This window comes from Zea mays, unplaced genomic scaffold (genome assembly GCF_902167145.1).
Source record: "Zea mays cultivar B73 unplaced genomic scaffold, Zm-B73-REFERENCE-NAM-5.0 scaffold_383, whole genome shotgun sequence".
Classification (NCBI taxonomy): Eukaryota; Viridiplantae; Streptophyta; class Magnoliopsida; order Poales; family Poaceae; genus Zea; species Zea mays.
This window is the reverse complement of record NW_023367018.1, coordinates 1-60,990: the sequence shown is the minus strand read 5'-3', so window position 1 is coordinate 60,990 and position 60,990 is coordinate 1. Positions and strand designations below refer to the sequence as shown.

Sequence of the window (60,990 nt, the reverse complement as noted above, 5' to 3'; positions counted from 1 at the left end):
TATCATATAATCTCCTGCTTTGGAGTGAAGAAAGAAGTTCGCTCAGTTCATTCATTAGGAGCGTCAGACTAGGCCTTTCTTTCAACGAATGTCTCATTCTAATCTACTACCCGGATCCCTTTGCTACTAAGCGAGCCAACTATCTATCGACAGACCCATCAGCTTTGCACTTAACTAACCCATTTATTTCCAACAGTTTGACGCCCCATTCCTCGTTTTCCCACTTGTACTTCTATGCCTTGCCCCATAGAGAGGAGTCTTCTTTCTTCGGAAAAACGGCTGAATTCGATTAAGTATTCCCATAGAGAAAAAAGCCCACTAATAACTGGAGCTGGAGGTAGTAGCCCTTCCTCTTTGGTCTAGTTGACCGCAGCACCCATTGCCGAAAGCAGCTCATACGGGGGTATTTCCTTGGCCAACGCTTCTAGTAGGAGGCATATTCCTTTCTCCCGAGGGTGAGGTTTCTCACTTTTGCCTATGGCTGGCATAACCAAATCTAGAGCGGAGTGAGCCAATCCATTTGTAACCGTTTCAAAGTCTTCTGCGGCATCTTCTGGATCAGAATCTCCTGCTCAACCGAGAATGAATTCATTTTCATTGTATTATGTGGCAGTCCCACTACTTTCAACCATGGAAGCGAATCGATGATCCTGTCCAGAGTATCTTTATGAAGAATATCCTAGCCTAGTCATAGCTTTCTTTGTAAATGATCTCTCCTCTGCATCGCTGGAAAAGTTCTCAACCGGATTATCGGAGAACAACCGCACTCAACCAAGAACTTCCCCTTCCCCCATTTCCCTGTCTTCGCTATTTTGCTTTTCTACTGCTTGCTCCCCGAGCTCCCTATCCGAGTAAGTCCTACCTTCCTGGTTGGCAAGTAGTAAACCCTACTTCCCTTTCAAATCCTTGATTTGATCATCTTCATTCCATGGTGGACGGAGGAAAACTAGTTACAAATGTTCTTTGCTCGTGATACTTTGAATTGAAAGAGGAACGCTTGCAACGATAGCCCTTGTCAAGCAAAGCATCCTAGTGTGAAAAAGCAAGAAAATGCACTGACTGGCCCTGCCTTCAGCCGTACTCTCCTTTCATCTGGGTGGGTACTAGTTTGAAAGCAGGAACTCGGAAAGGAGGCACGGTTTTAGCAAGAAGCAAGGAATTCCAATTCATAGGAAAGCCAGCCCTTCGAAGAAAACGGAAGTGCTAGCAACGAAAGCAGCAGGGCCACGAATCGGATTAACAGATAGGGATCAGGTTGTTGTTGAAGTTCAGTAAAGAGCAGGGCCAAGCCAAGCCGGATTAGCAGAAGAAAAAAAGAAAGAGAAGGGATACCCTTGCATCCCTTCTCTTTCCATTTTCAATATTACAGATTATCTAATCTTTGTTGCTGCTTAGGACTAGGCGAACATCAGATGAGATGAAAGCTAGTACTACCTCATACGATACGGTGAAGAAATTCTAATCTGCTCTAGAAAACCACTTTTCATGTTCCAGATATAGCACGTAGGTTGTGACTCCACATGGGGAGCTGAGGGACATAACATGATAATAGAAGGTCATCCTAGGTAGAGCTGTAGCACAGATCCACGGAGCGGGAGGTAAGAGGAAAAGAAAAGAATACCACCATAAAAGAAAATTGTGCCCTCTTGAGCCCTAAACCTAGGAGCAATGGTTTCTCTCCTTCCCAAACTGCAACCGCAACCAGTTCTAATTCAAACAGTGTGGTGGAGTTCAATCAGAAACTCTCCTTCATCCCTCTTCAAATGCATTCCTCACTACGAGATTGAATATGTTTTCCCAGCCTCCCACCAGTAGGCGAATCCCTCCAACCAATGACTACACTACCTTGGTTATCCGCTTTCATGTCTTGGATTGAGCTTTCTAACTCTTATTATAGTTGGGTGGGCGGAAAGAAAGGACAAGATTCCTGCTTCGTTCAAAGTCCTAGTCCTGTCTCCTGATATCTCGCCCGCTATTTCTATCTCCGCTAAACCTAGTCACTTGGCTAGCTATACTTCTATAGGAACTATCTAAGCTATACTTTACTTGACATGACTGCCTATCCTGGAACTAAAAGTCTTAAATACGTCTCTCTTGGCTACCCGTGACTTGCGTTGACCTATCCCTACTACTTGGTTATTAGCTTACCCTTTTATACCTATTAGAAACCCTAGCTAGCTTGTAAACACCTATCTCGTGCTTTACTTCTATACTGACCTAAACGTGAACTGAACAATATGCCTACCTTTTTTATGTTTCTCAACAATAAGCATCCCGTGGTGACAACAAACCATATGCCAACAAACAACTCCTTAAAATGCTTATATGTATACAGCTTGGCCTTGCTATTCACAAATGTCTATCAGCTTCTCCTGCTTCTATACTTGCCTATCTGTGACATGACCTATTCCTACTTGCTTTGTCAACTACTTTACGATACTTAACTTAACTTTACGATACTTTACTTTATCCCCAGACCTATAAACAATGGGTCTCAATTCGGGAGGAAGAACCGGTAAATTGTACATACGAATGTCAATCTTCATTTAATACACTGGTAGGGGTCGATCAGGCAAATCCCAAAGCCCCGAACTGCTCTACTGATCTTCTCTCTCTTCAGACTCACTGAACCAGACTCCTTTTGCACTGAGAACACAATTAAGAACCCTCCTTCTCACATCACAAGAAGGCAAACCTTGTACGTTGATCGAATCTTCTTTCGCATCCAGAAGAGAGGCTGTGGGCTATCCGAGAGAGTGGTTCAGGTGACTACCGGAGTCATTGATTAAGCAGGTCAGATGGGCTTAGTAGGGCTCGAACCTACAATATCACCGTTATGAGCGGTACGTTTCAACCAATTAAACTATAAGCCCAATCGGATCTCTACATGCCGGGAAGAGCGGACAGAAAGAGGAGACCCTTTGCTCTATCTCCTTCTTCCTCTTCCCGGGGCCCCGGAGGGCAAGCCCTATTAAAGAAGCTAAGTGACTTTCGTCACTCAAGTAGTGAGTTTGAGAGTGGCCGTTAGGGCGACCACTTGTACTTCTAGGCCTTGGCGACCTATAGTCTTGTTACGCAACACAGCTTCACTCGATTCAGTAAATCAATAGTTCAAACCAGCCCACTAATAGCTTAGATAGTGGCCCTTCCACTTTGGTTTGGTATAGTTGACCCTACCTATTGACTCAAGGTAAGACCTCTGACTCAAGGTTCATAGGAAGGGGGAACCCAGACGTAGTGGGATGTAGGCTTCAGTTGTTTTGGTACTTTTGCACTACCTACGTCTTATTATTTATTTTGTAACCGGCTTTTCACCGGCAGGTCAGTAGGCCTTTTAGAAGGCGAACAAACGAAAGTTCTCCGCGGGCGCTAGCGCTATCTTGTTCGCTTTTGTCAACTGAAGTCGCGCGTAGCGCCAACTAACTGATAGCTGATAGAGCGCGGAGCCCCGAGTCTAAGCGAGCAGAGCCATTTCTTTGTCGTCAAAAGAAAAAAAAAGTACTAAAGGCGAAGGGCATTCTGTTGTACAGCTACTTTGGTTTTGGTATAGTTACAAAGGTAACCGGTAGGTGACTGTTGAATCGACAGTAGTTACGAAAGGGGGAAATAGCTCAGTTGGTTAGAGTGCTGGTCTGTCACGCCAGAAGTCGCGGGTTCGAACCCCGTTTTCCCCGCACGATCTTCCTCTTCCTGCCCGACTCATTTTGTCTTCACTGGAAGCTGCTGATCCCAGCGTAGCATTCAAGACAATTGTTCCTTCTTCGGTCTCCCTCCACCCCCTTCGTTTGTTGTGGGTCGCGTCTCACCGCAGGCACTTAATGAAAATGAATGAGTGAAGATCTTCCTTCCCCCCTTGTGTCTTACCAAGGACTGAGTTCCCACTTGTGGCGAAAAAAAAGTATACCATCCCACCCGGCCTCCCCCCGGGGGGTTAAGGTTCCTCTCGGAGACTGCCAGTCTACAAGAAGCTGGCAGAGCTTTAGCCATTGGACCACATCCATCCATCCTCCTACCTAAACAGTGACGCCTTTTCTTGTTCGTTCTTCGAATTACGCTAGTGGAGACTAATTCCTTCCGGCTAATGAAGATACTACCCCAGTCTTCCCATTCATTCCCAGTGGATCCTTTTCATTGAACGAACCAAGTTCACCTATACGAGAGTGAGGAATAGAAATCCTACAATCAACTTCCCACTTTTTATGTCCCGTTTGACGATTCTGCTGCGTCTTTAGAAAAGAAAAAGGAGAAGGACAGGGTCAGAAAAGCGATAACTATCAATTCGAATTCAGAATGAATCAAATCTCCCCAAGTAGGATTCGAACCTACGACCAGTCAGTTAACAGCCGACCGCTCTACCACTGAGCTACTGAGGAAGAACGGACTTAAGGAAGCTGACTCTCGTTCTTTGGACCAACCAACCGAAAAGAAAAAAAGTTAGTCACTTTTTCTCTTTTCCGGGAGAAAGGGTGACGATAGCAATCCCCTTTGCCTCCCCGGCCGGGGAGCCCCCAGGACAGGACAAGGGGGGCGGCGGTCAACCATCAACTCTCGATATGCATATTGATCAATCGATCTCTGCGTCCTGCCAGTTCGCTAAGTAGACTCACTCTACCGAGGGGCAACTAAGGTTGGTTCCTGCCAACTGCTTCCCTTGCTGATCAGCAAGGGAATTGGCAAGTATGAGAGAGGACTCTCTCTGTCTCTCCGAGTTTCAACTACTAAGTGAAGTGAAGTAGCACTTCAGCTATTCTAAATGTAAATAGATTCCGATCAAGCAAGCAGGAGAAGGTGGTCCTTTCATCTCTCTGTCTGCTCCATGCTCTATAGCCTAAGGATCATGAGCAGGTTTAATGCTAGAAAAAAGGAGATCTGCCTAATCATTTCGGTAGATGAAGTAGTGGGATGGGAGGTCACGAAGGAAGTAAGGGGCGTGTTAAGTTGATAATTTCGAACATTGTAGCATCCTTTTGACGGTTGGGCTTTGAGTTGAGTTCTTTTAAGAACTCTTAATATGAAAATACACATCATAAAATGACGCATCGAGCGAGACCATTCTGTTTCATTGTGAATGAAAGACGTTTTCGACCAAAAACATCTACTCATATCCAGCTTCGTGTCATTTTTCTTCCATTCGCTCGCAGGCTAAACCCCCAAGATCTTTCACTGTTCAGTTTGGTTTCCGTTCGTTAGCAAGTGCCCGGCATCCGTCAAACGAACATCGGCTAGTTGTGCTAGCTTTTCTAGCTACCTCTTTCACCATTCATTGGTTTGCGGATCTCTCCGATTCATTCCCGACTTCCATCCAGGAAGCGATCTCGGTAACCCACGATAAATCCAAATCCTATCAAAACAGCTGTTCCAATCCAATGAAGATATCTCAACATCAATCAACTATTCTTATCGGAAGCTTAGTCTAAACCGAGAAACAAGTTTTTTCGCATCGCTAATAATCCGGCGAAGGGAGGATTCTTCAGAGCGGGATCAATGGACAACGGAGATTTCATAGCTGTCCGGGTGGTTAGGACATCCTATCTTGAGAGATTTAGAAGGGAATGCATGTGCCTACCCTCAAACTTTTGGTTTTGTTTTGTTAGACGGATACGGGATTGTGAGAGCTGATGTTCCGGGATAGAAATCCAGTGTCGAACAAGTAAGTGTAACTTTTAAGTTATCAGGTGGTGAACTCGATAGAAAAGGGTTCTTTCTTATTCGTTAGAGGAGGGTTGTTCTTATGAACGAACAATTTCCAATGACAAGATGGTTGTGCAATCTTGTTATTTTTTTACTATAACTGCAACTGCTACAACTACAAGACGAGAAAAAGATGAAAAAATCCAGTCTATCGCTGGAAGAAGATTGGAATGCGCCCCAAGAGGTGATCGAAATAAAGAGGATAGAAGTCTTTCAAAATCACCCCCGCGTAAAGGAAAAAGCCCTTTCTTATTCTTGGTCGTCTTGCCCCCCTGCTAAAAGATTTCCGTTTCAAACCAGGTTGTTCTTTCGCTTCTACGCTCGTCATTACCTTTTCGTGCTTTCTCGTACCAGTGCGTATATCAATGAAATGGGGTTTCCTTTTAGATTAGAATAGAACCGCCCACTATGTCTGTGATCCAATCTCAGAACTCTTCTTTCTTTCCTCGTTCATCCAATAGCTCTCCAAATGGAACCTCAGCTTTCATAAACAGGAGCCGAAAGAAGGCGGATTGATGCAAGTGTAATCATTCCACGGATAAAGAAAAGAGTGCATGCATCAGTCTCAGTCTCAAAGCCCTTTGAGGCAGTCGGAATTCTCGTATCAATAAGATCATATCGGTATCCATCTATGAAAGATCTCTATTGCATCAAACCTCCCCCTAGCCCGTCCCTTTTTGGTATAGAAAGTTCCAGCCAATTCCAATAGCTTGATAGAGGGCGCTATTACCCTTCAGCTCAAACTTTCGGAAAGCTCTATAGTATCGTATTCCGCTCGTATGCTCTCGTTATGTAATATAATACCTTTTACCGTTCATCAAGTGAACGTAGCCCTTTCGTAGTCTATGCCCCTTTATTCTTAAGTGGGGGAATCCTCTGAAAGCCGGTGATCGAGTGAGTAAGTCCGCCAGGAAGCTAGTTCTTTAGGGCTTAAATGAAAGCTTGTCGGCTGTGAAAAGTATACCTTTCCTTTCCCACCAGTTTTTCGGTGCCTTCTTTATGCTCGAGACTAAGGAAGCAAGAGGAAGAGTGAGGGTCGACAGGCAAAGAATGGCTTGAGTGAAAGCTGGAGTGGCACAAGACAGATTGAAAGCAAAGGGAATAGCTCATATGGAAAGATACATATATAGTAAATTGAATTTGAAAGATACCCGTAATAAGCGATATTCTAAAAGATTCAGAATGAATGAAGACTTTCTAATAACATAGGGTTCCCGTGCAGCCAATGGGATTGGGGGAGTAGTTCATAGTTCCCCTCTAGCCAATCCTAAAAGTTCTTCTGCCTTCGATCCAGTGGTAAGCCTTTCAAGTTTCCAGCCAGTAGACAAGAAATTCTGTACTGTAAGTAAGAGACTAGGGATAGCCATCAGAAAAGGGGAAGCCTGTCTCAATCAGTACTTCTTTTTTTGGAAAGCCAGGTTTTTTTATATGAAACTCAGGCAAGAAGACGAAAAGACGTTCACGTTACCAATTCCGTCTCGTCTGATCTTTTTTTTATTGGTTTTGTTTTTTCTCTCGTGCCCTTCCGGGTGGTACAAAGAACTGATGTAGGGGTTGCCGCTCCTTACCTTAGTTCATCTCTCGGTAGAACAAGGCACCTATGCGGTGGGTTCGACTCCCACAGGAGCGTACATTTCCAATCGATTTGGTACTTTTCTTGATTCAGAGTTCTTGCTGTCCATTACAGATTCTTTAGCGATGTAAAGCCATCAGGCAGTAGACCGGCAAGGGAACGGCTGTCTCGGTATTCGTTCTTGAATCAGTGACTGAGAGTAAGGGCTAGTGATTCATCTAATCAGACTAGTGGGGCATCTTTCTTTTCGTAGTAAGCAACTCTATTGAGAAAGCTCTTTCTTGATCGAAGTAAAGAATCATTGTAGTTCCTCTTTAGGCGAGCTACTTCGTTCCTATTCTCCGATTCTGAATAGGATCAGGTTGTAATGAACCAAAAATACTTCGCTAAGGTTCAACCGTTTCGCTACGGTTTTCTTCCAATTTCTTCTAAGGAAGTAAAATAAAAGAAAGAAAATAAAGGCCTTATAAGCTTTCTCTGTATGGAAAAAGGAAGAAGATGCTGCTTCGGCTTCCGTTTCTAGCTCTGCTTGAGCTGCTTCGTCTGTTTCTCTTGATGTGGATGTCGGTGAGTCAGATCTCTTCTCTCACTTTCGGAGCACAGTTGGTCCTCAATTTGAAAACCGACAAAGGTGACTTCTTCCTTATTCACGCCTTGATGCACCGCACCTTTTTCGTGTTCAATCTCGCCTGAGAGCAGTGCATCGATACCATTCGTCTTGAAGAGCCTATATAAGCCCTGACCGAAGAGAATCCTTTGATATCCGTCTTGCCTTCTCAGTCCTCCTTCTCATCCCATAGGTCTCAGGGTCCCCTCCACCGACCCTTGTACTATAGGTTTCCGGGCGTGAGCCAAACCTAGGGCTTGGATCGAAATATAGCTTTGCTTCCTTTTTTTCTTTAGTCAGAAAGAGTTCCCAGCTTATAGTAAAGGCTATAATAGTTCTAGTTTTCTTTCTCATTAGGGAAGGCGGGCTCGCAAGCCTAGCCTTATTTTTAGCGGCCGGGAGCTAATGTGAGAGGCATCGGCAGCCTCAACCACGGTTCAAGCACCGGCTCACGACAGAGCTTGATCATACCTGGACCTACTTCATTTTCTACTCCTGTAGGTTAGGTTACCGATTTTCCTCCGACGATGACTCTAGGTGAGGGACTTAGGCCTATCAACGGCATTCTGGACCTGCCTTTCTTCTCACTTGATAACAGATCATCTAGCTCTCTTTTATAGTATAGTAAAAGTCTATCTGGGCACGGAAGCTAAGCGGGCTAAGAAAAAGGCTTAATAAGATGAGTGGGGAAGAAAAAGTATAGCATTCATTCCGAACTGATTCTAAGAATCGCTATTAGATGCTTCTGCAGATTCGTATGTTGCTCTAATTGAAGCAAGGGCTAAGGGTTCGGTGGGTGCAGGCCGGTCAGCCATCAGTCTCAGATCCATTCCCGCATTCTCTTATTATGTAGTCTTGCTCACTTGACGATTCGGAAGATGAGGATAAGAAGAAAGGATAAAGAGCAGGATCGTGAGGATGCCCCCTAGAGGAAGGTGGCTCTAGACCTCCTGTTTAGAAGAATGAATTTCCATTCTTTTGTTGGTTTTCTGTTCACTTTGAATCAGCCTACGTCGTCTCTCTTCCCTCACAATCATCAGTGTCTGAAGTTTCATGATGAATATTGGTTTCACATTTTATTGCTGTAGTGAGGAAATAGAACCAGATGATACTAAAAATTTGTATTTGAGTTCTGATGAGGAGTGAGGTAGATTCGCATTGTTGAAGAAAGCGAAGAAAAAGGATGCTGCTATGGCTTGCTTGTGGCTCTTTCTTCTATTGGCTAGTCTCAGGCATGAGAGTTTAAATTTCTTTTGAAAAGCAAGTGCGGCTCAGTCATAAGTGTTAGTAATAGCATGAAGATTGATAAGTTGTCGGTTCCAAGAGAGCATAAAAAGATCCGGTCACAAGGAAAGTTTCGTAATCAAAACTTTGTATTTGTATCAAGTAAAATCAAAGTTACGGTAATAATAAAAGTATCCTTCTTTCCGATAAATAAAACTAAAAAGACTATGATAAGTTCCCCAAGGAAATGCGCCAGTTCGTCACAATCAATCTTCGAAAAAGTCGAGAAAAAAGAAAGACTCAACATCGAATCTAGTCTTTGCTTTATGTCTTTTACTATTACTATTATTTATAGAAAGGCATCCTCTCTATACTCTAAACCCTTATCGGGGAGAAGTCACTCTTCTAAGTGCTATATACGAGCAAAGGGAGGAGGTCTCTATGGATAGAGTTCTATCAGAACCCAACCCTGAAAGCTATGACATTACGGGCCACAACGGATGAAGTGGCGGAGATCGGAGAAAGCGGAAAAACTCAGACAGCTACTAAAGAAGACTCGGTCCTATAATGCCGAGTTCCTAGTTAAAGTTATGGTTACTACCCGGAGAGGAAAGTGATTCAGATTATGAAGTTTCCGAGAGGCGCCTAAGGCTAAGATAAGGTTAGGGAAAGAAGAAGACAACAAGATTATGGCTGGCAGCCAACTCATCGAATTCGATTTCCACCGAAACAGGTTGGATTCGGAAACCAGAAAAGCTAACTAGAATCCTTCTTTTCCTTCAGATAGTGCTCTGTTCAGTGAATGCCTGTAGAGAAGAGATGGAAGGCAGGTGTTACCCTTGTCAAAGGTAAAGGGACTATTTCGGCTTATTATGGAGCAACATTGACTATTTGATACATTGGCTATTTGCTACTTCAACCATATCGGCATTCTAGCGTTTGGTAGAGGTACATGCAGGTTTTTCTCTAGAGAAACCCATATGTTTTAGCTACATTCTGCCTTCTCATCTAGTTTGGTTTGCTCTGCCCGGATCTGGTAACTGCTTCTTCTTTGGAAATTTTGCAATCAAGTGCAGGATGAAATGGAAGATAATCAATGGAATCCAAGTATCTTTGCCTTCCTTCTTCGCTTATTATCTTTGGCCAATGTCCCAAGAATAGGTTGAGAGAGAATATCCCCTAGCTTGACTTCCAACTCTTCACAGAGCAGTCGATTCGGTCATCACATGTTACTGGTTGGATGACGATCGGAAAACTCTTAGTAGGTTGGGATCAAGAAGAAGGATTGGTGCCGGACAAGAGATAAGAATAGAGAGAGTGTCCATCCAAGCAAGGGATCACGGTCAAGTGCACATTTCATTCAAGTGAAGGAAGGCTATCTGTGCCAGGAAGGGAAGTTGCTGAGTTGATTAATCAAGTACCACTTTTTCCACTAGGCGAGATACACTTTTTTTCAAAAGCAATCGACTTTCCCTCCTATGCTCTGAGTTCCAGTATCGATAAGAATTCGAGCTCTAGAAGTTCTTATGTTATGGTATGAATATACCATACCAATTCGTTATGTCTGGATGATGGCTGTTGGATAGAGAGCCAGTTCCAAAGAGTGCCAGGAAACATCAACCGCCGGATCTTGAGATGGCGACTATCGTATATGCACTCACACTAACGTACCACTCTTCTTGTCTTCTCTTTGAAACCGTCGATCAATCCTTATCAAGAAAGAGAGATTTTAAGAACTACCTCTACCCACAAGATAAAGATATTGGTTATTTCCGGCTTTCCTTTAGGAAACAGAAGCATGAGTGAAGTAGTACGATACCAGGAAAAACCACAGAAACGTATGATCCAAGGAATGCTAGAAAGTGCCAGAACTGGCTATGCATAAAGAAGACCGAGCCGGAGCATCTAGATGAGATTCCACCAGAGCAGACTTCTCCGCCCCCGGAAGAAAGAAGGATTTCCAATCAAACCCAGAGGATCATCACCAGTCAACCGCAAGGAAAGGAATAGTACTAGTTCCGTCTCCCCTATAAAAGTAGGCAACCCTATTATTCGGTCAATCAAGTGATTAAGTATGATTCATTTCTGAGCGAGCGTCGAATATACAAAACTTTCCATCTCCACCGACGGCAGATTTCTATCTTGCCATTTCAATTTGGCTCTATGAGAAGCTTGTATCTCCGATTGGGACTTGTCTTCCCAGTAAAACATCACAGGGCCCACTCCTCTTGCATTTGACCCTCTCTTCCTGCAAGCTCCAACTTCTAAGGTTCAGTGAATTAGATAGTTCTCCGTCTATCTCTTTTTAGATTTGATGTAAATCACGGAGAGTTCATTGCGAAACTCTTTAGTCCGATTTTCTTAGAGCATAGAAAAGGTATAAGTAAGTCTGTGTACTCGAGTCAAATAGCAGGACTAGTTCTGGCTTCTCTATCCCGGATAAGAGATTCAACATAGCTTCGCCTGCCTTCGTGATTGCTTGTGTAATACAGAAAGAAGAAAAAGAGCTGTGGGATGCAAGTCGAACTAGACTGAATGTGCCAGGCTTCTATTTATCAGGGCCACAAGTAGAAAGTGAGTGGAGGCAAATGTTGCATGCAATTGACTCAGATGTCCCTCCAAGTTTTCCATGGAACCAAGGTCATAAAAAGATGTATCTAGAGTGGGCGTCGGTTGACTTTTCTTTTATGGGTGGGTCAAACCTAGCCTAGACGAACGAGTGGATAGAAGCAAGGCTAGCCGCCCTAGTGCTTCTAACTCATTGGAACACGCATGGACGGAGTGCCAGGGAAGAAAACCGGAGAGTTTCGGCTTTGGTATGAGCTGCTTTGAATCAAGAATCAGTTTGGTTGAGTTTTGAATGCGCCATGAATAAGAAAAATGACGGGGCATAAATGCTTCGTACACGTACACCTTAGAGAAGGAGAGCGGGGTAAAAAGCAGCCAGCCAAAACATGTCAAGAGTCGTATTTTTATACAGATAGATAAGTAAAAGAAGCCGGATGTCGATTTCTTTCGCCTAATCTTTTCCTCTACTTCCAGTACCCTAGCCCACAGTCAATCCCACACTTCTGTTCGTTCACTTCCCCTATCTTCTGAATGCCGGATTAGGATGATCGCATTTAGAAAAGATGCCTTTTCACTTGAAATCCGAGACTTGACTTCTACACCAACGCAAGAAGAAACCTTCCGTACTTTGGCGCAAGTGAAATTACCAATGAAGGTGAATCTATCAGAAAGACAATAACGTGTTGACCAGAATTGACTGATTGAATCGATTCTTCTTTCCCACTGATTCTATATGAGATCCAAATCGAGTCACCTTTTCCAAGGCTGCTTTGATTCGCTCTTCTACTACTCATACTCATACTCATTGCATTGTTGTTTGTATATGAAAGGCTATAGAATGACATAGTTGATCGAGATGTGCGCCTGCGAAGAATGAACTCTCCTCGTTCTACATGAGTCGATTCTTTCTCTACCTACCTCAAATTCAAAGGAGATCTGGGTAAAATAGTTTCTCGGACTACAGTGAGAGAAGTGGATCTTCTCGTTCCCAGGCGGCGAGGGTCATCGGTGCGCCTCCACCTCACCTAAAGGAAGAAGTTATTTCATCTATAAACCTAGTATCTACCCGAATCAGCAGAATTTCTGTAAGGCTTACCGAAATGGAAGAGAGGTCTAGACACGGGTTATTGGTGATCGACTAACCAAATCTGCTCACTTCCTGCCTATCAAGAAAACGGATAAGCAGGGTAAGTTGGCCTAATTGGTAGATAAAGAAATATTGAGGCAGGATTTGGATTTAGAGAATCAAAAAGCAATCAACCATCCCCAAACAAAGTGCTGCTGGAGGGAAATGCTAAAGTCCCATTCCGAATTCCATTAAGGTTGTATTCCTACTAAGAAACTCTGGGCTATACTCTACATCCCATCCCAGCTCGTAAGTAATCCTATTTCTGTATTAGCCTTTGAACAGCATGGGCCATGAAAGGACCGGAGAAGGAATGCAGTAGGATGATTCTATCTTTCCTATGTATGGGGCACACGATTCTCTTTCCATACACTAGTAAAAATCCAGAATAGGGCGAGGGTACCTAAATATCCATCCAGAGCGAGTAGCGATTCTTTTACTTACTACTTTTTGAAAGATTACACCTTCGACTATCTCTAAGCACGCATGTCCCACTATCTATATGTGAGAACAGGCTGTAAGCACGCATGCCCCTCCTATCTATGAAAGAGAACAGGAATTCCCTACACCAACATATCTAGCGAGGGAAATAACTCCTTCCAATCTACGAAAAGAGGGCACTACGAAAGCTAATTAGTCAAACCAGCACCAAAATAGCGAGTGAGTAACAAGCACTATTTCGACCATACTCTCTTGTCCTTAGATTAATACTATTTCTTTAGCAGTCAACTCACTATTTGCACTCCTTGCATTCCATGAGCTTTTCTTTCATTTCAATAGTAAGCAGGAAATGCGAATAAGAGAAGGGTAGAAGAAGCGATCTGCGCATTTCTTTATTTCACAACGGACGTTAGATAAATCATTTCTTAGGTATGCTACATTCTTTGAAGAAAGAGTAGGTTATTACATTATGTCTAGTTGTTGAACAGGGCCCTTGCTTAAAAAAGAAATAGTTAGATTATATTATGCCCATGCTTTATTAACAACACAAGTGAAGATAAATAGTAGTAAGTAAGCTTTCTACCACTAGTAGTACTAGTACTATGGTTGCTTTCTACCACTAGTCGTTGAATCTTCCTATTCCACTTACAGTACCCCTGGGTGTCCAATGGTTAGGACCAGATGTAAGCTTGTATCAACAAGTTTTGTATAAGATTATGAGATGTAGTTGAAACAAAGCTTTGCTCCTCTCATAGTTTTGTTGTTTCCTATTGTTTTGCTTCCTTCAATTACCCAACAACTGGTATCAGAGCACACTAACACTAGGAACCTTCACGGTAAGGGATTATTAGACCACTATGAACACTTGTAATTGGTTCATTCTACTTCAGGCATGGTTCACTCTAGTTAGTGGAAGAGTGTACAACATAGGGATTGGTATCAGTCACACATTTAGGAAATAAAGTAAAAAGCCTCCTATTCCAATCAAGCAAGAAGTTGTCTGTACCGCCCTAGCATGTTAATAAATACTCTTTATCTAAAAAATAAATTCCTAGAAGAAAATAAAATCTATTAGCATTTAGTGACAGCAGCATAGCTTTCCACTTTATGATGGTATCTTATATCTTACAGTGCCTAGATGCACTGTGATCTTTGTGTTGTATGAGTGATCTTCTTTAGCTTGCTTCTTCAATCCCTCTATCCAGTCATCATCTGCATAGCTTTGCTGCAGTTCTTGCACCCACTGTGGTAATAGCTCATAAATGGCAGCTACTCCTGCAAAAAATTGACTTATTTGCCCGCAGCGGGCCTAAGCCTTTATTGTCTTATAAGATCACTTACCAAAGGAGTCTTTTTACCTGCTTGCTTATTAGATAGAAAGACAACCAGATGTTGTAGTGTGCGCTCTTGGTCTTCTCTACGTGTACATGGACAATTGAGGTGTTGTCTTTTGTTCCGTCAGTCTTGCTTGTAACACAGTGAGTGTATATGTTTCTCATTTCCGTAGAAAGAACTACCAGCCAGGAGATGAGACTCAAAGTGCACCCTTCTCAGACATAGGAAAGCTCAATCTCTTAAAGACATAGCATTGAAAGAGTGAGTAAGAAGCATTGACTTAATTTCTTTCACAACCAAGGCCAGAAGACAACACAACTGTCTATCATTTCTCTGGGAGAGGTCAATGCAGCCTCGGAAAAAAGAAGAAAAGGCTATTCCTTAGACACAGAGGTGGGATTAAGGCGTCATGCGGAACTCCAACAACATAGACCAGATGACTTATTGAAAATAGGTTGAGGAGCCTGATCCTGGAGCTGAGCAAGCATGGGCGCGATCCACATCGAGTGGAACTACTATAACTATAGCTAGTGGAAGTACCATCCATTCCGCAGTGGGCGGACGTTCTTTTCAATCCTATGAAGCTCATCAGTATTTCTGTCAACAATTCTGTAGTATGATGGCTGTTGGTCTTAATTTGAGTCAACTTAAATGAATAGAAAAAGGAACCAAAGACTGAGCAACTACTTCTAGAATGATGTTATAGAAAATACAAGACACAGTGATCCTCATCCGGCATAATAGCAGTACATGAATTCCACCCAGACGAAATGGACTGACTCTCTATGGATCTCAACATAAAAAAAAAAAAGTGCTTATCCATCCTTGGAAGAACTAGCTCCCTCCCTGTCTTTGTCGGAACTTGAATCGAGGTAGGCAAAAGAATCCTTACTCGGAACGAGCCCAAGATAAAGGGTCTAGTCCAATTTGAGTCTTGGTTGTACATCGGTACTACGCACGGTAGGCATTTCTTCCAGTTATCGGGACTTGCACTTGCTTTTTCCGGCCTTAGTGGTATTTCAATGATTTTATTGCCCTAGCCCCGTCCTTCCATCATAGCTTAGTTAGCTAGCTAGCTACTTCATTTTGTGCTAAAGCCCCTCGATACATAAGTGCTCTCATTCCTAGAACCCACCCGGGGCGAGTTGGTAACCGTAAACCATTGATCTACGAATTCAAGTGAATGAAAATGTAGATAGATTTTTGCCTACTTCTGTAACATAACTTCTCTACGGATAAGCTTCAACTACTGAATGAAGAGATAGTGAGACCTACCTAGCAACGAGAAATACTAGAACTTAAATTCCTTGCCTTGACTCGCCTACTTCTCCAGTCTTTGAGCTTTCCTGGCTTTCGATTCCTATTCGTCTGATGTGTTGATGCTTGAGAAGAAGCTTTGGCACTGACACCTTACTTTCTTTCGCATAGGGCTTTAACAGATAAACTCTTTACAATACTTTATGCTGTAAAACAAGAGGAAGAAAAGAAAGGATCCATGATGTGCATGTGCCTTTTGGTCTTGTACCAACGCTCTTTAATAACGAGGCTTTCCATTCCAGCTTCTGGGATGCTTCATAGCGAGGTAAGATCTAACTCCCTGGGTGGATTTGTATTCCTCTTCACTCATTCTAGTCCTTAACTACTTGCTCGATAAAAGCTATCCGCTTTGACAGTTACTTCTTCAAGAATCCGAACCTACTTTTCTATGGCTAAAAAGGCCCCGAAATGGCGTGCTGCCATGCTGGATGAGATGGAGTCAATGAAGATAAATAAGGTTTGGGACTTAGTTTATTTACTGCCAGGGCTATTAGGTAGCTTGGTAAGGGATAGGCCGCAGGTTTGTGAAACATAGGAGTAGAGGGGTAGGCATTTGGATCGGAACTGGTAGGAAGCAATGGAATAGGTCAGTAAAATAGGACTACTAGTAAAGGCACGTTATTCGCTAAGAATAGTTTCGTGATAGGTTTTTCTAAATAGGAAATTTGATCGGCTTAACTGAGTTTATTATGGATCGTTGCCTGTTGAGTGGAAGGATTCCTAGTACCATAGGTAGACTTAAACGCAACGTTTTGTTGAAGTTGAACTTTTTTAAAAATTGCTTTTAAGGTCCAATTCCTTTATCTGTTGGTAATCTAACGAATCTCTCTGAAGTTCACATGGGAGAAAATTCACTACTACATACCTAACGCATCTACAAGTGTAGAAAGAACTCTTACTATTCATAACGGTCAAGTACCAGTCCTGCAACTCATAATGGTCAAGTACCAGTCCTGCAACCCGCTTCAACGTTCTAAGGACCACAAATGATAAGATCTGATACCTGTAATTCCAATTCTCGTAATCTTTGATGAATCTCCATAATCTTTAGAGATTCTTGTGGTGTACCCCTCCCGTGTTATCATTCACAGCTTCGTAGGGCAAGGCAAGTTCACCATCTCTCTGAGAAAGAGGAGCGTAAGAAAAGGAGGTTCTTTTCCCATCTCTTTTTGGCAATGGGTTAAGGAATTTAGGGCTGGAAGAGATCTCAGAGTGGATTGGGCAGCATTAATGGCATGAGCACAACTGTGATCTTGATCTCCTCGCGTCGGCTTCTTGCTCTCTTTCACACAGTCTTCTCAAGTCACTAATGGCACAACAACAGGAACGAGTACACAATTGAATAAAAAAGGGAATTCACAATAAGGTGGCAAGATCCTTGTCCGTGGCAAATCTATGTTGTTGGCTATTGTCTTTTCGTAGGAAATAATCATCAACTATGAGAATTCCCTAAGTCTACAAGGGAAATCAGGGCAACTGGGAGAGGAAAGATCTTAAGGTTGAGGCTGATTGGTGTCGAAAAAGGTTATCCACTTTTGGCTACTATTACTTCTCTAATCTAAATAAAGAACGTCGGGGCTTTCTGGTGATTTCTATATAATAAAACACTTTGAGAACTTGACATAGAGTCGGTGATCCTGCTTTCATTGCAACACAATTCGGAGGTCTGGAATGTAATTAAACCATTACTTTAGCTTCGTAAATAAGTTTACGTACGGTGAGCTGTCTGGGAATCCATACAAGATCGGAGTACCCACAAGACTTGCTAATTTACTGAGAGCGCTTCTCGTCTACATGCGCAGAGGCAAGTTGGGGGAGGGTGATCAAGAGGAAAATAGTCTCTAGCCGATCATTCTCCTGCCAGATTTACTTGGACCATTTAATTTAGTAGAACTATGCCCTAGAGTGACTATGCTGTGCGCTTTCGAGAAGATTCAAACCTATCTGTTTGATTTTCCGGTCTTGGTACTGTTAGTTTTTCAGGGAAGATCACTCTTGCTATACCTCTCGCTCACGAAACATTCCATAGGATGCGAGTAGCGGTACATTATATTATAGGCAGCTTCAGTGTTTTGATAGAACTCAAGCGGTTGATATAGCTAAGGAAAACCATAAGAGTGAGGGATTGAATTTCCATGTAGGAGTATTGGCTTTGGCAAGCAAGTCAAGGACAAAAGAAGAGGATATTCAAAGTTCCCTGAGTTTGATGGTAGTAAGTTAGATGTCACAAATAGGAATTCATGGCCGCATGTATGTGCTAAAAGAAGATCAAAAACCGAACCGGGGAATCACTTACACTTAATAAGAAATTCTAACTATCTATTGTTCAAAACTCAAAGTACCACAGAAGAAATAGAATGAAATGGTTAACTAAGAATGAGAGAATGAAAAAGCTGAGTAATAAACAAGGATTGGTTTGCTATTTATGATGACGAAGAGCTGGTACAAGCCTCCTTCAGGAAATGACCCTGCGATGAATGCAATCTACATTCTTCCAAGATGGTATATGACAGAAAGAAAGTGGTGCGATGAATTAGTATCATTTACTAGTCATTCTAAAACCGTTCCAATTCATTTCACATTTCATTACCTAGAGCCTGAGAGGGGTCACTGCTGAGAGGGTTCATACTATACCTATTACTATGGATTGGATGCGGATGCTTCATCTAGCGCATACCAAATAAAGCCAGCCGGGTATCATAGGAGACAGGGGAAAAAGCACTTTCAAATGACTAAAAACTCCGAATCATCTGATTGATTCAAAAATGTTAGTAGTAATTGAATTGCGTAGGGAACCCTTTCAAAGCTTCTGTTTCATAGTCTACCGAGTAGCAGTTCCAGCATTATCCGAATCAGCATTGCGCCAGAATCCATTCAACCAAGAAAGGCGTAAGCGCTAGCTGATCTGAAACGAAATAAAATAGTTCTTTCCATTTTCCCAGCCGGAAAGCCCTGGGACGGCATATGTGACATCAAGTTGACGCATCCATCCTCTGGACCAAAAAAGAGGAGTTTGCCGAACAGAACAATAGTTCACTGCCAGATATCTTTTCTAATCAATCAGCAAGGAATTGATAGAGAGAGAGAGCCCTGCGAAAGGAGTAGCTTCCAGCATCCTCCCTTGACAGTGACTTTCGGAGACTTGTCTATAAGTAAGTCCATTTCTTCTTGTGGGACATCGAGAGACTTTCCTCTCTCTCCGATTGCAACTAATATCATCCTATCTTTCCTCTCAATTAGACCAATCAGAAAGATTCCCTATCTTATGTCATTGGCTGGAGAAGATTGATAGATAGGCTATCAGTGCACTCTTCTGGGTGGGACCAGAACTTCCTACTCGTTCTCGCACCCCAGCGCTATGCTCCAGGCGCATCTTGGCACTCAATTGGAATGAGTCCGAAGAACACTTGCCCCCCTCACCGGCTTTGTCAGATCTGTCTTTCGGCTGGACAGCTTCCGCTGCTACTTTGATATTTACTCCGACGCTTGTTCCTAGATATAAAAAGAAGTACTTTAGTCTACGAGTATTAGGTGGCACTGCTGCTTTCTTTGCTAGCTCACCCGAAACTCTGTCTTCAGGAGGAAGAGACCAGCGTCCATATGGACGACGACGACTGGAACACCCTCTCGCCCATCCAAGAGATCCCATCTCCTCACTTACCAGAGGATGATGAAGGGAGGCAAGATGGGCATGGGCCAACTCCACCCACGGCTTCTTCCAGCCACCTTCCGGTAGAGGTAAGAGAAGGATCGCGAAGAAGGAAAACTGCAGATCAGGCAGAGGAAAGACACATACGCCCCCGCCTTAATGAAACAAAACAACAGGAGTACAGTTATGGTGAGAAAGAGTTCTCAAATATTGATAAAATAAAAAGAAAAGAAAGAAGAGAACGAAAGGAGAACAGAACTTTGTATTTGGTAACTCTCCTGTAGTTATGTTTAACCTTGAATGCAATTTATAAATTCGACAGCAATAGTCCCTCGGACTCTAAAAGTAATAACGAAAATGGCTAATCCAATAGCAGATTCCGCAGCTGCCACTGTTGGAACTAATGAAGCAAATGATTGACCCATCATATCATCCAAAGAAACGGAAAATACCAAAAAGTTCAAATTGACAGCTAATAACATTGATTCAATTGGCATTGACATAATAAGAATATTTCGTCTATTAAGGAGGATTCCCCGAATACCTAAAATAGAGATGATCATAGAAAAAGTGAAATATTTTATAGGATCCGTTTCGGAAACATGGAATGTCAGAGAAATTCAAATTATGTAAGGCTTAGAAAGAAGTCCTGCGTAGAGTCCAGGGAGAGCCTATTTTTCTTTTTTCTCTAGTTACCCTCTCAAACAACGCGTTTGATTTCCTTCCTTATATAAAATTCCATCTTTCTCTTGCCGATCACATCCAATTTCGTCGGAATACATCCTGTCTTTTCACCATATGATATGATATGATATGATATGATATGAATAGTAGTCCTATGCATTACCCAAAATAGATTCTATGAACCCGATTCTTATCCGCTATTGAATGATTTATCTCCGAATTAGTCCTTCCTCTCTAGTCCTCTAGAAATCGGGCTTCCTCGCTTAGTAGCTCCTTTAGTTTCCTACTATGTGGGGATTTTGAAGATGGGCTTGCAGCGGATTCAACCGATCGATTCGCCGTGGCATATAGAGATGGGCGAAGCAAAAAAGGTGTTTTCATGTTCCATTACAAAGCCAACCCCCGAGGAAGAAAGGTAAGTTAGAAGCATACCAGGATATATACTCATAGTACCTTCCATACTTATCTCCGGTAGAACTAACAAAATAGAAAACTATGACTAGTAGACTCATACGAATGCTCTCCTTCTCCTAGCGACGCTTCGCGCCTACTTGCCTCAGTTGATGGATGGCCAAAGTAAAGTGCCCACTGCCTTTTTTCGGTTGCGGGATGCTCTGGCACATAGCTATTCAGGTCAGGCTAGCCCTAAGACCATGCTTTTCATTTCCGTCCTGCCCACTACCATTAGTTAGGCATTTAAGCTCAGACCAGCCCAACCTCTTCATGGTCACATCCCCTTTTCCGACGCTTTTATTGTTATAGACCGCTCACTACCCCTTTCCTTCTCTATGTAAGACTAAATAAGGAAATACAAAGAATGGAAGAAAGGGCCAAAGCAATTGTTTGTCTTGCATTGCAGCAATCAAACCAAAATCAAGTATTAAAGGCTGTTGAAACACTTCTTTTCTTGGGATGGGAGCTAGGCTACCAAAGCTGTTTCAGTCCCTGCCCATAATTCAGCACATAAGGCAGACCTTGAACCAAGGTTATACATAGATCCTTTGATCTCCACGGCACTGACTATACCACCGGCACTCTAGAGGCACAGGGCGAAGAGTAAGCATCTAACTGAAGTTTGACAACTTGGAAAGATGGCCCAGCCAATGTTAATGATTCTTTTATCTGGGATAACTTGCTGGGAATTCACTAGAGCTCCTGAAGCCACTTGATCCTTATAGAGGTCTATCATTTGGTTTGGCTAAAAAGATCCCTGCGTGCATTGTCTTCATTACCCAAATAGAAAGCATTCCTGTACCGGCAGTGAAGTTCGTGCTAAATGACCGAACGAAGGTATCCGCTTGCGAGTCTGATCAAAGAGTTGCCGGGTTCATTATGCTCTTCTTCCTGAAAATGGGAAGTATTATGAAGTTTAAGTCCTGTGCTGTAGTTAATTCCCTTTGTCTTAAGTGATCTATTAGAGAGCTTCCCTGTGACCGCCCGAAGGGTAAGAAAGAGATGCTCCGTGTAGCTAACCCCAAGTCTGGTAACCTTTGAAAATAGGTTTCTGACGTCACTGCCTTTCATGCCAAGCTTGACGCTCTTGCTCTTGCACAGGCGGTGGGTGGATCAATTTGTGTAAACGATCGCTTTCTTTCTATGTCTCCCAATCGATGCGGTACTGCCAATCGTAGACTGGTGACCGGGGAATGAGAGCTCCATACACCATGATTCATGGAGTCTTTCCTCTCGTTTTTAGGTTGTTTGTGTATATACCCAACTGTAGGTCACCTATGTGACCAATCCTCACCATTGGTTTCACAGCACTTAGTAAGCATACGTTTGAAGACCGAGTTGGTTGATTTGGTCTGTCCATTCGCTCTAGGAGGGGCTCGACTTCCTTTGAGCTATGAGAAATGGGAGCGCCTTCTTCTTTTTTTTCAGGGATCTCCTTGGCTACAAAGAGAGCTATGGAGCCTAGCTGAAAGCTTGACAAGGCCTATTTAGTGTATTCGGCCACCCAACCACTCGCAGAAAGAAAGGGGCATTCAAAACCTGACAGGGATTCCTTCTCCTAGGGTTGCTCTGAGGTAACCGCTCGTCTTGATGCTGGCAGTCAAGAAGGCAAAGAGTTGACTTCTACTTTTGAAGTGTAAGGAGTTGACCTTCCTTCGCCTATCTCGGATTCTGCTACAGATTGGAACAATAGTTCACATTCGCTTGGGAATACCAAATAGAATGCAGTCGAGACAACCACAAGTAGAGGAACGACCGACACAGCTGGCATGCCCCCGCAACCTTCGATCCATCTATCTAAACATCGTTCTACTACAGAACTGAGTTCATCATAGCAGCCAGCCTCGGTAAGGTTAACTAGCAACTTGACTCACTGCACTCGAAAAAGATAGCAAAGCGACAATCGGTCGGTATGGGTGGAACCTAGTATAGCTGCGCTTTCTTTTCTTCTTCTTGGTCTAGTCTATCTACCCGTCTCTAAGTAAGCCCCTCACCTTCCCTTTTTGGAGTAGAGGTCAGAGGCTAGTGCGGGTAGCCCTGTCGGAAACTAGAAAGAAGAGGCTGATGCACCTGCCCGGCGGTGGGTGGGTTCAGCTCGATCAACTGGGATAGGAGTTTTTTCTCTATCTTGCTCCATGGTGTTCAAGCAGTGCGTCCAGAAAGCTGTGATTCATGGGAGGGAGCAGCTTCAATAGCTTTGGCTGTGAAAACTCTTGGTCTTGGAGCATCAGTGTCATCAGTTCACCCAAGATCAGCACAGGACAAATAACTACTAGGTTTGTGCCAGAAAAGCGTCTTGCGTGACGGGGAAAGAGTGGAAAAAGAAATAGATTCATCAGCTATGGAATCTGACAGGTATCGGTATTGAACAGAGGGGGCTGTTCACAAAGCATCCCATGGTGCGCTCCGAGGAGGGGAAAAAAGATACCACACACAATTCTGAAACTCGAAATCCGTTCCTAGAAATCCGTGAAATCATTGTTCTGGGTCACCTTGGCTTTTGTGTTCCGTAGTGACTAGGGGAAGTTGCCCGGCTTGGTATCTCTCCTACTTCTTGACCTTGCTTCTCACCATTAGGGGATAGAGTCTAGTAGTTCCTCCCATGCCAAGGAAACTTCTATCGATTGGCGCCGTTGGTTGGAAATTTGCATAGCATTCCCACGCCTCGTTCTTCATCAGCTTGGTGCCGCTTCAATTACGAGGTCTGTCAGCTTCCATCTCCCGATGTTGCTACTCGTATCCATTCCTCCCTGGAACCTGTTGCGAAGAGCTTGCAAAGGTGCCAAGGTTGCCTGAATCGAATCAAATAAGAGCTCTGCCTTCTTGACTAGCTATTCGTGCTGCTCCGCTAGCTGGTGACTTGCCTGTCCCCTCATACATACTTACTTAGGTCTAGACCCCTATTCGCTGACCACCGGGCTCCATCTTTCTAGTAGCAAGAAAAAGCCTATACTACTTCTGATTCCATACGCAACGCATACCTCTAGAGTGTAGCAGTGACTTCTTTCTCTCTCTAGTTTAGCAGTGACTTCTTTCTCTCTCGGTGATCCCTTGGTTGGATACTATTTGCATGTTGACTAGTGGGAATTCCAGCTATCCCTTTCCAACAACTAGACAAGTTCGGTGCATCTAGACTTTCTTTTTGACCGATATACTGAACCTATTCCTTTCAAGCCAACCGATTCAAACTCGTAGAATGACTTGACTTTCGAACAAGACTACGGCACTCCTTCCTCGAGAACTGCTTTCGCTTCCAGCTATTTAAGGCAAGACAAGAGCGGATCGGCTTTTCCTTGCTACAGAGGATTGAAGCTCTTTCCACACTGAAGATCGGATCCATTCCAGCTTCACTTCAACCTTGCCAGCTCTATTGCTGGGATTCCAGAAGTTATATTAATGGATTTGCCACCTGGCTCGCTTCAATGGATGAGTCGGGCTAGGGTGATGACTCGGGCTCGGGAGTTTCCAGTGAAGGAAAAGTCTCGTATTTCTTGATCTAGTTCCTACCATTTCTGATCCGGATCTAGCTAGATGAGTAGTTAGTTTGGGAAACAAGGGTGCCGAGCTGATGTGTTATCATATCATATTTGAAAGGAAGTCAGCTATTGAATCAGCAACTAGTCTGGTGTTGATACGCCGCGATGCCTTTGCTTCACAAAAGACACAGTGAAAGAAGCCCACATGCCCACTCTTCTTTCCCCCCCTCACCTCAACCGTATAGTAGATGGGTTTGGGGGGCCTCGGTTTCCTATGCCTACACCAGTGAATTTCTTTACCTCTTCGTACGCTCCCAATCGCAGATTTGAATAATCAAGTCGGTATGGGGCTGCTGCCTTTTGTTACTCCGGAAATATTGGCTTCGCCTGTACAGATTTTCTAGGGCCTGGGCGATTTTTACCCGCTTCTCGGCGCTCGCCGTTTCAAGGTGAAGATCCTCGTAAGTAGAGCGTAATGTGCTCTCCCTAGGGTTCCTATCTCGACAGGACCTTAGAACTGTTTTAATTCTTTTCTTTAAGAACGCAATGGATGGTACTTCAGGTTGCGCCCCATTTATGGGCGGCTCTGACTCTTTGCCATTGGCGTCTTGGCGGGACACTTTTTTCCGCTTATCATCATCCTCAGAATTAGGCGTAGCGGAAGCACTCGACGAGGCCTCTACGACAGCATGGGCTCTTCCCCGTTTCTGGCCGGACGATTCCATAAATACTTTGGTCAGAAGTAAGACCAAACCGAGAGTGAGTAGCATAGACATAGACAAGGATAGATTTGTGAATGAGACATAGTACTCACCAATATTCAGATCCAGAATTGGGTGAATTCCAAATTGATATTGATCCAACGGGCTGTTGAGATTAGGTAGGTTACCAAAATACCCTCTGCCTTGTTGGGCAATCAAGTAGTCCCAGTTGCCCTCGGCAGACATTCGGGCGTGCAGATCTTGTATTCTCTGACCAAAACAACTACGTCCCTGAGGTGTGTGAATCTCCTCGAGTAAGGAGCGCCAAAAAGCGTCGTAGTCCGCAATCGCACTCTCACGCCGGATACCAGAGAATAGATTCACACGGAAAGCGCTTATTTCCTGTACTGACGGGAGATTCAGGTTCCTCTCACGCAAGATACCTTCCATTTCTCTAAATAAGGGGAGGGCTCGGAGTACCCTATGCACATCCTCCACCGATTCCGATTCTCGATTTAGTGGGATTCCAGGCATCCCACGAGTTGCAATCATAATGGGTTTACTACTTGATAATAGCATTTTTCTATCCGTTAATAAAAATATCATCGTACTTGACAATTCCATCTTTTTCAGCTCTGCTCCCAAAAGAGAAAGGAGACTAGACTGATCCATTCTTGACGTCGGCGTTGGTTTTTCCAACGAAACGAAAAAAAGAACATTCGAACAAATAGACTTGATTCCATGACAAAACAAAATGCTAGTTCTAACGAACAGCGTTTGTCCCATCGACTTTACTTTGGCCAATGATACTACTACTACTATATACTATATACTATATACTATATACTATATACTATATACTATATACTATACGCGTTTTCTGAGGAGCAACATGAGACTTGATTTTCCTATAGTCTGGCTACTATACTATACTATAGAACCCTGGGCCATGTTTCCCGAGAGAGACTGCCTTCTCTCAGGCCAGCAGTCTTATACTTATAGTCGACTGCTCTATGACGATCTGACCTCTTTCCTGGGCTCTGCTCGCTCGTCTACGCTCCGACCAATTCAGTCAAAATCGAAAAAACGATGTTTCGTCTAAGAATAAGAAATAGTAGTAGTAGTAAAAAAGTGCACTTTTTCCATATATTTCGAGGGATCCCTATCTTTATCTCTATCCACAGAGATACCTATCTATTCTATTCTATATAGAGAGAGATTTTTCTAAAAATTGATCTAGACTATCCTCTCCTCTATCCGGATAGATATGTCCCTATGAGCGACTAGGCCGATCTTTTTTTATATGTTTTGGCCACGTCCGTTTCCGCTCCGAAGAGGAAGGTTTGGATCTTTCAATCTTATGTCGTGAGGGATGTGACCTATGTTAGGTCCATAAGATACCACAGCTTTTAGTGTTCTATGATTCACCTCCGAATAATGAGTAGGTAGTTCGATCCTTTTGATTCTTATCTTCCTAGTAATAGTAAACGGGGATCCGGAGCAATAGGTCGAATTTCTATATAATTTGTTTGTGTAAACAAAAGGGCTTATTGCTCTTTTTCGGTTTTCGTTTTCCTCGATAACTTTGAGGATCTCCTCTACCCCTTCCTCTTCCTCCTTCCTTCTTTTCCATAAGAAGAAGTATTTGAAATGAAACAAATTCCTCTTCATTCTGTTGTGCTCAGCGAAGGAACTGCCTAAGCATACTTTTGCGGATCCAAACTTCTTTGTTCTTTCTAAGTCTTCTTCTTGCATATAAGAACGCAACTCTTGCAAAAACCCGGATTTTAGTAGTAAGCGGCATCCCCTCTGAGTTGTGAGTAAGCGGAACCATTCTGTTTTTGTTCTTCTCCAGATTCTGACCGGTAGGAATTTGCCTATGATTTTTCCAACTGATATGTCGATATAGAAAGATCTCCTTATTTCTTCACCGCGGGTTCTCGCGTCATTTTCTTTAAAAGATATTAGATCACCATGGGAAACTTTAAAATGAGTAATGGTTACCAGTCCATTATTCAAACAAACCCTTCGATGACTTATCGGCTGCCTTGCTTGAGGAAGAGTGTCACTAAAACGGAGACGAACCGGAATCACGTCCGATCTTGTTTCTTGATTGAGTAAAAAAGGGATATATGAAGTTCGTTCTCTTCCTCTGTGCATCTCCCTTATGGGTAAATCCCCATAATAAAGGGACAACTTTCGTGTAGTTTGTGATTTGATGTTACTGTTTAGATTTTCTCTCTGAGAAAGATTTCTTTTAATGGATCTCCTCTTGTTCCTCAATCTTCGGAGAATGCGGCGTTGGATTAGAGAAAGTTCTCTGTTCCGAACATTTCCTGGAAGTAGACGGCACGTTTTAAATCTTAATGCAGGCATATTTCGTTGAATCAGTCTTTTTCGCCACATCGCGTATAAAGGGAATCGAACCCAACTCTTCCACGAACCCCCCACGAATGGTCCTCCCTTAACTCAATGAACTTTGAGAATTCCTTTGCCTAGTTTTTTTCTTTTCAGTTCTCATAAGTCCTTGATATACTAGCCTCAATACTTGACCGACTGCGTCACAGTGCTCAGGTAAAGTGGCAGTGGTTGAAAGCGAGCGGAAACGTCAGTGTTTTCTGTGCGTTACGATAGTAGTGGTGAAAGAAAATCCAATTCAAATATCTCAACGTAAAAGGAAAATCGTTTCACTTTGATTTGAAAAGAAAGACTCCAGCTAGCTATATGAGATCGAACTTCTTCCATCACTCTATCTACGATATTCATTGCACCATGATTGAAGGCCTACGCATCTTCTTTCGGGTATTTCTTATTGGTTGACATAAATTATAGACACCGTGGGGACGTCATCTAGACAAAAAGGGAAACGATTTATGATAGATTACCATCAATCCCATCTTATGGTGTTACACCCATGGACTAAAGATACTAGTCTTCCTACATTGCATCTATTGGGTTGAGAGAGGATCTCCTTTCTCCTAAAAATCCTCCTTGTCCATGATACTTACTTGCAATCAATTCATAGTCTTCCCAAGTAGCTTCTAGGTTGGACCAATGAATGAGCACTTGTGGTACCGCTGCATTTCTGGAACGGCTACTGCCTACATAACTTGTCTTCCTCTTTTCAAGGAAGTCAGTATCAGACCATATGTAGTTCTCGTCTCGAGGGTCTTACTTCCTTTTTCCCGGACCAAAGAAAAGAGATAATTTATTAGCCTTCTCACATGGACATAAAGACACGAGTTAATCATTCGCATGCAGCCTCACATAAACAACAAATAACAAGCGCATGCAGCCTCACATAAACAACAAATAACAACGCGCACAAGCTTAACACTCATATATTTTTTTAGATAATATGGACATAAGATTCCCCTCTTACCCCTAACTAACGATTATGCTGCTCTCGTCCTGTTTTTCCATACTTCCCGCAGCGCAAGAAAAAGAAAAACTAGAAATAGGAACAAACCGAGACCGAGAGCGAGAGCGAGAGGGTGAATGCCAAATTGATCCAAAGGACTCTCCGCTAAATGCATCGCAGCGAAATTTGCCGCTAAATTCTCATTCGCTAGCTCAGCTATTCCGTACTTGAAGGCTTCACTTTCAGTGCCATTTGCTACTAAATCCCGGAGCTGTGATCGAAGAAATCCTATATTAGCACTCCCCCCATGTATTCGTTCGGCTGCAACTAGAATCTCTTGGTGATCCCTGCCGGGCATTAATTTGGCCATTTCCTCGCGTATAGCCCCTTGATATTCTACGACCCTTTCATCGGTCGGGTTTGGGGATGGCCGATTTACGGACGAAGAGGAAGAGGGAGTACCACTGTCCGTTAAGAATACTCCTTTCACGGAAGAAGGGGATGGCTGGTTCACAGAAAAGGATGCTAATGGCGAGGGTTGATTGACAGAGGAAGAGGATGCTAATGGCGATGGTTGATTGACAGAGGAAGAGGACGAGGGAGTCCCAAAAGAAATGAATCCTTCTGAAGAAGAAGGACTATGAGAGTGTAGACTAGAATTGCAAGACAAAAAAGACGATGAACTGGTGCTACTGGCACTCCCTCCCGAAAGATCACCCATTTTATTTCTGATATCCAACATGAGAAGATCTTCTGGTCTAGAATTAGTCGTTTTTTGCATTTCTTTATTTGGTTGGGAAAGGAAAGAAGAGATCGCGAACCGCGCCCACACAATCTCTTACACAGCAACACTGCTTGTCAAGTTAAGTAGCGACCTGCATACAGGGGACCCCCTCGTGCCCCACCCCAAGGGCTGACTCTTCTTTCATTACATACGATTTTTGTTACTGATCAAATTTGATTAATGGATGTCTCAGAAGACAGGCTTTCTCCGACAAGAAAGATGAGAGGAACCGTGGAGTTGGACCAATACGTTGGAATAGATAGCTCTGTTGCTTACTTTCAAGCTTTAGATAGCTCTGTTTGTTACAAGCAAAGAAGAAAAGATATAGCTTTAGTTTTACACCAGCTACGCCCTTCCCCATTGCAACGTTGTTGGTTTTCGTTTTATTTTTGGATCCATGCAAGCCATTTCCTGTTGATAGGAAGGCAGAGTAACAAGTTGATTTCGAGTACCATACCTCCTTTCCGGTTCACAGACAGATCGAGGGTCACACCTTACACTTGCGTCACCTGCCTGCCCTTCTCGGTTTAATTGAATAAGACCTAGGACCAAGGATGCATTTTTTGAATGGAGTCTTCTCTCTAAATATTTCCGGGAAATATACCGGGTCAAACCTTCCGAGCTAACTGGACCCTACCCTTTTTCAGAGAATCATTCCTCCCCCACTCTCTGCCCTTCTAAAAAGAAAATGCATTCCTTCGCACTGTGCTTGACTTTCGCTCTTATAGCACTCTTTTCCTTAATGCCTGTTGGCTCTAGCACTGTGCTCTTTGCTTCTAGTCTCGCTAGCTATGAAACTTCCACTGAAAAAGAAGAATTTCCACGCCCACCAACTGCAGAAGCTCAATCAATGGCCACTACCGACAAGGGGACAATAGAGCTGCATTGAACACGCATCCAGCACCTCGAGTCACTACCAACCAGAAAACGAGCGATATAGGAGGTAGACTGCCCGCTCCACAACGAGTGAAGAGTGCCGTAGAGCTGGAGACATATCCTTCCTGAAAGCCAATCGATCTGATCTGTTGGATAGTGCCTGAAAAGCTATTCCTCGCTAGCGCTGTCTTGTCTGTTCCTGTTCTGGATTGGGGCACGGGCTTTCTGTAGATTGGGAATTGCTGCTTCAACAATAGGAGCACAGGGCTAACGCCTCTTTGTTTAGGTTTTAGAAAAGTAGAAAGGAGAAAATTGGACTTTCAGAACTAATAACTATATTCTTTGTCTGATTTCTTTAATTGTCCGAGTTCTCTCATTAATGAGTTGGCTCGGCCATCATCAAGTAGTGAATCCCCTCTCGGGGAAGTCCCATTTCTTTCTGAACGGGAGTCGGAGTTTCTACAAATTGTATTGGAAGTGGTATTTGTAGATTGTGTCAGTGTTTAGCCAAGATGTCTCCCTTTGCGAAACGAATCCAAGGGCGGAGTGTTATCGCTTGCGTCGGTCCCACCCACCCTTGGGAGGGCCCGCCGGCCTTATCCTTATCCTTATAGTGATCTCGCTTTGAAAAGAGGACTTTCATAACAAGTGGAGTCGTCTTGTGGGTATCAACAAGAAAAACCCTTCTCACATAAGAGCTCAAGAATAGATGCCTTGCCCCGAGAACAGGGATTTGAACCATTGGACTTTTCTAGCTGTCCTGCCACTGGGTTCCAAGTTCGTACGTAGTCTAGTCCATTTCTAGGCAGGAATTGCATTTTATGACATTGGCCCGTTCCTCAATACAATAGTTCCGTAGTGCCAGGTGGGAAGCATCCTTCTTTGAATATGATGATGGGCTCCCCGGTTTCAAAGATAATAAACCTATAGTTATATTACTTGCGTGTTGGTAAGGCGGCTAAGGTTCTTACGTATCATAGTTTAGTTCCTTGTTTGTCTAAGAGGAGTTCATATAGCCAGTCCAGTATGGAACCAGATCCGGATATCCGTACTTTTGGTGGTGCGGTTCAGAGCAGAGGAGAGGTTCGGTAGGTTGACAAGAAAGTGCGCCGCTAGCTTTTGTGTGTTCACACAAGGTCAGAAGGAACCTCCGAGTGGATCCAACAAAGAATCGATTCTATGCCTTCTCTTTCAGTGTTCGTAGGGCTGGAAATTATACACGCTGGTAACTAGTAAGCTGGAATAGTCAGGTTAGGAATGGAAAAGAAGGAAGGAGGAAGCGAGTTCTCTACTCTAGTGAAGCTAGTGCTAGTTCTGTACTCTAGTTCAGTCCCCAAGGCGCGAGTGAAGCCCTTCTCCATACCTTCGATAAACTACTTGCCTCATGGAAGTTCAAGTTCTCTTTCATAGAATGACTGGCTTTACATATCTCCTTATTCGTAGGAAATGAATGGGCAGCAACTTAGAACCGAAACCGGAAGGCAAGAAACCGAGCTATTCAAGAGAGATCCGGCACATCACAAGATAACGAAACAACTTGGAAAGCTAGTTCGGAAAGTTCACCTATGAAAGCCCTACTCAATATTGCCTCGGGCCAGGTCAATAGATGAACACATAGAAGTGAGTAGAAAAAGCAAACTTTAGTGAATGAATGCGATCTAGACCCTGCAACTAGACCGAGCAAGAGGAAAGGAATGCGATCCTCAAATAAAAGAATCTATCTAGCACTAGCAGCAAGGAATGAGATAGAACCTCGAGCAAGAGATATGAGCGTTGATCTGATCTTATGAGAATACTGCGGCACTCTTTTGGTTCTTCTGATTTCTAGTCTAGTTTCCTTTCCTTAAGGGACAGGGCGGCGTAGAGCTGAGGAGAGAGACAGATGGATGGCAGATGTGAATGAATTGCAATATGCATGCTGCCTGCCACCGAGGAGTAGTAGTATTGATGCCAGTGTGGAAGAGTTCGCTGGATCATTCTACCGGAGTCAATCAGTTTGATTCGTAACAAATGAGATTAGTTCACGTATAACGAGCATAAAGACGAATCTAACCGCTAGTTACTCTACTCATTGGCTCCATCCCGTTTTTGAGGCCTTCTCTTTTTCGTGATCTGGGCCATAAATCAATGGTGCCGCAGTCTATGAAGCAAGAATGGCCAATGACATACGCTATGGAAGCCGTAAACCTGGATTGGAAAGCGGAGATTCTTCTGAGAGAACTGGAACTCTGACCCAAGGCAAGACTTGACTTCTCTGATCATCCCTTCCCTGGCGCCTGAGCCCGGCAATAACAATAGCAGACAGGTCAGTTGTTCAAGTCCGTCTGGTTGATAGGTCAGCTCAGTATAGAATCTTGTATGGTAGTCCAGTAATGACCAGGCAAGTGAACCGGCTTGAGAGACGTAAGAACCGGGAGAACACAGGACGCACGGAAAACTTTCCTGCTCGAGTAACAGAGTCTTGGCTGGCGGAGTTGGAGAAGGGGCACCGACCAGAAGCTAGACAGAAGAATGACCTTATTTTCCTTTACTCTCCATTCCATTTGTCCTTCAACCGGATTAATGGTCAACGACATTTACAGCCTTTCCTTCACACAAGGTTTTTAATCCATCTCCCCTGCTTAGGACAGTAAGGGGAAGTAGCGATATTCCGATTCCTTCGTGGGGAATCAACGAAGGGTCCAGCTGCTTTAGTACTTAAGTTAACGCCCCAGCCCTTATCCAGAAGGTAGATGCGGTAAGCCAACTCCTATCCTTCTTGCGGAAAGGGCATTCAATGCCATCTGAATTCCCTTCCTTGCTTCGAGGAGCAGGTCGAATAGTCAAAGAAGGGGATGGCTAATTCCAGGAATAGAGTAGCATTCTCAGGCACTACCCTCAGTTGCAGCCTCAGTCCATATAAAACAGTCAATCTACCAGCAGCAGAGGCTGCAGATACATGTCCACCACCTGTTTATCTACTACCATAAGCGGGAGCAGTTGCAGGTAAAGAGTGTTGTGAGGGCTTTCATTTGCGCGTTAAGGGCAGTTTCTGTTATAGCACTAGAAATCAGTGCCGTTAGTCCCTTCTCGAACAGCAGTTTTAGCAATTGAATCAGCTGTTTCCTAATAGACTAGGCTGTTAGCAGGATTTGCAGGCGAGACAGATGAGGAGGCATAGAAGGAGCAATTCCATTATGTGCTAAAGGCTGCGGAATAAGAGCTCTTAGTCCTTTCGGCGTAGAGAACGAATCCTCTGTTGCAAGAAGAAGGGCAATGCCGATTGTAAGGTTAAGTATTACGTACGTCAAAACCAGTCAGTGACTCATTTAAGTGTTGTGCGAAAAGGTAGCCTTTTGGCAACTGCAACCATCCATAGCGAGCGACGGAAGATCAATAGGCTGTTTTTTCATAAGTTGATAAAAGGAGAGAGCAGCTTAATGAGAGAAGTAGCAGTGAGGGCGCTAAGCAGGTGTCAAGTTAATTGGTCTGAGAGCCAAGCCAGCTTTCAATTTCAAGTAGTAAAAAGCAGGCATTAAAGTAGGTGAGTAAGTCAAGTTCTCTATATGCTTGAAGCTGATACGCGCCTTTGTTGCCTTCTGTCTTCTTCCCTTTGGTAGTTCTGTTTCCAGCTGAGGAATTGGAATAAATAAGTAAGGCTAACTAAAAGAGAGAAGAGGGTCTACAGTCATTCTATCTCAACACTGAAGAATAAGACGTCTATCCTTACTCTTGCATTAAATAGAATAATCAGAAAGGGAGGGTAGTATAGATTTGAATCAAGCTTCAATTCCAACTAAAGATGAATCTTTGAACTATCTGAAGGGAGCACTTATTAAATACAGCGACATAAATAATTTAGAAATACCCAAGATGGGTCGACGTTCAAAAAGACGCTATCAGTCATATATCCCTGTCGATAAAACAGAAATGAAAAACAAAACTCTATTTTTTGTTGCTGATCTAGAAACTCTTTTATTAAAAAGACGAGACACGGATGTCGACAAAACTCACGTGCCCTACGCAGGGGGGTATATGATGGTTGATATGGAAAAGCGGGTTAACGCGGAGCATATTACGACGTTCTATGCACATGACTACTCAAAAGTGTGCCAGGATTTTCACGATATGAGTGAAAAGATGCTCACAGAGATGATTAATAGAATAGTAAAGGATGTTCAAAGAAGAGGAAGTTCAATGGTTGTATACTTTCACAATTTATCTCAGTTCGACGGTATTATGATACTCTCTTTTTTAACTAAAAGTTATAAAAACTGTCATATAGAGCCCATCATGAGAAACGACTGTATTTATTCCATAAAACTGTATAAGGTATCCAAAAATGGGGATAAAAGGCTTGTTTTAACGTTCATGGATTCGTACCTCCTGTTGAAAGTAAAGCTCGCTGATCTAGCCAATAGTTTTTGCCCAGAATTGGGGGGGAAGGGATCTTTCGATCACCAGAATGTCACCGTTGATAAACTACCTAGTATTAGGGAAGACTCTTTAACTTATCTTAAACAAGATATTCTAATAACAGCTGCTGTTATGCAACGCGCTAAAGCCATTATTTGGGAAGAGTATGGGATTGATATCCTGAAAGTATTAACAATATCAGCATTGGCCCTAAAAATATTTAGACGTGTTTACTATAAGGATGATGATGATAATCGCATCTACATTCCTGACGATAATGAGGCTCAATTTATTAGGGAAGGCTACTACGGTGGTCACACGGACGTGTATAAGCCATACGGGGAGAATTTGTATTATTATGATGTAAATTCTCTATACCCCTCATCTATGCTAGATGATATGCCTATAGGCAAGACCCGCTGGGTTAGTGATCTAGGATCAAAGAAATCAAAGATTGTGTTGAATGATATGTTTGGGTTCATTAGAGCTTTTATAATTTGTCCTAAGCATATTAAAAAGCCTCTTCTACCTTATAAAAAGGATGATGGTACGATAATCTTCCCCACGGGGAGATTTCTCGGTGTTTATTTTTCTGAGGAGCTTAAGTATGCAGTAAGTTTGGGCTACAAAGTATACCCGATCTGTGGATATATCTTTGATAGAAAGGAATCACCATTCAAGCGTTTTGTGTACGACATCTACAGCAAAAGGCTTGATGCTAAGGCTAAAGGGGAGAAAGCTCTGGATTTCATCTATAAAATCACCATGAACAGTCTCTACGGGAGGTTCGGGATCAGCCCCGAAAGCACAACGACTCAAATTGTTTCTACAGAAGAAAGTAGAAAATTAGCTCTCTATAATGATGGGTTTGTTCAAAGTTATGAGCTTAGTTCAGACAAGTGCCTAGTAACATGCAAAAATGTCAGAAGTTTGGATTTACTGAAGCTTAGTTCAGACCGCCCTACTTATGCTGCTGTTCAAATATCGGCCGCTGTCACGGGTTATGCCCGCATAAGAATGCACCCATTCATTTCGAGGGATGACTGCTATTACACGGATACGGACTCAGTCGTTGTTGAGAGGGAACTTCCTGAAGAAGAGGTATCACCTACCGCTTTGGGTAAGTTTAAGCATGAGCACTTTGTCGAATATGGCATCTTTTTAGCACCTAAGTCCTATATGCTTAAGGCATCTAGTGTGGACCAACCCATAATAAAGTTTAAAGGAGCGGGTAAAGATGAGGCTGATGAAGAATGGTTCATCAACCAGCTAGCTGACCCTAGGGCTAAAAAAGTGATTTCATATGTCCGAAAGTTCAGTAGAAACTTCCGTGAACTGTTGGTTCAAGAGAAAATGTGTAAGTATACCATGGGGTTAGAAAGTAAAAAGAGGGAGTATGTGTTCGACAAAAATGGAGTATGGGTTGATACTAAGCCCTGCCATATAGGTGACTTTGATGTGAAAAGTATCAATCCGACCTCCTATCGGATAATTATGAATTTGTTAGAGGAGAATGAAGATCTCCGAAATGAATTTTCTAATTCGGAAATCATGATTGCTAATCGGGAGATTCAAGCTGATGCTGCTAAAAAGAGGAAAGCCTCTAAGCTAAGAGGAAAGCCTCTAAGAGGGGGAGACACCCCTTCTCATATTGAAGAATAGGCATGGAATGCATTCCCGAGCTCTATAGTATAGACCATTGCTGAAACAAGATATGAATGAACAATTACAACCGCTTCTCAAGCTAATACCAAACAGAGCCCGAAACCACTCAAGTAAAGCACAAGCTGAAACCAACGAACCTGTGCAGGCTAGGCCACCTTTACTAGTCAGCTACAAAACAGAGGAATAGCGAGGCACCTTCCCGGAAACCAGATATGATCCAACCTTTCACTTACAAGAGTCAAGCCAAGGAGAAGGCTAAACCCATTTCTGTATATGATCCGCCAGGTCATGTCATGTCTTGTGTCAAACAGATCATTAGTTGTGATCTTTGGTAATTGTCTTGTACAGCACAGTACAGACGAAGATCAATACATCGGATTCCTTCTTGTCTGATTGGAAGGGATGGATTGTGCTTTGGCTCATGTACTCTATAAGGGTTAGTAAACCAGGGAATGCCTTTGATTATCTTTTTGACTTTCTATAAGGGTCTTGTTATGTCCTTTGTCTCTCTCTCTGCTCTATAAGGGTCTTGTTTAGTGGTATACTCTTTGATCCTTACTCTATTTACTACGCAAATAAATTGTTCGTTTGCGGTGATAAATGAAGAATCTGGGTTCGCCATTCGGTCAAGAGGAAGAGTCAAGTAGTAGGTGTGGCTGCTCACGGCACCCCCGGCACGGTTCTTTAGGTCGATGAATCGAATCTTCCATCCAATACGCTAGGCTAGTTTCTTTCCACAACTCTCGTTCTTTACACGACTGATTGGCTGCTTGGCCGGATCTGGATCACTGCTTTAGGTATTAGTACTATGGCATTCAACCTAAATGGTTTCAATTTCAACCAATCTGTAGTTGATAGCCAAGGTCGCGTTATTAATACTTGGGCTGATATCATCAACCGTGCTAATCTTGGTATGGAGGTAATGCACGAACGTAATGCTCACAACTTCCCTCTAGACCTAGCAGCTCTTGAAGTTCCATCTCTTAATGGATAAGGTTTTTATCCTAAACATATAGGAAGGAAAGCCGGGTTCTTTTATGAGGAAGAAGCAGTGCACGATTGTGCACCAATGCGCCATAAGAGCTAGCTTTGCAAAAAGGAATTCTATTTCCACTCAAGACAAAAAGGTTATCCCTTTACCGCCAAGTATGAACTGAAACTCTTATTTCTGGTTTTCACAATAAATATAGAATTACCTAGAACAATACCAGACGTATAATAACACACCTACAAGGACAACCACACCGAATGCCAGGTATCTAGGATTGTCACTATCGTCACTATCTTCTTCACTCCCACTACCTTCTTCTTCACAGCCACCACCTTCTTCTTTACAGCTACTATCCACCCCCTCTTTACAGGCACTACCTTCTTTACTGCTAGCATATTCTATAGTGGCATTCTCCTCTACAGAATCTATGGTATGATCACCATCAGAGCATTTCCCCCAGAATTCGAATTTATCCGACAATTCCTCTTCTCTCAACTTTCTATCCAAGCAATCCGTTAAAGCCGTCCTTTCCACAACCGCATCATAAGCTTCTAAGATTGATGTACTAATCACTTCCTCGTATGGAATCCATACGAATAATTTACGAACTTTGAATAAATCAATAATCAATTCTATATCAAGATAGTGCGGGTCCACAGATATGAAATCTGGTGCGCTCTCAGTATAACAGTACCACACTGTTACATAAGTACCTAATCTAACTAGTGCAAAGATGTTCCCATAGACATACCTAACACTGTTGTCTGATTGTGATGTCACCACGTGTACTAAACATTGCAATACTTTATGTTTTGCAGAAACACCGAAGTTTTCATACTTTTCTAATGCCCTTTGTAGGTGGCTATATAAATTATCTGTAGCCCTGTTATAGAGAGACCGCAACCCCTTATATTCACTGAAATCTGCACGATAAATCTTTCTTTTCAATTTTAAACGGAGCAACGAGCGCATATAAAGATAGTGCATACGCATGATAGGATCCATATCTTTCAAACTCAACCCTTTAACCAGACGATTAACCGCAGGTGTGTAATAAGAACTTTCGACAGCGTATTGCACATATGGATTTTTTGCAAAGATGGTTTTACGCATGTGGTTATCAATGAAACACTGAAATGGGTTGAATGGGTTACCTATATGAAACATATCACTAATATTTGCATGAATTGAATCCCCCGCGACATCTTCACCCCTTTTTACCTCTTCCGTACTGTTAAGAGCTGCATTAATACTCGAATTAGCCGAATGGCTTAAGGCACCCATTGCAGATGATTCTGGTATATCGTTGACTGTATTAGAAAGTGTGGTATTCAACTGTTCTAATGACTCGACAGTGTTTTTCATGATATAATAGTGTGTCCCTTGTTTTTGTGTGTGTTGGGTATTTTGTATAGTTGCATCTACCCGATGGGGGTTTCCCCCCCTTCTCTAAGCTTATAATAGCTTAGACAGATACAACTGTAGGTGCTTTTACTCGCCTTTCAGGATTTGCTTATTTTATAGTTGAGGGGGCTACCCAATCTCTACTGTAGTATTGTTCTACAGATTCACCCCATCAACATACTCTCGGCATCCATCACCGTTTGTGATCACTTCTTACTATGAGATCACATACTCAACTAATGAATTCAGGAGCTTCCCCTGTGCGATTTCTGAATAAATAGAATACGTAATTTGATACTCAACACTCTGTAGTTGATTTCAAGCTATTGAAGAGGATGCTTCCCTTCCTCCTTGCTAGAGCCCATCATCACGGGTACTGAATTATGCTATCAGGCTCAATACTGACAAATAACGACCTTCTCCTTATTCATTGGACTATCGTAGTAGTACCAGGAGGAAGAAGATTGGTAGCTATAAAGGTAGCACTCATAATACCTACTGCAATACACGCTACTAGATCTAGCTTGTTAGCTTCAACCTCCTCGAAGTGATCTAGATTAAGGTGTCTGTTTGAATTCAAATCGGTTATGCTGATAATTTCGTTATCAAAAAATTGGATTGATTCCTCATTTAGTAAATTGTGAAAAAAAGTATCATTTCGACAAGTTCTTAACACAGTCTTAACGACGTCTTTTGTAAATATGTACGAAACCCTCTTGTACCCATCAACAACCGAAGCTGGGTCCTTAAAAGAATCTAGGTTTACCCCGCGGAAGAATCCTAAATCAGGTATAAGGTGTGGTGTGATATAGTACCAAACAACTAATCCTACGCCAGAATACACAAGTATATTAAAGAAACCGTAGAGATACTTACGATGCCTTTCATCAAAATGACGAGTTGCAACTTGCATGAAAATGGCTACTCTAGATTGCGGAATGAGAGATTTGAGGCCAGCTCCCAAATGGGCATATTGATATAATACAGAATCACTTAATACTAAGCCTTTTATACTCCGTAAGCCTAAAGAACACTTTATTCTTAGAAATCCTATCCTATATGGAATATTCTCATCATAACTAAAGAGATTTCTTAGTCTATAGATCCATTTAGTAGGATAGTTATCAGGTGTCAGAGAATAGAGCCATTGTAGCTGTTTAATTGGTTCCTTTGTTATATGGTTGGTTATTCCTATTAATGTAATATCCGGCACCTTATAAATAATATCACATCGATTGCCCTTATAGATAAGAGGATTAAATTGAAGTATAGAATGTATACATACTAACGATAAGAGTGTGAGGATACTCTCAGCCATCCACCATGGTATCCCGCTTACCCACCAAGGCATGGCATCATAGGTATGTGTTATGTTGAGTATATAATACTTTATATATTTCATAAGTAACCTGCTTATTTGAATGAATAGAGCTTCACCGTCGCCACCACCGTTGTGGCCTCGATTAGTACCCCCTATGATTCCCTCTATCCCATCTGTTATATCCATTTCTTCATCACTTGCATCAGCCTCGTAATAAGTTGTATTCTTATTGTCTAATGATAAAGAGGATTCTCCCCGATCTATAGGATCTTCATCGATGAAATGGAAATCATGAATATCCTCGATGTAAGTTTTTAGAAAGGTGCTTAAGAACTCATTAGTAGAATCTCGATTAAGAGAAAGGCTCGGTTTGTCAAAATATCCGGTAATCTGCTTACGCAAGGGCAACAATATGCGAATCGTGCTCATAATATCTTCCATTCTTTGTTCTTGTTCGGGATTTTTCTTTGTTGAGTGTACCCCGACTCTATACTGAAAATAGTATAGAGAGACTCAACAGTGTCTCTCGTGTGTAAGAGACGTGTTTTTTGTTTCAGTTTCACTATTGGTTGGATTTATTTAGTTTGAGACATGTAAGGACTTCTCCGGAGAGGTATTCTCTGCAGTTCTGTCCATCTCTGTCGGCACCATTGTTATCTGTCTCTTAATAGTAGAGGATCGCCGACGCCCTGTCTTTGAAGTAGATACCTGGTTGGTATCTTTATGTAGATTGGAAATGTGCTTGTATACTTTTCTATTGCCCAGTGACTCTGAGAAAAGTGGGAAACCATGTCAAATCCGCATGCTTGGCCTTCGGATTCGTAGTCATAGGTGCCTTGCTTATATTTATTTTCAGACAGGCGGCATAGGATCAAAGGTTTCGAACCAAGAAGTTTCCCATTCCTTTGGCGACGCAGGGAAGTCTCATTTGGAATTTCATATAGCCAGTGGAAAGAGGCGGTTTCTGAGAAGCATCCAAAGGCACTGCGAAGAATATCCATGGCGCTAAGGACTCGATCGGAGGTGCCTTCCTCAGGAAGAATGGTTGGGAAGAGACATCATGAATCCTCATTCTTTCGAATGAACTTATATGAATTATGCATTTTTCTCGTTTCCGTCCATTTATGTTCATCCACATTTTAGAAATAGAAATTCATCCCGAAATAACCAACTACCGCTTTCCTCGAACTCTGGCTTCTGCATTAAGTTAAGTGAAGGTAGTCTAGGGTAAGGCCCGAAGAAGTCATTTAAGAAATCGAATAAGAAGCTCGAAAGAAGTGAAGGCGTATCAGATACGGATCAGTCTCTTTCCCCGTAGGCATGAGTACGGCACCCTTGACTGGTTCTAACCATTCATTCTTCCCTGGTTCGACGCTTTCTCTAGTGGAGTGGATATGTGTTCGTCTACTTGACCTTTGTTGGTTCATACATACCTTTTCATTCCTGCTAGTAAGGCATCCCAGCTTTGCCTGTCCCCACGACTGCCCGCATCAACTTGAAACCGGAGAGCACTGGCACTGAGATACCTTACTTACTGAATTTCCTGCTGGCCTTCCCTTACCTGCCCTTCCATTTAGGTTGACGAATGGGATTTCCTTTTCTAGAAACACTGGGAGACTGGGTCTTCTCAGACAGAGATGGTTCTGCTCAGCGAGAGAACGAGCATACGAATCAATTCCATGCCCTGAACTTTGAACCAGAGATCCAGCTGGCACTTCTCTTTTGATTCATAACCCTTGCTTTGGAATATCCGGTTGACTTGGGCAGTTTCTTCTATATCTCGAATGCTTCAATCGCCAGGCCAGGTTCGATCAAAGAAGTTGATAGCGCGAAAGCTGTTTTAGTTAGTCACGTGCATCCTCGCCTCTTGCTGAGTCAGGCTATCAAGCCGTTGCGCTGCGTCTATCCGTTTTCTTGTTGGGTCAGGTTGAGTTCTAAGCCCGTGTAAAGTGAGCTTGGTCTGGAGCAAGCTTGACTCGTACAATAACTCGTCTCGTCTCGTATAGTATAGACGTTGAAGAAGCAGTCAATGGTGCCTGCTCTAGAAAATGCATATATCAATCAAGGAAGTGTTCCAGAATTCGTCGTATCCTGAGGTGAATCTTGCTTGTTTTGCTAATGACGTAAATGGAAATGAAATGAAATCTTGCTTCGTAATGAATTCCGCGAATCAAGAGCTGGAAGAGTGCTTTCAACTCACTCCAAGGGGCAAGGGATGGCACTATCACGACTGAATCGCCTATTCGACTAGTGCCAAGCGACCGATATCCTGATTGCCAATCGAACCCATAGGGACAAGAAACAGATCAAACAAACCATTCACATCACATGACCCTGACACTGTGCCTATCTCGTCTCGTAAGAAAAGAATTGGGTGGAGAAGCTGGCCTGGTCAATCCAAGAAAAAAGGATCCGTCCGATTCAGTGGTTTCGCCCATAAGGGAAGCATACTTTGATCAGAAAGGCGGGTCCTCTACGCTTTGAAAATAGCAGGTAGTAGGCCCATGGGAAAACAGACTTGCTCAAATCCATATTCTTGTTTCCCGAGGCAAAACCCACTAGTGAGTCAAGTGAAAGTCCTCCAATCTGTGAGGAGAGGAAAATCCTTATTGCATAGTTGAGCAACTATCTACTATTGATGACTGAGGCATTACAACGACGAAGATTGCAGATTTGGAAAGAGTATCATTGTCTGACAACTCTTCCTTTATACAGGAAGCAACAGTAGGAAATATGAGGAGTTTATGTTCACATCCACCAACCTACCAGCTTACTAGGACGGACTATGAAGAACTGCAGCGGATGACAATGGCGCTTCTATTCGAATCGAACACAAAGACGACCCAAATACAAATACTATTTCATTTCATTTAGTAGAGTAGAGTAGAGTAGAGGAGGGGAGCCCCACCTTTGATATCCAGTCGTGTGCCTGCCTGCTCTTAGATATGATTATTTCGATTAGACCGCTCTGCTTTGATCGGGATCTTACTCCACTAATGGTTCTGTTTTCGTACCAACTGCCCGGCCTAGCGCTTTAAAAAGGGCTGTCTGCATTACTGGAAAAAAAAGTAGTAAAATAAAAGTAGGGGCCACGTAGACTATTCTGAGGTGGTATGCTAAATCCATGATCCACTGATGTAGCTAGTGTGACTAAAGCTGCAGCTATTGGCTTAACAGGTTCTAAACTCTCCCACCCGATAAAGGAATTGAAAGACTACCCCGGGCCCGGGCCACGTAGACTATTCCCTTCCGCGGACATTCTTTTATAGTCTAGAAGGAAAGTAGCAAAGCCGAACGCAAATACACATGCAAATTGCGTCGACTACCTCATCACTGTCCAAAATGGGGGATACCGCTATTCATACATGGATGGACGAGGGACTCCGCTGACAACATCAGTAGATGACTTTTCTCTTTTCTCGCGGAATGCTATTAACGTTGGAAAAAACACAGCTCTCAAACTCACCCGGAGGGTGATAGGTAGAAGCATTAGTACCTAACGGAGCGGTATCTAACCAAAAAGGGAAGGGAGGTGATGTTCTTTTTATAAACAGGATGGAGCATGGCTTCCTTTCTTCTTAGATACATTTCATTCATTCCATTTCTCTATAGTTTACACTATAACATCTTTTAAATCCTGACAGATCTCGAAAAGGGTGGGGGCACTAGAACCAAATCTACATACACATCGAAACTTCCTATCTCAGCCAAGCTAGCACCTTCATCCCACCAATGCATTGTACGACTCTCCACCCTCCGCCTTGCCTTTTCCTCCCTCATGAAATCCAAATTTCCCGCAATGAAATTCGATTTCGTTCATGTGCAAAACGGCCCTGAGATCCGGGACTGGTAAAACATGGGTGCCCCATTTTCTTTTCCGTGCTCCGCCTTAGTGCCCTTATGAAGGCGGCGGGGAGTCCTTAGCCTTTGAACCAAACTCTAGGGAACGCTCAATTGCCTGACGTCTCAACTGCAATGGTGAACTCAGTGACATACACTGAAATGGATTGCATCTATTGTTCCAAACAAGGCTGATATTAGCAGGGCAAGCCCTTCCATGCAATTTCTTGCTTCGCTCTACAGACGAAAGTGCCGGATAGTCAATGGTAACCAGAAGATCTATGGTTTTCGAGAGAAGGTAATTGGAAAAACGATTCATTCCTTTGCTTTCTTTCAGATATATATTCAATAAGTCTGACCTTACCTGAAAACGAGATTCATGAAGAAGCCCAAAAAGTGCCGGGCTTAGTGCAGCCCAGTTCCTAGCCAGTGTTCAGTTATTTTTTCAGAGCTGTCCTCCTTCCCTTTAAGCTGCTCTCTATTTGAAGCCAAAGTCACTATTTCTATCTTTCCTGTTATTTCGTACCTAGTAGTATATATGGAGAATACCAAAAAGCTATCAATTACGCATAGGAGTTGTATAAAAAAGGGCCCTGACTTGTTGAAGTGCTTATTTTTTAGAGAGATTGACTTTTCTTTCAAAAGGATACATCAACCTGTAGTGAACCGGGCCACCGAGCTTGCTTTTACCGCTCTTACAGCTCTCTCTCTTCTTTTTTTTTGGTAGTTTGGCCAGGAAAGAGAAAGAGGAATGTACCCATTTCTATTTATCCATTCTAATAGAAAGTACCCAAAATGTTTTTTAATGTATGGAGCAGGCGTATGAGTTGATATCTTCAAGAGTCAAATCCTTTTCTTGCCCACCCAAAAGAAAAAAATCGTTACGAGCATCTCCAAAATGGAATTGAAAAGCTCCAATTTCCATAATGGTAGCGGGGAAATACCCAGGGAAGAATCATTCTTTTAATCATCCAGATCTATCAATTTGCGAATTCAATAAAAAACGGACTGATCCTCGGAATACACCATTATCTTTCGAAGTGCGTAGTCAATACTATGTTATATTATATTCAAAGAAACAAGTAAAAGAGTAAAGGCTTCGCCCTTCAATACCACACTTCCAATCTAAATTCCTACGAGATTGACGTTCGAAGAAAAAGACATGGTTTGATAGAAACTTTAAGTGGGTATCAAATAAGCTGGAATGAATGGTATCAATTTCTTCTTTTCTATACTGAATCTGCTTCGGTATCTCTTTCTTCCTTCCCTTCTGTAAACCAAGCAGTGACTAGCCTCTGGCACTCACTTTCCAAAGCACCAATTGACTTGCTTTCAGAACAACCCTGATCAGTTATACCGGAAATACCACCCGTACTACGTACGCCATTCCCAACGCGGAGCGCCTTTATTTTCGTATTGAACTCCGCTAGGAAGAAAAAGTTAGACCGTAGCCTAGTCACTCTTCTTTCCAATATACTTATAAATAATCGTGGCCGGCGCAAACCTAGCACCGCGTTGACATCTTCGCTTCAAAAGCTTTCATTTTATTTCTTTCAAAGGAACATGAACTAGGTTATTTACGGGAAGTCGTCCAGTCTAGGAGCACTCCCTTAGATTTGTAGAACGTGAACATGAGTGGTAGACTGAACACCCACACAATCTCTATTTGACAGAGCAACACCTTGAACGAAATCAAAATACTAAACAGAGTGGGTTACCGGCTCTACGACCCCATTCCGGGGCACTACTGTAGAGCTCTTTGGGCCTTCCATCTTTCTTTCGTCGTTTCGCACATAGATACAACTGTACTCTCTATTAGAAACTATATAATATAATAAAAATGGAAGTACTTTCGAGTAGTCTTACATTCACATCTTTAACTACTCGTTTTTTCCCGTTGCTAGCTAGCGTCTCACCTTCTTTTCCGAAAACGTAGGAACTAAAGAGGCCGGCCTTCGGCAAAGGGAAAGCGTGAAAGGATTTAAAAAAGGGGCTTTTCCCAACGGGGGATCTAAATATGAGGGATACTTGATCCTCAACTCTATTCATACAATCCTAAAGCTATTTATAGCTTGCTGATACTCCGGATACCTGCTCCTTAAGCTGGTTCTCTTCTCTTTGGGAGTTCTCAGCCGCTTCAGCTATTATCCTGGAACGATCTAATTTCAACTGAGAGACTTGCGTTCTTACTTCCTCAAGTGATCCAGGGTAGCTCCCGTTCCTACCATCGTTTAAAGTATCTATCCACTGGATCCAAGCTTGAACCAAGTTATATCGAAAGGCAACCCGATCACAATCTTGGATTGAGCTTAGAACGAAATTGGCGAGGGTGCGTGCTGGTTATGACCAAACCTCTGGCAGTTCTGTGTTTTCTAGTTGTGGAGAAGAGCCAGTCCCCAATTCTGGCAATAGAGAGGGCCTGGTCAACGTCCAACGTTAAGTTGAATTTCAAGTGGGCGCCTAAAAGTGTTATTTTGTGGAAATTATACTTTATTTATGCAAAAATTATTAAAAAAATACCGCTGGGATATGATATGTAAAAACTTTATTAGGAATCCTTTATTTATGGAAAAACGAGGTGGTTTTTTCACGGAGTTTCTAGGGGCGTAAGCAAGGGAAAGATCGGGCTCCAAAGACACGCAAGAGCGAATAATAGCGAAAGGTGAAAAATAGCATCTCATGTGGTGACTCCCATTGCAGAAGTGTAGAAGGCAAGCGAAACATTAAGTAGGCAGCGGGCGGCACAGCACCCAGTTCCTGCAGCTGCACCCCTTGTAAGTGAAATCGTTTGTTGTTATATGCTCTTTAAGAAATAAGATGAGTTTTAGACTTTTTAGAATGTATTCACCTTTCTTTAACAAAACTGTAGCAGAATTGATGTCGCTAATGCTGACTGATCTATAACGCTCGCTCTGATGCTTCTCTTCTATTCTATCGACACCGCTGGTAACTTACCACTTTGCTATAGCAGATCTGCTAGGGTTCGTGTCATCTAGACTTTACTCAACATCTCTGCTACCGAGCCTCCTTCTTCAAAAGGTGCCGATAGCTACTTATATACTTCCTTGAGATGGCTAGAACCTTCGAAACTGTCTTATCGCAACCCATAAGCTAGGACCAATCATCATTTTATTTGCATTTCAGAGCTGTTCCAGATTGCTATCTGTTCTTAGCTGCTCAGCTCTATTATTCAAAAGAGCTAATGCCAAACCTGATACGCACCAGTTCCACTACCTTATCCTGGGCACCGGCTAATCACTTCTCTATACTGCAAAAATAAAGGATGGTTATTGAATGACAGGAAGAGATCTATTAAAACTTTGTTGTGCTTCACTTCTCAGCTACCAAATAAGGATAAATGAGAGGCCGAAGTCAATGACAAAGATGAATTACGAAACAACTTATCCAATATTTGGATAGTCTTTATTTCTCAACTCATCTCTCTCTAGTCAGCTGCTTGCGATTCGATTCGAACCTTTCTGCTCCTCTTTGCTTTATTGCTGCTCCATCTCGGATCTGATCTGAGCTGCTATTCGCATCTATTCTCGAGGTTCTAACCATTTCTTGTGCATCATTCTTTCTGGATTTCTGCCAATCTCTTTCCTTGTGGATCTCATTCCTGGGTTCGGTAGGTTGATGGCTAAGGGAAGGTCTAGTCTAGTACGGATAGGAATTTAAGACTGGAGGATGCAAGAGAAGCAGATCTTCCTCGGCAAAAGGAAGAGAAGCAGAAGCCAATACAGCGGTGGAAAAGGATGGAATGTTGGACTATGGCCTTGCTTTATGGCAGTTACAAAACACATGAAGTTGAGAAGGGGTCCCGTATCAACCAACAAGCTATCCGTTGACCTATCTTGCCTAGCAAGAAAACGGCTTGCGCCTCACTCAAGCAAGTGCGAACGGGGCATTTTGAAAGTGAAATAACAGATTTTATATTGAATTAGGGCGTTTTATATGCCATCGATCTTCAGGTAACTCATTCACTGGATGAGAGAAAGTTCACGCTCCCTATCCCTAGTAGAAATTGATTACAAAACTGCCGCAGGCAAGATAAATATAAGTACAGGAGAGGAAATAGGAATGAATTAAAGAAAGTAGGACAGGTAAGCACTAGAGTAGAGGATGCATCCATAGAAAGCGGCAAGTTAGAATATTGATATTTATTTCCACACCATAAACAAAGTAACATAATGTGTGAAATAAACTTACAGGGGCGATCTTCCTATGCGATAGATTAGTTGGGCATATACGAAAATATGCAAACCAGGTTTCTTTCCTTTGTCTAGATTTTTTGTGTTCGAGCAATTTGGATTTCCAGCTGGGACTTCAACCGCAGTCTTGCCATTCTTTTTAATCACTGGTTCAATATTTAGATATCCCCGGATGTTCAACTTCAAGGCTAGGGTGGAGATGCTCCATTAGTGAAAGACCGATCTTCCCATACCAATCATCTTCCTCGCCCACTCAATGAATCCATCCTCGATTGAACTAGGGCTTCGCTTCGCTATTGCCTCTCCTGCCTTGTGTAGTGCCCTCTGGGGACTGCTCTAGTTCCCCAGATCTTAGCCAAATCAGTCAAGTTCAATGCTAAGGATTGAGGGTGACCAGTGGTCTTATGTGCATTCGGAAGAACCAACCTATACTAACATATAAGACCGAAGGGACAGACTCCTTTCCGAATGGTCTATGGGGCAGAAGCTATAATCCTCACTTTTTCCTAGCGTCTAGACACCACCTATTAGTAGTAAATCAAGAAAGCATTTAACCATCGTCTGCGTGCATCAATTATTGCTGCTTTCCGAAGATAGACTGAATGCTGAATGAAGAGAAGACTTATCTCCCGCCGTTGCTCGAGCCCGAGCTGCCGCTGTAGTGCAATGGGTCTTTCAAGGATCGAATTGGGCGTGATCTGGCCTTCATCCTCGAGGATATCCTGGACCTTCACATGAACACATTCAACGGGTCGATACCAGCTGCTTTTGGTAACCAGTCTCGGCTCTAGCACCTTGATGCAAGCCAGAATAACCTCACGGGATAAATATTCCCGGGAATAACTGCGTTGGTGAACCAGTTGACACTTGATCTCTCATCAAACAGTTTGGTGGGGCCAATACCTAGGGAGATTGGTCAACTGGAAAATAAGGAATTGCTAATTTAGAGACAGAATGGTCTTAGTGGAAGCATTCCAGAAGAGATTGGTAACCTGAAGCTGCTAAAAGTTCTTCAACTCCCCGGATGCAAGTTCACAGGCACCATCCCTTGGTCAATTGGTGGTCTCAAAAGAAGGAACTTTATATATCAGAGAACTACTTCAATGCTGAACTGCCAACATCTGTCGGTGAGCTGGGCAATCTAACTCGGCTGTTTGCAAAGGTGCTGGGCTCAGTGGGAGCATACCAAAAGAGCTTAGTAACTGCAAGAAGCTTACGCTCAAAAATCTGTCCGTCCCTTCAATGCCTTCACAGGCTCTATCCCTGAAGAACTTGCAGATTTAGAAGCTATTGCCACAATTTTCGTTGAAGGGAACAAACTTACGGGTCATATTCCAGATTGGATACGGAACAGGGCGAGTGTTCGATCCATATCTCTTGCAGAAAACATGTTCCGTGGGCCTCTGCCAGCGCTGCCATTGCAGCATCTTGTTAGTTTCTCTGCAGAAACCAACCAGCTCTCAGGTTCTATTCTATCCCAGCCGAGATATGTCAAGCCAACTCTCTGCAGTCACTCATATTGCACAATAACAATCTGACTGGGAGTATTCTAGAGACATTCATTTAAAGGATGCAAGAACCTCACAGAGCTGAACTTGCTAGGTAACCGTCTTAATGGTGAGATACCAGATTACTTGGCTGAGCTACCGCATAGATAGTAAAACTGGAATTGTCCCAAAACAATTTCACGGGAATGCAGCCTGACAAGTTGTGGGAGTCATCAACCATTTTGGAGATCTTATTCTAACCTTGTTCTATTGCTCTTTCTCAATGGTATTTCGGAGTGCTAGACCTCATTCTCTTTGATACGCTTATTCAATTGTTTCTTACGAAACCTTACGTTACTTTAATTCGATCCACGCGTAGCGCCTTTACTTTATTCTCTTTGAGAACTTTGAAAAGCCAAAGCACCCCGCAACTTCGAATTCGAAAAGAATGCTAAAACACCTGTTCAGTAAGAACAGCTAGCTTGAACCAACCCATTCGGACTGTACCACTTTATAATCCACCACTCTACGCTGATTGACAAAAATCATCTTTTCGGGAAGCGGAGAACTCATCTCAACACAAAGTCTGGCAAAGGATAACCTCTCCTGAGTAGCTGTCAACGATCAGTGAATCAAGGCGATCCGCAGTGAGAAAGCTCACAGTAGAATGCTACTGTAGGCCGGTAATGAGCCCGGTTCGCAGAAAGTAGAAGCTGGAAATGGCTTCCCCTCACACTTTCATATAAATCTTAGCTCTAGCACAACGACCTATGAAACTACTACTTTGCTTTGATTTGAGTACAGAGCCCTTCCTATTTTAGAACTGCAAGTCCTTCGCGCTTCGGAAAAACCTTTGGACTCACCCACCTGCTCACTTACTTTTATGCACCGGAACAAAAGCATTATGCTAAGTGCTAAGTCAGCCTCTTTGAAGTAAGTTCTGAAGCAGAAGCTGGCTAGTGGAGTCAGTTGACCCAGTGCTTTCCTGAGTGTTTATCTTCAATATTGTATCAAGTTGCTTTTTCTTTCCTTTGGCTTGCTTCTCTTAACCTTCTTCACGCCTCCACTCTGCAACGCAATGTTTTAGATCCATCTATAATGAAACGATAAAGTTTGACGGCTTCAAAAAAGTTTCGATTGAAAGAAGCCCACATACCCGCTCTTCTTTCCCGCACCTACCTTTCCAAGTAAAGTACCTAGAGAAGAAGGAAGGCGGTGACACCTTTCCAAGTAAAGTACCTAGAGAAGGCAGGTGGGCCTCGCCTTCTTTCTGTAAAAGAAAAAAAAAAAAGCTACTCTACTACAGACAACGCTGCTCAAAAGAACTCAATTTCTCCACCTCTCATTTTAGTCAAAATCAAAAGAAAGGAGAAGGATCCGGAGCAGGGTCACTCCCATCATCCCCCCCGGAATCAGAATCAGAATAACTTTTGCGCTTCCTTGACTCGGGCGGGCCTTCGGAGGTTCCTACTTTCCTTCCCCGCCCCCGGACAATTTTCTTCCCCCGTGCTCCCCGCTGAGTCGCCTCCTCCTGATTGAGGGGCATCAGGCTCGAGCATCGGGATCGGGGGTGTCGGGCTCACCGCGCGCCGCGTGCCCATATTTCCTTAGCAGATTATCGAATCGATCTCTACCCAAAACTCGCTGTGTGACTCGTCCCGTACAAACTGAACCCAGGTTTCTTGTAGAAGCGGTAGCTCCGCCCCCTCTGGCAGGACGTTATCTACAAGTTCCCTTGGCGTAGTCCCGGCTTCTACTAAAGATTGCTCCTCCCCGGCCCGCCTATAAATCCTTTCTATTCTCTCTGCCAAATCAGATTAAATGGATTCCGGATCAGCGGGGGGGACAGGTGCGTCATCCCCTTTGTGGGAGAAGAACCTTCTGTTCTGAATATGAATAGTAGTCCTCCTAGAATCCAAGGCATTTCGTCGGAATACATCCTGTCTTTTCACCTTTGTAGTCCTATGCATAGTAAGTACTATAGCCCCAATCATAGCTACTAATAAAATCAGACTAGAAACCAAAAACCAGACGGAATAGTAGGTATAAAGTAAATTGCCCAATGTTTCCAAATTAGTCCAACTTCGTACCTTTCCGGCATAAACCGTATATTTCAGAGAGGTCGTATTTCTGTGGGTTGGTAGTAATGGAATGGTTTCATTATCTAAAATGAAGAACATTTCCCACCAAAAGATCAGTCCAATAATACCACTCACTGGTAAATAGCGCAATACTTCTTCGTGAATCTCCGCTATTTGAATATTGAACATCATAACCACGAATAGGAATGAAACGGCAATAGCTCCTATATGAACTACTGGGAAGATCATAGCGGAGAAGTCGAGACCTAACAAAATAAGTAAACCAGAAGTGTCGCAAAAGACTAGGATGGGAAACAAAACGGAATGTACCGGATTTTTAGCACGTACAACCATCAAACCAGAGACCAAAGCAGGGCTCGACAAAACGGAAAGAATCATTGGAATTTCCCATCTTTGAAAGATCTGCTCCCAAAAGAGAAAGGGAGACTTAAAGATCAATATGTGGGTTTGGTTTTTCCAAACAAAAGATAAATATTGGATAAAAATAGAAGTTCAACAATAAAACTTTCCTTCAGTAGGCTCGCTCCCGGTGGAGCCGCCAGCCCGCTCAGAAGTGGATTCGAACCCCCGACACCGTGGTTCGTAGCCACTTCTGAGAAGGAAGTATTGGCTATGCACCCCTTCCCTTGACTAACTAAGTCTGCATATAAGGAGTGCAGAAATTCTATACTGTTCGTATCGCCGTGCAAATTATACGCAATTTGTTTCATTGTAAACCCTTGGCCCTTCCAATTCACGCCCGGAGGAGAATCAAGCCATCGACTGAACACATCAGTAGGAAAAGACTTACTATCATACCACCCACCTATATAGGCTTTTATGAGGAAAAGTCCCATATCTACTCTCTCAGTCCCCTTATCCGGATGTCCTTGAAAAGCAATCATAAGAGGGAAGTGCGCCGCTACAGATTGAGGTCTGAACACTGCTTTCGGCAAGAAAACCCTTCTTTGACTTATGCACTTAGGCAAACAAAGCCTTCAGGGCAGGTTCAATATAATGGTTGTTGCTTGCCTCTCCGCTTATGTCAGCATAGAGGATTTCACTCCAGTCGTAGAAGGAAGCCTTTCTATGAAACAATAAAGACTAACTCGAAGGAGCCAGTTTTGAATAAGGACCTTGTCTTTCAAGCTGGAAGACCAGAACGAGGTAAAGGTGAATCCCTTGACCGAGTGAAGGAGAGCGAGGAAGTAATCAAGTTCGAGCAAAGCTTAACACAAGCAAGTTGAACTTACTTTTAAGTAGACACACTTATTGATTGGAACATGAGAATTCCACGAATTGGTAATTGATAGAATTACTACTTACTGACTCTTTGATGACCGGCTTTGGTCGAGCAACCGCTACATTTCTGGAACGGCAACTGCCTACATAACTACTCTTCCACTTTTCAAGGAAGTTAGTAGTATCAGACCATATGTAGTTCTATGATTGGCTCCTCGTTTTTATGCAATTATGAAATGACTCATTTTGATGGAGATTTGTAGCATCATTCAAGTAAATACAAATTGAGATCGTAGAAACATGAGCTTGTGATATAGCTACACCTAATTCCAGACCGGTTAATGCTAGAACTATAAATAAGGGACCAAGATCTCCTAAGAAATAGAAAATATTATTCAGAAATAGCATAGTCCAAGCAAACCCACTTAAAATCTTTACTGAACTATGACCGGCCATCATATTAGCAAATAAACGTATTCCTGAGCTTAATGCACGAAAACAATGAGAGATTAGCTCAAGGAGTACTAAAAAAGGTGCTAATGGCAGTGGGACTCCCGCTGGTAATAAGAAGCTAAAAAAATGAAGCCCATGTCTTTGAAATCCAACGATCGTAATGCCTATAAAAATGGAAAATGAAAGAGCCAAAGTAATGAGAAAATGACTTGTCACTGTGAAGCTAAAGGGTATCATACCCTGGGGATTACGAAATAACGAAAAAGTAAAAGTGACCGAGATGCAAGGGAAAAACTTGTGTTTCACATTTCCGGAAAGACCACCTATTTGTTCGTTTACCAGGTTCGGCACGAAATCATAAATAAGCTCCACCAAGGATTGAAATGCATTTGGCACTGACTTTCCCCCTCCTTTTTTCGTAACAACAAAAACCAGAAGTAGGACCAAACCGAGAGTGAGTAGCATAGACAAGGATAGATTTGTGAATGAGACATAGTACTTGCCAATATTCAGATCCAGAATTGGGTGAATTCCAAATTGATCCAATGGGCTTTCTGTTACTGGTCCGCCGCCTCCAGGGATAATGATTGAGCCGTTATTTACTATCTCGCCGTTCCTTTCCATCTCATCGTACAGATCTCTTAGAGGCTGACCCAATCGACTTGCTTCTACCCCATGCGCTCGTATATCATCATATATTTCGGAAAAGCTGTGCCCAGCCTCGCGTTGGGGAAAGAGTAACCGTTGGCGGAAATCGCGTAGAACCTCACGGTCTTGAATGCTCCTTCCAATTGAAGATAAATATCTGTCTATTCGTAGGAGTATACAGACCCCTCTGGTTGCCTCTCTTGAAACTGGAGGGTATTCTTCTTCATATTCATAATAATCAGGTAAACTTAAATTACGAATTGGCACCATATTAGCCAATATTCTATTTCTTCTCTTCATATCAGTGGAACTCCATCTAGTCATCATCATCATGGAGTAACTATATAAAATCAAATACAATCTGCTCCCAAAAGAGACTTGGTTCTACCCAACGAAATCTTTTCATGAGCGGTAGAGTAGACTGAACACCCACACAATCTCGATTTGACAATTTCAGAAATGGAAGAATTTACCAATGAGACCGTCTACAGCAGAGAGGCTACCAGGACACGACCTTTCGCACAATGGAAATGGTACTACTGTGTCCCTAAGGGCCCCTCCTTTTCAGAGAGAACTGAATCAGAACATCTTTCTCTATGAAAATGGGAGAGTAAAAAGGGAACCGAAAACATTGATGTGAGAGCAATGATGAATCGAGCCGCATCACATCAACTAGAGAACTTAACATACGAGTTTTCTATCAAAACTATTACCCATCAATCTCTATCCTCGGGGATAGAATCCAGCTCACGGCGTACCTGATAACTACGCTTATATACGTCAATTCATGGGAAGATGCTTACAGGAACTTCCAACTACTCACTTTGAGCAGGCATGTTACGAAGCTGGCTGAACTAAGCCCAAGTTCGGTAAGGCGTAAAGTAAGTGCGAACCCGAAGCGTGGGTAGAGTTGGAAAGAAGCGTAAAGCTGTGTTGGTTCGATCGAAACATAGAAACCGCTTTCATGGTTGCCTCCTAGTGGTTTCGCCAACGAGAACGCAGGCTTAAAAACTTTATGCTTTCTTTTATCCAACAGCGATTCAGTATAAGAATACCAAGCCAAGCGCAGACGATCCGGGGAATTTCCAACTATTTCTTTCTTGAGAAGTGCGGAGAACACCCCGGAGTAGATGAACTCATTGCAGATACATTGCAACTTTATATGGGACCGATCTACTTAACACACTACAACACTACACTATCTATATATAGGTATATCGTAAGCGGTAACCTTCCTCAAACGTTTTATTATCCTTAGGTGAACTTTTCTCTATCTATATGGGCGTAGGCAGTCATAGTGGGTCTGTGAAAGTCAACAATATGGATGGCATAATAGGCAATGGTTGCGTACTAGATTGGTGGTCTTATACTTAAAAGCAGTTTGCTCTGATTCAAAGCAGGCGAAGTAGTTTCAGTGGTCTCATACTTGTGGTAACTCTCTTCATTTGTTGGTGCTCGGTGGTTGGCAAAAGCGCCTTCTGAAGAGTCGTACCCACGACCCATCACCCTTTGGAATAGATCCTCAGGCCCATCGCACGGCGAACTACCTAAAGCTTAGAGAGTTTGCAAGGAAAGGAGATAGACTGACTATCAGCGACTAGCTACAGGAAAGAGATTCGGGTTGTTAGGCAAAGTTGGGAGAGAAGTAAGAAATCGGTGATAGAAGTAGTGCTCGAGATATAAGGATAGGTCACAGGAATAGGAATATGGATAGCTCTCTCTCTAGTTTGAAGAAGGATAGCTGGCTGGGAGAGTAGAACTAGTTAAAGCGCTGGCTCTGGTCAGAAGAAAGAACTTACTGTTGTACTGTAGTATGGTAATAAAAAACATTGTAAAGGAAAAACTTATCTTGTTCCGCACTGAACTTCTATTATTACAAGAAAACGGAACTTGTTGAGCTACAGACAAAAGTTTTACTTCACAGGTACTCCTCTGATACTAAATCGGCTAACGCCTACAGGAAGAAGCTGTTTCGGCAGCTGTACTCTCAAAAGTAACCAGCTATTTCCTTTTTTTCATTCACCCAGTACAGGTTTGTTTGAGAAAGGAAAGGCAGTTCCCTCTTTTGTTTAAGAAAGGCAAGGCTGTTCTGTCCTAAGTTACAGGCTCTAACATTGGTTTCGTCGGCTGGCTACTTTGAAGCAAGGGCTGCAGAGTCAAGTTAGGCGCAAGGCATGGTTGGTTGGGGACCAATAAATACTACCACATCCTGGGACACCGGAAGCTAAACCATCACCAGACCCAGAAAGGAAACGGGTCAATCAAGTCACTTATTTTCTCTAGATAAGGATGGTGCTTTCACCAGTTTATTTGGATAAGGCCATGGTTTTTAGAAGTTCAACACTTAAGCCATTCTCTGGAAACGACATCAACGGAGATTCTCGAGAAACGAGGAATGATGGCTAGCGGCACCAAAACATGAAAGGAATCGAGATCGGAGGTATTTCTACTCGGCCTTCTTCTCTGCCCTGCCCTCTTCTCAGGGAACATTCCTATCCTGGCCATTGATTCGATCAGTTTGAGAACGAAAGAAGAAAGCAATCCTCGCATACGTTTAAATACGATATATTACTAGTTTGACGAGCAAGATTCCAACAAGGCACTCGTTTTTACGAGTAAGATTCCAACAAGGCACCCGGAAACCCTGACTTCATTCTGACACGGACTTAACCATGCCCTACTACCGAACCTATCTCTAGCTTCTGGATACGAAGACAGAAAGAGAACCCATTTGTCTTTAAGAGAAACGCTTCAAAGCGGAAAGAGTGGGGAAGTGGAGTTGCCACGACGATCTAGATGGAAGTTTCCAGATTTCAAGGTAAGAAGTCGAGCCAGACTCTTTGCTAAAGCAATTAATTGGTTTTTACAACCTGGCCTCCGCAAGCTAAAGGAATGATACAGGAGACGATTAAGTGGATACTCTACTTCCACCGAAAACCATGGATACCTTGCCACTACCACTACTTCCGCCGACAACCTAGTTTGATCCATTCCTGAAGCAGATGCAGGATGCAGAAAGGATGCTCTATAGATGCACTCGAAGGAGGCACTTTATATCATACTAGGTCAAGCGATTCGTGCACTCGATCCTGGTCGATTGGTTGGGATAGCAGACTTCCTAGTTGGCAAAGTCCTCTCTCAAAAAGGTTTGTAGTATAATGGGCATCACTCATTAAGTGAAGTGTTCCGCCAAAGCATGGAAGTCCATCCAATCCAGACACTTGCCAGTTCCACTACCTTGAAAGGCTATGTATGAATCGCTTCGCTATCCTCCCTGCTCCGAACTCGAAAGAGATCTTTATCACTAGCTAGAAATGTGACAACCGGAAGGAAGGTTCTTACTGAAGTGAGTAGAGCTCTAGCTCTAGTAAGTAGAGTAGCCAGGATCCAGGATCTAGTAAAGAGAAGTATTTCATGACTTTACTTGGGTAAGGGAGTGAGTCACTACTAATGTGACGAACATAAAAAGTTATATTAAATTTTGATATAAAGTCATCGACCTGAAAAGCTTCAATCTAAGTTGCTTCTCCTTAATGCTTCTCTTGATCCGGTGGTCGGCCAGCCCCTATCCCTCGAAACCCTGACAGAACAATGACCTACAAAGGTTACTAATCGAGATTAGGGATCTGCTTCTATTGAATGAATACGCAACTTTCAACCTGCCAGCCAAAGCTAGGAACCGGGCAAGAAACTCCTCCCCAGGAAGACTAGCCTCGGGTTAAAGATAGAGAAAGCCGCCTCGGGATACGAGAATGAAGACTAGCCTCGGGCCTCGGTTATTATGATTTTTATTTGAGTGATTTGAGGTTTGCCGCAGAGAATGAAGCACGGCACTTAGGTGGGACAAGCTTCGACTCGAAGAATAGCATGCAAAGCAATCCGAATAGCCTAGTTGTTGTAATACGAGAAAAAAGAGATGTCATACTTCTGTTTCTCAAGCAATCAATCATCGACTTGCACAAGGGTTTCTTGTTATTCCGGATTTCATGCTAGTCGAAACGAGTCGCACGAAGCACATCTATTCTGATACTCCGGCCCATTCCTCAGGTCAATCCTGAATGCAACGAAGATTGGTACCCCCATCCCATAGGTCAAGTCAAACAAGCCACATGCTTTGTACGCCCACAGAACTAAAGGTTCCAGCACTACACCCCACATTTACTAATAACGATGGGGCAGATCATTCTCGGATCCGGATTGGTCGATAGCAGAAAGAAGCATGTTTTCCATTTCAATACGAGTGCCTGGACTAAATAGTTGGTTTGCTTGGCCCAGAACAAGATGGAAGAGATGCTGATGCTTACTCTGAAATAGCAGGAAGTCCACCAATCATGGGATGGGCGAGACCGCCTAGCCTACCTTTTGCTTGCTCATTCACCTCCTCGCTTTAAAGTAGTTGAAATATCCCACTCAAGAGTCTTGGCTTGGCAAGGAATCTTATCTTTGGGAAATCAAGGATTACGAAGCATATGAATAGATATTGCTCTGTCAGCTTCCGTTCGTGGTAGGACATCCATCCCACCACTCACTCGAGAAAGGAAAGATATGAAGAGGATATTATGATGTACAAGCACCCATAAACGATACAATAAATGATGTACAAAGCTGGAAGAAGCTGGTTGTTAGCATTCTATGATTTTTTATGATTCTTCTTCTCAGGCTTAGCAGTTTGCTCTTTCTTAGAACTATTACTTTCCAAGCGTTGGTTGTTGACCAAAGCAATAGCTCACGTTCCAGCAAGAAGAGGTAGGTGAATAAGCCTAGCCTTCTTTCAGGGGGATGCCAATACCAAGCATGTTAATGCCAAACTAGTATGAGCCCATAGTTGGACTGCTTTTCCCCTAAGCAAACTCCATCCACGCTTCGCGCCTTCTCGTATATCTCTGGAAATTTCTTCAGGGGTCCTACCCTAATAAGAGGGAGATGCTTCGGCATCGGACGAAGAATAGGGGAATGCGACACTTTACACAGCGGCAAGATAAACTTCCATTGCTCCGGAATGTTCAGCATTGTACTACTACGCTTTCTTCCTTACTCCGGCCAACAACATGAGGAGAAGCTGCGTACATCTACACCCTTCCTAATTGCGAATAACGAAGTCCTAGGGAAAGCAACGTTGGAAAAAGTGGTGTAGTTAAAGATAGCCATATTTAGTAATTAAGCCTTTTTTACTTTCTTTCTTCTTTTTCAAAACCAATGAATGCGGTTGGCTTCTCAGAACTCACCTCTCAGGTTCCAGACCTTCCTTGAAGGCACAGTCGAGTAACTAGCGTTCTAAGGCCTGTTTTCCGAATGGAGCACGGCAGTAGGAATTACAGACTTGGGTCTTGGAATGGTAGGTAGGGATTTCATAGGCTGGGTGGTGTGTCGAGAAGCTTACATTCGTCGATCCTGTTTTTCAACTTCATGCATTTGCCTGGACTGCCTCGGTCGGATCGGCATACGTGTTCCAATCTCCTGCAAGTATCCACGCCTCTTTAACGCAACCAGCTATTTGTTTGAGGTCCTTCGGCTCTCTGATTCTCTTTGGTTTTCGCGTAGACGGCTGGGAAGAGGAAGATGATAGGGATGATCAAGACTACCATTACTTATCTGAGATGGATTATAAAGAGATATATCTAGAGATAGAGCGGGCGCGGAAAAGGCGGACATAGGAACTAGGTGAATAAACAAACATATAGCTCTGGTGTTCATTGCGAAGTAGCCTACAAATTAGTATTCATATCCGGCTCTCACTGCTAGGAGTAGATCTGAACCAACGAACGTAGGCTAGGACCTGCATGTAATGTTACAGCCTTGCCAATACTTCCTTTTGATAATGAAATAGCCGAGGACAGGCTGTCTCGGAAGTAAGTGCTTTCATGACATTCCAACTGGTTAACACAACACTATCTTCTTCTTTTTTCAGGAATTGGTATATCGATCAAGTGGAATATGATATATGTGCAAATATGTCATCATCACTGGAATCAGCATAAGATTTGGATTCCATCAACTTGAACCTCTCTATCTTTTTCTTCTGTTCTTTTATTTTAAGCTTCAATAGCTGGAATCTTTCCATTCGTAGTAGTTATGAGCTCCTGCTTAAGGTTCTGGGCTACGAATTCCTTCCTTGGTCCCTTCCTTCGCTAGCCCTGTTCCTAAACCTATTCCTTGCATACGAGCGAGGCCCACGCAAATACTACGTAGGATATGAAATCAAAACTACGATTGATTCCCACGAGCTAAAGGTCAATACGAGCGTTGCACTAGCGAAATCTAAAGGATTTGTGTCCCCTCCTGCTTGTAGTATTGTATTGTCATCCGACAAATTATCTAGTTGTAGGCGTCCGTTCAAAGCGGAAAGAAAGAGCACTGGTCCACGGATAAGCTAAAAGGCAGGATGCAGGTACTGTTATAGAAACTCGGCATGAAACAGGAACTAGGGACAAAGAAGAGAGCCAAATAACAAGTTTAGCAAAAGACCAAGCACCCGCAGGAAAGAGACACAGAGGAAAATGGCATTCATGCAAAGCCAAAAGGTGTAGCTGAACTCCAAACCTAAAGTAGAGGGGACAGTAAGTAGAACCATCCTCCGAGGAAGCACTGGTTCGAGGAAGAATACCAGATCCAGTTGAGGAAGAGGTGGTACTCTGCAGCCAAAGGAGTAGTACTGGGGTTAGCTCTAACCATCTTGTACAGAAGAAGGGATTACGACTAGCCCAGGCAAGGAAGTAACTCAATCTCAAAAGGGCGAGAGTTTGATTCAATTAGAAATCTCAAATCAAGGCAAATCCGTTCATTGAAGGAAGTGAGCTAGCTCCCATCACTTCATCTGCTGCCTGTTCAACTAATCGAATTCACCCTTTATTCCGATTGGAATTCCTTTTATCGAATATCCCTGCTCGTACTTCGAAGTCGGATTGTCCTCCCGGCGGTTGCATCTAACCTGCTCCCAATCTGATCCCTATCCTAGTTCTGGCTCCGGCCCACTTTCATCAGCAGATCCTGCCTTTCCTAAGCTATTTCATTCCAAACATTCCCATAGCATCTTCTTTCCCTTGCCAATACAACTAGAGAATCGTAGGCCTCGTACGTGCGTATTGGTTTCTAGCGCAAGGAAGCATATGAACTGCACCGGTAAACCAACCCGTCTCCTACAAGGATTCGCTGTTCCTATCTTTTCCATTGATGTGCAAAAGCACAGGGTGATGCATACAAGTTGGCAGATGCCTTGCTTTGCCTAAGAGCTTATCCGTGTCAATATCCCTAGCTATCCAGATGCCTCCTCTCTTAAACCAAGGCATACTCTATTCGGAACAAATAAACAATACTTGCGAAAAGCGTAGCCTACACGAAAAGCATCGTATCTAGTAGCAAAGGAAAAGAAATGGTTTCTACACCCTC

The 60,990-nt window shown here is 43.0% G+C and overlaps 1 protein-coding gene and 2 non-coding genes across 3 annotated transcripts; 1 reads left to right on the top strand and 2 right to left on the bottom strand.

The window, feature by feature from the left end:
* Positions 1-3,600: 3,600 nt before the first annotated feature.
* On the top strand, positions 3,601-3,674 carry TRNAD-GUC (transfer RNA aspartic acid (anticodon GUC)). The gene has a single exon. It is a non-coding gene; the product is annotated as a tRNA-Asp (tRNA).
* Positions 3,675-4,301: 627 nt separating this feature from the next.
* On the bottom strand, positions 4,302-4,373 carry TRNAN-GUU (transfer RNA asparagine (anticodon GUU)). The gene has a single exon. It is a non-coding gene; the product is annotated as a tRNA-Asn (tRNA).
* A 19,960-nt stretch (positions 4,374-24,333) lies between these two features.
* Positions 24,334-60,714, bottom strand: LOC118475024 (ATP synthase subunit a-like). The gene has a single exon (XM_035963813.1). It carries the CDS (start codon positions 53,935-53,937, stop codon positions 52,705-52,707), a length of 1,233 nt encoding a protein of 410 aa, XP_035819706.1. The 5' UTR covers positions 53,938-60,714; the 3' UTR covers positions 24,334-52,704.
* Positions 60,715-60,990: the final 276 nt, after the last annotated feature.

Coding starts and splice junctions, on each gene's coding strand:
- LOC118475024 (XM_035963813.1), bottom strand. CDS start 53,937: ATGATGATGATGACTAGATGGAGTTCCACTGATATGAAGAGAAGAAAT.